We start from the raw sequence: 60,948 nt of genomic DNA on the forward strand, positions 1-60,948 counted from the left end.
ATTTAGATATACAAATCAACCATTTTTGAAAATTAATCAATTTTTTCATTTTAAAGCCAGGATTTATATTAAACTAGCCGAGGTTCCTGGCGTTGCCTGGGTGTTTGGAGGCGTGTGTTGAGCAAAAACAAAAGTGGTAGTAGCCAGGCAGGATGGAACCCGTACTACGAAGGAGGAAAAGAACGGGAAAAAAACGTGACGTCTTTGCTGTTGTGCCCATCGGCAAACCGGAAGGTACGAAGGTTTAAATTAAGGCTAGTCAATCAAAAAGAGAGGATGACTTTCGAAAATATCGGTGAAAAAGTGACCCCTCCCTGTAGAAAAATACCCAGTTAAGGGTGAAGGAATTAATGTTTTAGCCAATTTTTCGATATTTGTCGTCCGAGGGGTTGAACTTCAAAACAATATCGATCTGGTGAAAATCTGTCGCCTCTGTCGAAAGCGTTAGGCAGAGATGCATATATATATATATATATATACATACATACATACATACATACATACATACATACATTTAAACAGATAGGTGAGATTTATATTTTAGAATTTATATCAAAGAAGTAAGGTGGTTTCTGTTTTTATTTGTTTTATTACTACGCATGAAATAATTTTATTATTATAAAATCGTCATTACATAGTCAAAATCATCAGTGACTTCTTAAAAATCGTAGCTTTTAAAGTGCTTTTGAAAGTTTATAGCTTCTACAGTACCATTTACAGGTTTATAGCTTTTAGAATGCCATTTTCAAAACTCATTGTTTTTAGATTATCATTTTCAAGGTTTGTTGTATTTAGAGTACCATTTTCACAGTTCCTAGTTTTAGAGTACCATTTCCAGCTAATTATTTTTTAGAGTACCATTTTCAAAGTTCATAGTTGTTAAGAGTACCAATTTTAAAGTATATAGTTTTAGAGTACCATTTTCACAGTTTATAGTTTTAGAGGTCTATTCTCAAAAGTTCATAGTTCTTAGAGTACCATTTTCAAAGTTCCTAGTTTTTAAGGAACCACTTTCAAAGTTCATAGTTTTTAGAGTACCAATTTTACAGCACATTATTTTTGAGTACCATTTCTAAAGTTTATAGTTTTAGAGGTCTATTCTCAATGTTCATAGTTTTTAGATTACCATTTTCAAAATTCATCGTTTTTGAATGCCAATTACATCGTACATAATATTTAGAATGCTTTTTAATATTATAACTTCTAAAAGAACATTTTAAAAATTCATTGTTTTAGAGTACTATTTTCAAAGTTTATTGTATTTAGAGTACCATTTTCATAGTTCATAGTTTTTAGAGTACCATAGTAAAAGTTTATATTTTTAAGAGTACAAAATCTAAAGTGAATTGTTTTCGAAGTACTATTTTCAAAGTTCGCAGTTTTTGTAATACAATTTTTAAAGTTTATTGTATTAGAGTTTTATTCTCAAATTTTATAGCTTTGAGAGTACCATTTTCACAGTTCCCATTTTAAATTCATAGTTTTTAGAATACTACTTTCAAAGTTCATAAATTTTAGAGTACCATTTTCAAAGTTTATTATTTTTTAAAGTATTATTTTCAAAGTTCATACATTTAGAGTACAAATTTAAGAGATTATTGTTTTTTAAAAACTATTTTCAAAGTTCAAAATTTTCAGAGTACAGTTTTCAAAGTTCATTGTGTTTGAGTGCCAATTTAAACGTACATAATTTTTAATGCTTTTTCATATTTATAGCTTCAAAAAACATTTTCAATGTTCATTGCTTTTAAAGTACTATTTTTAAAGTTCATAGTTTTAGAGTATTGTTTTAAAAGTTAATAGGTTTTAGAATATAATTTTAAAGTTCATAGTTTATAGATTAATATTTTAAAGCCCTATAGCTTTTAGGGTATCATTTCCGAGGTCTATTTTTTAGAGTACCATTTTCAACGTTCCAAGTTGTTTAGCACCAATTTTACAGTACATAATTTTGGAGTGGCATTTAAAGTATATAGCTTCTGCGGTACCATTTTCAAAGTTCATAATTCTTAGAGTACTATTTTCAAAAGTTCGTTGTAATAGAGCACCATTTTCAATTTTCATAAATTTAGAGTACAAATTTAAAAGATTATTGTTTTTAGAAAACTATTTTCAAAATTCAGAATTTTTAGAGTACAATTTTCAAAGCGAACCATTTTAAAATTCATTGTTTATAAGCTACCATTTTCAACGTTCATAGTTTTAGAGTACCGTATTCAAAGTTTATTGTTTTTAGAGTACAATTTTCAATATTCATAGATTTTAGAGTAAATTTGGAAGGTTTATTGATCTTAGAATATTATTTTCACATTCCATTCTTTTTAGAGTACCATTTCCAAAATCCATAGTTTTTTAGTACAAATTAATAGTTTTTAGAATACTATTCCGAAAGTTCATTGTTTTTAGAGTACTATTTGCGTAGTTTTAGAGTACCATTTCCACGTCTATGATTTTAGAGTACCATTTTAAAAGTTCATAATTTCTAGGACCAATTTAAAATTATATAGTTGCACGAATATTTTTTAAAGCGTATAGCTTCTAGACTATTAAAAGTTGATAGCTTTTAGAGTAACATTTTAAAAGTTCATTGTTTTAGAGTACATTCTCAAACTTCGTCGTTTTAGACAGCCAAGTGTTCTTAGAGTATCATTTGAAAAATTCATAGTTTTTAGAGTATCATTTTCAAACTACATTTTTGGAGTACATTTTCCAAAATTCATAGTTTTAGAGTACCAATTCTAATTTTCATAGTTTTTAGAGTACCATTTTCGATGTTTGTAGTTTTAGACTATTATTTTCAAATATCATAGTTTTTCGCGCACTATTTTCAAAGTTCATTGTTTTAGAGTACCATTTTCAAAGTCTATAGTTTTCACAGTAATGCTTTCAAAGTTTATTTTGTCAGAGTGCTATTTTACAAGTTTATAGATCTTACCGTGCTTTTTTTGTAAAGTTCACAGCTTCAGAAAAGAAAATTCGTTATGCATATGTCTCCGTCAACTTTTGTGTTTTTTCTACATCAGCGATCGAGAATTTCAATCAATCTTTCTTCGTGTTGTGGACAAAATCTGTGGACATGTCATCCATATTAACATTATGTCTGAACCAACACATCGATCTTCCCAAAACTCAAACCTCCCACAATCGGTGTTGTAAATATGTATCTCTTTATAATAATGTCGGAGTAGACTACGTCTCTTCATGCGTTATTCTAAAGATGTACGTGTTAAATTTTCTAGCGTCATTGACATTGATATTATGTTTAAACCCGTAACTTCCAACCTCATATAACCGGCGTTTTAAATGTTTATCCTTTTTATAATTAATTTGGTCACATATTAAGAGGTACAGAGCAGACATTTCGTCTCCTTACACATGTTTCTCGGATTATGTCTTAGATTTATCTATCATGCCTTGAAAACAATTGAGTTTAATCATAAAAAAGATAAAGAATCGATAATCGATAATCGAATCTCTAATAAATAAAAGCACGGTGACTTACCTTTGTGGCAGTGGCAAGTATGTCTGCACCGATTACAGTGTTCCTTTTTAACATCTGACGAATAGAAGAATGCTTGTTCTAAATGTTTGAAAAAGCGAAATAATCATTGTCGAAAAAGACAAGTACAAATATGGAGACAGCGTAGAGTCGAGCCTAATCTTGGCGGCGCCATTACACAACTATTAAAAAGATACTTAAACGCGTGACAAAGTAATGGGATACTACTTATCGATACGTTAAAATCCCATCGAACCTTATATGTTTACTGGAATAACCGTATTCAATCTTCTAGAGTATGATCAAGGAAGGTTTCATATTCACATATTTTTATTTTCATTGAAATCGGTGAACGCCCATTTTTTAATCAACTCGATTGATTGCCTCCTCTAGTTGGGAATCCCTCGTAGTGTATCAGGAGAGAAGTAAATAGACACTTCTATTATCAATAACAACGAATACTTTTCATTCGCTGGCAAATTAGACACCAGACTCGATTAATAGAGGAAAGTGGAATCCCGAGATTTGCAGTCATTCAAATCTATGCACAAAATGGCCACGTCAGAAATCCTGACAGTTCTGTTAATTTATTTCTGGCATATATATATATATATGTGTGTGTGTGTGTGTGTGTGTGTGTGTGTGTGTGTGTGTGTGTGTGTGTGTGTGTGTGCGTGCGTGATGACACAACGTCGCCCGGGATAGAATGATAATTATTAACGAATATTTGATACTCATATATTTTTTATTGTCATTGAAATCGATGAAGTAGCCCATTTTTCAATCAAATCGATTGATTGCCTGCTCTAGTTTGGGACCTACCGCGGTGTACGGGGTGGGGGAGCTCACGTGTTTCTCGCTATGATTTATTTCACAATACATTGTAATTTATATTGCACTGTAGAGAATCTACTGTTGATTTTACAAATTATTTTATATATAATGGCTTGAATTGAAGTTTAAAATGCAAAATGTCACATATCATACTCCCATTAGGCTCTAAACAGAAACATTCAATTCGAATGAGCCCCTGTTATATAAAAAAAAAACTACTGTATGCCTAACATTACTGGTTTTATGGTGATAATGGCTTGAATTTAAGTTTAAAATTAAAAAGTTACATATCATTTCGATTCAAAATTTATTTAAGAACACTGCCAGGCACATGAAATTCCTTCGTGTGAAATTTCATACAAATCGGCCCAGCTGTTTTCGAGTGAATAGGGAATGGGCGCACCGATGTACAGACGCACAGACGAATTTCCTTTTATATTATAGTAGAGATAGATAGAGATTAGTATATGTTTTCATACTCATCTCCGCATAGCTAGTGTGCATATCTGTACATTGTATATCTATTATAATAAAGTTACATTTCGATTGTTGGTTTGTTCACAATTGGACTAATATTACAAAAGTTATACTGTCTCACTAATTAATTATCCTGCTAAAGAAGGACTTTTAGTCCAGCATGATTTCTATGTATACTATTTATTAAAAGGAAATCTACATTAAAGAAGTAACCTCATTTTCATATTATATTATAGAAAATCTATTTTAATAATTATTTTTACGCTTGTGGAACTCTCTTCTCTTTGCCTGTTTTCCAGCTGACTACAACTTGGTTGTCTTTCGGTACATTTTTTACAGGTTCGTTTCGTTATGCAGAACAATCGGTTATTATTTTGTTAATGCCGACTTTTTTCGTATATATGCTCCTTAGAAAAATTAGAAATTCTTTGCTTAGAAAGAAAAAATGCATGACAATGTAATGTCGAAAGATGAAAAAAAAATCATACACACACACACATAAGTCGAGTCAATCTAAGAAAATAATACTGAAAAAAATCAGTCAGTGCCCTGTGCATGATAACATTAAAAGATTGTGTACATCTTGATAACATTAAATGATATAAATTGTCTTTTAACATCCAAACAATGAAGATTTTTCTTTAAATTTTACATATTACGTCGCTTCAAAAATATGACTTTATGGGTGTTTGTTGTGTATTACTTCAAGTTTTAGCTGGACATGTTGAAAAACACCATACGATTGTATCAGAGAAAATGGACGATACGATACTTTTAATAATGTACATCGCTTTCTTGTTGACTCTTCGAACGTTAGTACTGTAAATACAAGAAATAAAAATAATTAAGTTTTTAGTATTATTTAATATAGATAAAATCAAAACAAATACAACTGACTTAAAATAAATATTTATCATAATTATATTACGAGGGACGTTTTATAAGTAATACCTCCTATTTTTTATTCCGCCCGAATGAATCAGTAGGATTGTAAATTACATTGTTATGATGATTGAACATATGCTTTCATCATCTGAAAGTATCATCTCTCGTTTGCAGATATTGGCTATTTGGCGGCGTGAGACTCTAAGAAAGCCACCCCTTTCATGGACGTGCGTCAGAAACAAAACTGTGCCATTTAATTCCTTTACGCGGAAAAAAAATTGAACCGATCAACATTCACCGGTGTCTGTTGAACGTTTATGAAGTCGATGAAGGTGCTGTCAGCAGAGTTAGGAGATGAGTTCGTCGATTTCATAGTAGCAACAGATATATGAGTGACAAAGCGCGCCGCGGACTTTTATGATCGAAGCATGAAACAAGGCTGGTAAACGTGTGTACAGAATAGTGGTGGCTATATAGAAAAATAACTCCTGGAGAAAAAAGGTTGTTCGTTTTAATAGTACAACTCCCTTCTTCGTAGCTCTTCAACCTTTTTTTGTCGTTGTTTTGTTATTGTTATTAAAATATAGGAGGCTTTACTTTTGAAACGACCCTCGTATTACTGAGCGCGACTTATTAAAATTAATAATCACTTTTTAAATTCTCATCAATCAAAAAATATAAAAGAATACATATTACTAGCAGAGCAACACGACTTTGGTTGGAGTCAAAATTTCTATTAATTATGTAGATTACAAAAAAAAAGTAAAGGCAATATTAATATTACAATTTAAGTTAATTTTATGACAAAATTAACTTAAACATTGTAAGAAAAACTAAATGTAACGTGAATAAAAATCCTGTTACACAACTCCCTATCTATTGCTCCTAATTCAAAGTAATCACATGCGTATCAGTGGCAATGTGCCTTGTTTGGGGACGAACGAAACTATAATACACGCATATGTTCATGTATATTAATAATTACGCACACTCACACACACAAACATATATATATATATATATATATATATATATATATATATATATATATATATATATATATATATATTACCATTATACATACATGCTGGTAGCTATGCCAAATGCACATAAAACTCTAAAAGGAGAATAATGAGAATAATGGAAATAGTATTTCGACGAGATAGAGAGATAAAAAGAGGAACAAACCAAGTCACATCCATAAACCTTTCGTCTTTATTTCAAGACTTCTTCTGGGTGAATGAGTTGAAGAAAATAAAGTACTAGTACAATATTTGAAAATATATTTGTTGTAATGGAATTTCAGAACGAAAAAAGTCGTCAGAAATTCGAAAAAATATAGCGTTGTAAAAGCGAATAAAATTTTTAACGTCATATAGCTGTTGATATATTTAAAAAGATATGATGTAATTTATATTGTTTTTTTTTAAATAAATGTGCCCGTTATAAATCAAATATGAGTTTGTCGCTGAAATGAAATGAGTGTGCTTTTGTTATGTAATTTATTAATTAAGTATATGTATTAATCATTATAGGTGGTGTTTCCTAGGGTGTGAGAGAGTTGACCTGATCCAAAATTAAATCATGTTCTTTTAATAGAAATTTACTTATTAATGGCGATAAATTCCAGAAGCCCACCGCGTTGTTTAATTATGCTTGAATTAGCGATAAGCGTCTCTGTCGCGATTTATTTGAAATAAATTTAACTATTTTTTCTTGTTTGAAGTTAAAAGTATGATTATGTTGCAATGAATGAGAGAATAATGCATTCAGAGAATTGCTATTTCTTATATTTCTTTTATGTTATTAACATACTATTTTCTCCACTATCCATAAAATCTATATAAAATCTTAGCAAATATACGGTTTGTATAAATACAAGTAAACGTGATTAGTAAAATTAAGCAATATTAAGTATTGATTAAGTATCTAATTATTTATTTAATATATATATATATATAGAGAGAGAGAGAGAGAGAGAGAGAGGGAGAGAGAGAGAGAAAGAGAAAGCGAAGAACAGAGAGATAAAAAAGGAACAAATTCACACGTCCATCAACGTTTCGTCTTTATTGTAAGACTTGTGCTTTTCTCTGAACTAAATATATATAATGGCAATTTTTAGTACGAAATATTGAAAATTGGTTTGTTTCGGAATGTTTTGTGGTCTTTAATGTTTGTTTTACAGTTTGTGATGTGGTTTGTATTATTAGAATTCCTTGTTTTTAGAGAAATTATTGTATATTGCAAATTATTGGCATGTTAATGAGAGAAGTGTCTGGTGCATATGATTTTTTGCATATTTATTCTGGAAAATATTTGTGTGTGTTTTTTTACATTTAATATAAAATATGTATTATATCGAAAATTTTCCATTATATATGTGTGTGTATATATATATATATATATATATATATATATATATATATATATATCGCTTCTCTCAAAAACAGACATTAACTTTTACCTACACACGCCAATGATACAATAATTGGGAGCACTCTAACTAAACTAGTCAATAATATAAACCACATCACAAACTATAAAACAAAAATTAAAAAAGCAAAATATACCAACTTCCAATGCAGGCATATACACTGTTCCATGCAAAAATTGCCATCATATATACGTCGGTGAAACCTAACGTGGTTTAGAGAAAAGGCTCAATGAACATAAAAGAAATATAAGAAATAGCAATTCTCTGAAAGCATTATTCTCTCATTCATTGCAGCATAATCATATTTTTTACTTCAAACAAGAAAAATAGTAAAATTTATTTCAAATAAACTATGACGGAGACTTCTTGAATTAGAGCTTATCGCTAATGCAAGCAGAATTAAACAACGTGGAGGCTTCTATAATGCATCGCCATTAATAAGTAAACTTCTATTAAAAGGACATAATTTAATTTTAGAATCAGGTCACCTCTCTCACACCATAGAAAACACTACCTATAATAATTAATACATATTAGTTAATAAATTACATAACAAAAATATACTCATTTCATTTCAGTGACACATCCACATTTGATTTATAACGGACATATTTATTCCAAAAAGAATATAAATTCCATCATATCTTTTAAAACATATTAACCGATATTAACGAGAAAAAAATACTCTCTGTCACAACGATGTAACTTTTTTTAAATTTCCAACGACTTTTTTCGTTCTGAAATTTCATTACAAGAAATATCTCCTCTAATATTGTACTAATATTTTATTTTCTTCAATTCATTCACTCAAAAGAAGTTTTGCAATAAAGACGAAAGGTTGATGGACGTGTGACTTTGTTTGTTCCCCTTTTTATCTATCTTGTGGGAATACTATTTCCATTATTCTTATATATATATGTATATATATATATATATATATATATGTGTGTGTGTGTGTGAGAGAGAGTGTGCGCGTGTGTGTGTGTGTGTGTGCGTCTAATTATTATTATACTAGTCAGTTAATGACGGCGTAGACTCAAGAAAGTAGAAAAAAGTATAAATGCACGTGGTGCAGAGTTGTGTCGGAAGAGGACTTATGGAATACGGGAAGAAATTTGAGCTACTTCCTCTGTAGGTTATGACGACGATGAAGATAGCCCTCCTAGGAATAAATGTAATGTTTTAATATAACGAATTCATGTGTCTGCGATGGCGTTATATAGTTAAATAAGGTAATAGCTAATAGCGTAAACATGATAATTTTTTATGTGCCATCTGTTGCCGTAGACCTACGGTATTTTGGTCCAGAGTGGAAAAACTGCGCCTCTTTTATTATATACAATGTATGTATATATATATATATATATATATATATATATATATATATATATATATATATATATATTCCTATAAATTCATTTTCTTTTACGTGTATTGATATTCATATTAAAAACCCTCTCTTTTACTTATTTAAAAAGAAAATACAATCTTCTTAAGTATGGGTCGATGAATTGCATTCATCTACAAAAGATCTAGCTAATTTGCATATTCTTTTAAACATTCATTTTAATTAATTCCCTATTAATTTTTTCGGTTTTCTTATGGGATGATCATCTTTAGTTAACTACTAGCATTTCAGCCCGGCTTTGCCCGGGTGTTTTGAGGTGTACGCTTAGCAAAACAAAAAAAAGTCAATTTTTTTTATTTGACCCCTATTATGACCCCTTAAAATTTATTGTTTCGGGCTCAAATCACTTTATTAAGTTAGATCCAGGTTCAAGGAACCTATATCTAAAATTTCAAGTGTCTAGACCCAAAATTGTCGGAGGAGTTTGGTAGAGTTCTTAAAGGTCAAATCGTTGAAATTTGACCCCTTAACAGCCAAATTTCTGGCTGATACCCGTCACATCGATTTTCCCAAATCTCAGTACCCGGTATTTCAAATTTCGAGTCTATAGACTAAAAATTGACAGAGTTATTGCGTAGGGAAATGTACACAGACAGACAGACAGACAGACACGTTCACTTTTATAGATATATAGATAGATTACGTGTAATTATATTCATGCAGATATTCTACTTGATTTATACTTGCATAATATTTGAGTAAAAAGCTTACACTGAACATAAAATTGTTTCCATATATATTTATGTATACGTATATATTTTTAATCTATCTATCTATCTATCTATCTATAAAAGTGAACGTGTCTGTGTGTCTGTCTGTGTGTCTGTCTGTGTACATTTCCCTACGCAATAACTCTGTCAATTTTTAGTCTACAGACTCGAAATTTGATATACAGGGTACTGAGATTTGGGGGAAAAATTGACCGTTTTCTTTTTGTTTTTTTCTTTTTGCTCAGTATACACCTCCAAACACCTGGGCAACGCCGGGCACCCATACTAGTATATATATATATATATATATATATATATATATATATATATATATATATATATATATATATATATATATATATATATAAGTGAACGTGTCTATGTGTTTGTGTGTACATTTCTCTCGCAATAACTCGGTCAATTTTTAGTCTACAGACTCGAAATTTGACATACAGGGTACTGAGATTTAGGAAAACCTTTGTAATCTGTTTTCGGCCAGAAATTTGGCTGTTAAGGGGTCAAAGTTCAATGATTTTACCTTTGAGAACTCTACCAAACTCCTCCGCTAATTTTGGGTATGAGCACTTGAAATTTTAGATATAGGTTCCTTGGACATGGATCTAAATAACTTGATTTGAGCCCGAAACAATAAATGTTCAGGGGTCATAATAGGGGTCAAACTTTAAAAAAATTGACGTTTTTTTTGTTTTTATGGGGTTTTTTGCTAAACATACACCTCCCAACACCCGGGCAACGCCGGGCTGAAATGCTAGTATATATATATATATATATATATATATATATATATATATATATATATATATATATATATATATATTGAATAAATAATTAAATATTTAATCAGTATTTATTTGTCTTAATTTTACAAATCACGTTTATTTGTATTTATACGAACCATATATTTGATAAGGTTTTATATAGATTTTAGATTTTATGGATAGTGGGGAAAATAGGATGTTAATATATGTAAGTTCATGTGAGAAAAAAATGCAGCCGTGATCGATGCCTTACCTTACATCTCAGAGATTGGCAGCAGCCTCTCCAGCATATTGGCAATTCTGAAAAATAAGAATTTATTCAACAGTGAACTTACATAGTAATTTAAGACCATTTTCTAAATGTTCAGATATGATGATCATCTCACCCTCTTTATTCGAATATCATAAGAGATTATATAAATACGCAAATAATAAAAGGTGGGACCCATGTTAGAAGTGAATATTGCTAGTTTTTGTATTTCCAGAAAAACAGACATTGTTTTAATCAGTAGGCAACCAATATCGCCACATGTAAACACTTAGGGTATATGTATTGTTTGGATTCATCGGACTACTGTTCTCATCTTGAGTGTCATTTTCACAACGTTTCGGTCGATGCAACCTTCGACTTTCTTCAGGTGTATCTTGTCGAACTCGGGAATGTTTCTGTCGAACTCGGGAATTTGAACAGTCCGATGAGTCCAAATAATACGAAAAATCAATCCTCATCTCCAAAATTCAGAAACGACTTATGGTATATTTTCGCTTGGGATACATTCGTACTGCATTTTTATGAATCCACTTCTGCATTCAACAAACTTCTCCATCACCTATGATATCATTCTTCTTTACTTTCCTCTATTCTCTACGTACTTAATTTTTTCTGCATACTTACTGCCAAAAATGTTGTCACCAACCAATCATCCGTAAACACACACCCAAAGTATCTGTTCTTCAGATGCTGCATTTCAATTTCTTGTTCTCTGTCAGTGGAGGAGAAATCTTTCACGACTGAGACAATTTGTATTTTTGTTCCTTTTTTTTTCTACGTTAAAAAACGATCCTGGTGTCTAACTCTGTCCCGTGGGGAGGCATTGTAAATAGACACTATCATCCCTCACCTCACTCTTACCATCTCTTACTTTTACAACTCCAGTATTTGGTTCTCTCTCTCCCTCTCTCTCTTTCTCACACACGCACACACATACATACACATACAAACACACTACTACTACAACTACTACTGAAACTTTATATACGTAGGTGTGTGTATGTGTGTGTGTGTGTGTGTGTGCGTGTGTGTGTGTGTGTGCACTATAAATATATTTTCATACTTTACTACTAAGCTCTACTCAAACATTGATCACTGGATGTAAATACTGAAAATATATATATCACATTTTATATAGCATTATAACATTATATGTGTAGGAACAATACCGAAAAACTTTGAAAAAAGAATGGTGGAGAAGATACAATGGATAACAATAATGAAAACGGTTGAAATGTTAAGGAAAACCCTTCAATATGGAGACTAAAACACATGAGCTAACACAGACACAAGCAATACATACAGAAAATGCTACAGATTTAAACACAAAGGAACATCACATGGAATCATTTAAACTGAAACTGTATAATCGTCTGTCAAGGATGGTCAAGGAGGATGGAAAGACTGAGGGCAGAAAGCATTAGCCAGATCTCTACTGGATGAGTGCAAAGAGGACTGGGATCTTGGGAAGGCTTATTGTCATCCAAATTCCAGTGACGATCAATGGTCGATGTCAACGAGAAATCATTCGTAAGCGGCTGTTGCAATAACACAAGTTCATTTGCAATGGTTATCGAAAGATGTAGAAAATACTGGAAAACTGGGGAGACTTGTTGTCACTTAGACTCCAGAGAACGCCAGAAGTTGTTCTCAAAGAGAAGTCTGATGATGACCTGTGTGACTGTTCTTAGTGAGTGAATAGTATAGACATAGTTGATTCTGTTCAATAAAATGCTTTCTTGATAAAGTTTTGTAAATGAAACGGAATATAAATATAATTACAACAAAATCGACATTAACCATTTTTTTCTATACAGTGTTGTGTTTGGTTATTTCCTTTATTTTTTTTATATACTTAGCCATGCCTCCATCATGATAATCACGAAGTTCTGAGGGAAATGTACCCTATGTGAGTTATTTTTTTATATAAGACATCCGGGAGAAAATTACAAAATTTAATCCCTTTGTGAATATTTAAAAGAAATGGTTTTTAAGTATCGTCTTCGAACATGTGAGGACTTGAAGGAAACAATCAGAAATATAAATCGACGCAATTTAACTTATGGAAATTCATGGATAATTTCAACTCTTTGATATTTTTTTAAATCAACAACAAAACTGTTGAGGTGTAGTAGAATAAGATGGACTAATGCCATATCTGCAGGCAAGTGTCAACAGCAGAAGACAGTCGCGTTTCTACGTCACATACTCAAGATTTTCATACCAAAAGGGCCTCTTCAGTAATCAACCCGACAAAGTGTGGACCACTGTGATTACGGTTGCCTTGTTCTGTTCAGGCGAAGTATGGTTCTGTGTAATACTAGGAGGTCAACACTCCTAAGCTTTCTCTATTTCTTTTGAGAAGATTTTTGGTTTGGTTTGATCTCAACTAGGAAATGCTAATGGGGCTGCTCGGGCTATTGTTTGTGAGTCAGACTACACCCATCCACACCCTGGTACGCTGGCTTGTCCATTCTTGCCCTCCAGCTCTTTATTTTTTTTTCTACACACGGCTCTGCTTTCGACGCATGCCCATGACAGGGTTTGCTTTCTTAGATTCTTGCACGATTAATATCCGCAACAAAAGAATGAAACTTTCAGGTCATGAATGTATAAGTTCAGTCATTATAGCAATGTAATTTGCAATCCCCTCGGATTCATTTGGGCGGAATAAAAATAGGAGGCATTAATCTTAGAACATCTCTCGTACATACTGCTGATTTATGTTATGCACGAATATTCCGACTCAGTCTACCAAGTGAGATTGCAAATACCAGATGAAACGATTGAAATGATTACTAGAGAATGAATATTGCAATGTATTCTGATTTCTTTCCGCGGTCAGGATAGAACGCGACAATATGTAATGAAGTTGTTACAGCAAAATCATCCCAAAAACGCCAAGTACATCTAAAAAAAATTCTTCGAATTGTTTAAGTTAGTCTGGATAGCATTTAGGATGACAATTTTCATTTGCTATTGTTGTACTATGCTATTAGCATACTTCGTTGAATTTTTTTTTTTTTTCCAAAAATTACTTAGTCCACTCGGAATACTGTTAATATAAAACATTAAAAGTAAAAACTCCTTACATCTCTCTCTTCTATATAAATAAAATGAGCTCATTTTTTCCCATCTGATTTTGACCTTATTAGGATTAAAAATCAAGATATTTCATGCAAATATAATATGCACAAACGGCAAAACAATATCTGAGGTGTGTTATAGGCTTATTATTTCTCAAATTCCTCGATAATCTTAGATTTCTATACTTTTTCTGCTGAGAAGTCACGGCCAAAATCGGTTAAGATCAATGGAAGTGGTAAAATATTTTCTCTCTAATAAATTCCTCCTCCCCCTGCCACCGTTTGGGGATCGTTCACAAGGAACAGTTGAGAAGAGAACACCGGTTTGGCTTCGTAGTTCTTTCATGTGAAGTTATTTAAAATCACTAAACTAAGCTGCAGTGCTCTGTGGCGTAGTGGTTAGCGTGCTGGACAATTCACATGATACTTTCACGTTCGCGCCAACCTACCGTAGTCGGTTTTTTCCCCCTAAACAACTGGAATGGACTTTTCATTACTAGAAAGATCAGGCTAAAAAAACACAAAAAAAAAAATCTCTTTCAGTCAGCCCTTCACGGCCGACTTCACTATTATTTATTTTTTTATAAGATCAGGACCTTTCTGATCTTTGTGGCATTTACTCTTTGGGTGTAGGATATTTACCTATGATACACATCAGCTATTTTCCAGCCACCCATATGCCGCAGACTAGAGGTTTTCACCTTTCTCGAAATGGACGACTTCCTTCGTCTCAAAAGTGTTCTGATCTCTCTTTCCGCATGGTTAGTCTTATCAAGTATGGCTTTGTTTTTTTTTTGTTTTTTTTATTCTATAACTATCTCATACGGGACATACCAAAGCTCATATACTTAAATCTTTGTGGTTGGCTTCAGAAGTTTAAGATATACCTTTTTTTCTCTCATACGGATTCACTCGGATTTCCTTGCTTGGATTCTTGAAACTTCGACGAGGATTTAGAAATATCACCCCTAACTAACTAACACGTTTCCTGCGACCAACAACTTAATTGCGCCTAAATTCTATCTAATTGCCCGATTTTTTTGTGATTTTTCTTTTCTCTCACCAGGGCTTCCAAGATCCAGCAGATATATCCCACATTCATGCTTCTCTAAAAAAAATACAAGGTTATATCTTTCTTACGTAATCTACGGCATATTTTTGCCTGTCTCTTACTTCATTAAGCTATATGTGATTGCCTCGGGACTACCTCTCATCGGTTTACTGGTCCCCTTAAGAATTTTCGTATTCTTTCCAACGCCTGTTTATTAACTAAGCCAAGACTTATTTACTACTTTGCTTGGAGTCGTTTACGTGCAACCAGCTTATTTTAAGCACTTAATTAACCAGGTTCCCAAATTTTTCGTATAGGGGCACTTCTTGTGCTTATCAATCCCTACCAAGTCACTTTTCTTGGAGAAAAATTTTTAGGATCTCTAAAAAAAAACAACAAAACCAAATGCTAAAACAAAACACCTTTCTTATGGCATATCACATCTAAAAACTCTCCAAATACCCGTTTACGTAATTTTAATTCTTGTCCCCCTTCTAAAATTCTAACTGAATCTGTAAGCCAACCATACGTCTTAACTTATTTTCTACTAGATCATTTTAATCTAATGTATATTTACGATTAACTTTGAATTCTTGCTGTGAAAATCGTAACATTACATACATAAGACAATTTACAATATTTGTTCAACATCATAAAAACATTTTCAAAAAAAAAATACCTTAATACATTTAAACATTTTGCAACAGTTATAACTTTTTTTTATTTTTAACAACAAAAAAAAATCATCTGTAACAAACAACAATTCAACAGTCTGTCCAAAACAATTGTCCCTCTCTTTTTTTTTTTTTCAAAAACAAAATAAATGAACACAAAAAAAGCCGAAAAGTTCACTATGAACTCAAAATGCATTTCCAACAATTTACACCTGTCTCAGAAAGTACATGCGACCTTTGAAAAATTCCTGTTTTGACAGATTAAATTCAACAATTCGTCCAAACGATTTCATATTGACACACATTTTCTAATGGCACTTCTACAAATTTCAAAACAATAATAGATTACACAATCTCTGCATTCGCGTGTATGTGTGTGTGTGTGTTTTTTTTAACAGGCCAATTCATTTATCAATGAATTACGTTGAGTGACTTGTTTACTATTTTTTTTCATTACTACGAATTTCTTTTTACGGCATATCGGCCTTTTCTTCTTTTTCTTTTTAATATTTCTTGTATCTTTTGTTCTCTGTGTGCGTGTATGTTCAAATTTTTTTTTTTTTTCATTTTTTTTTCTTCGCATTTCTGTGATCGTGTAATTTTTTTTCTTTTTCCGTGGTATTATTTATTATTATTTTTTTTTAATTATGTTGGACCCTTTTAAAACGTTGTGTTTCTTTTTCTTTTTCGAATTCTGTGATCGTGTAATTTTTCTTTTTCCGTGGTATTATTTATTTATTTTTTAAAATTATGTTGGACCCCTTTAAAACGTTGTGTTTCTTTTTTTCTTTTTTTTTCTTTTTCTTCGTGGTATCGACCCCAGGTTCGGTTTCTGCATCGCTGATGCAAAAGGTTCACGAACACCAAATTGAGGGTGTTATATAGTTATTATTATTATTTTTTTTTTGTAACACTTAACACCGTTTGGGGATCGTTCACAAGGAACAGTTGAGAAGAGAACACCGGTTTGGCTTCGTAGTTCTTTCATGTGAAGTTATTTAAAATCACTAAACTAAGCTGCAGTGCTCTGTGGCGTAGTGGTTAGCGTGCTGGACAATTCACATGATATTTTCACGTTCGCGCCAACCTACCGTAGTCGGGTTTTTTTCCCTAAACAACTGGAATGGACTTTTCTTGGTGGCCGAACTGTTAACGTTACAGATGTTTTTGTTTTTTGTTTTTTTTTTCACGCTTTATTTTCCTACTTTTACTCATGACTCCGGGTTTGATCCTTCCTACTTACCTACCATAACATTTTTTAAAACTCCCCCCGTCTCGGAAACAAACACTCGGGCAACGCCGGGTACCCCCGCTAGTCAATAATAAAAACGACTTAAATAGAAATCTGGTAGATTTTTCTTCACGCTTCTTTTAACAAAGATAACTGTTTCTTCTTTTCTAACTAATAATTTAAATTGAAGAATATAATATTAGTTTTCTAACTAAGAATTTAAACGTTATATAAATTGTAATATCAGTTTTAAAATGTGTAAATAAATAAAAATTAAAATGTCCCGGACAGCTGTACAACAAATGATGAAATCAACTGAAAGAATTTTTCCTGCATTTCAAAATTTATCGCAGACGAAAGGAAAACATTTTCGAAATTTTACTTCTGAATTGTTTATTGCTGATGCCATTTTCAACACAACTGAAATATATTTATTTAATTACTTAAATAAATAAACAATAAGTATATTAAATCGAAAACGGTGTCATTTTTGAAGGGATGTGAATTATTCATATTTTCCCACTCGACATCTCCATGTTAACATGTGGACAATAGAAAATGCTTCCCCTATTTTCTCCACAAGTCCCCAGCAATCATTGGACAATGTCTCTGACAAAGGGAAAGAATTGCTGTTTTCTGTTTTGCAGCTAGTGTTTTGAGTTTTTCAAACCTTTCATAGTATCCATAATCATTGAACTGTCAATCTATTCATTCGATTAACCCTTATCATGTGACAATATTCTGCATTTGAGAAAAGAATGATTCCCTAATTTTTTTTTCTTTTGGCGAGTGGTTTCAAATTTTGTTTCTTCGCGTGTCGTGTTTATTTCGGTTGCAAGGGATTTGTCATGTCTAGGACTACTCAGAAAGAAAAAGCAGCAAAGAGACAGACAGACAAACAGACATATAAACAGGTAGAGAGAAAGAGAGAGAGAAAGAGAGAGAGAAATATCTCAGGAGAGAGGGACGGAAAAGGGAAATTAAGAAAAGGAGACAACGTGGTTTCACAAGGTAGGAATAGGAGTATTGGTTTTATACAAGACTGAATGATTTGGAAAAATTGGTAAGTAGGGCCACTGACATCGAAGAAAACGTATCAGTCTTGGACTTTTACCCAAAGGTCAGAGTCAGACTTTCCTTCCGTGGCTAGAGGCAGAATTTGAGTAATTGTTTTCAGAACAGCTCCTGCATTTGGACACGACCCCCCCCCGATCATTTGGTGATGAACTGTGTATACCTGATATATTTTATTGAATTACAGTGTAGCAAATAATGGGCACTCAACAATTCGCCCACTATCCAACAATCATGAAGTTGTTTGCTCAGCAACCGAGAAGGCTAACATACTTGCCAATCGGTTTGCCTCCAACTCCAACCTGGACCCTGCTAGCCACCCTTTCCCGGACTTTCCTTTGTGGACAGACACCACACTAGACGATCTTTAAATCACCCCTTCTCAGGTGCATGATATCATAAAAAATCTTGACACTTCAAAAGCATGTGGACCTGATCTCATCCCGGCTGTGCTATTAAAAAAGTGCTCCGCCAAAGTAGCTCCAATCCTCTCCAACAAATGCCTTAATGAATCTTGCTTTCCTGCCTGCTGGAAAACTGCTTCTGTGGTACCAGTTTTCAAGAATTCTGGCGAAAGAACTGACCCATTAAATTACCGCCCCATTAGCCTCCTCCCACCTTTTGCCAAAATATTTGAGTCCATAATTAACCAAGCTCTAGTCCATCACCTTACAGATGCTAAACTTCTTACCGACCAACAATATAGATTTAGGCAAGTCCGTTCCACAACAGACATCCTAACTGTAATCTCTGAGCGTATATACCATTCACTTGACAAAGCAGGAGAGGGTAGAGCGGTAGCTCTAGATATATCTAAGGCTTTTGACAGGGTATGGCATGAAGGTCTTCTCAGGGAAATCAGATCATACGATATCACTGGCAGAATACTTAACATAATTAAATCCTTCTTAGATAAGAGAAAAATTCAGGTTGTCCTCGATGGTCGTACATCTAAACAATATGATATAAATGCGGGAGTGCCTCAGGAGTATATCCTTGGACCTCTATTATTCCTAAAATTCATAAATGACCTCCCTGACATAATTGTCTGTGAGATGTGTATATATTCTGATGACACCACACTCTATAACAGACACGATAGGAAAACAAATGAACACATATCTAAAGAAATGACAGAAACACTGCAAGCACTTGTACCCTCTCTACGTAAATACCCCTCGAAAACCCGACAAGCAGTAAAATCCCACCCCTTCACAGTAGAGATCCCTAGATGTAAGAGAGCCTTCTACTCCAGTAGTTTCTTCCCTAGAACCGCTAGACTTTGGAATTCCCTTCCAGGTTCCTGCTTCCCCAACTGTACTGATATGCAGAAGTTCAAGTGTAACGTAGACCGATATCTTGCTGCCCAACTCCCCACCTAGTACCCCTGTAGCCTGTGTCCCTAATAGTAGCCCCTACATCAAAGTGGCAATGTGCCTTGTTTGGGGTGAAAATGTAATTAAAGAAAAATTATTTTTTGTCCATAAGAAAAAAAAATGATCACTCTTTTTTCTTTATTCTTTGATTGTCTGTGAAAGTGCAGTTGGTTTCAGATCTCCCATATACCCTGATGGCGCTAGACTGCAGCAGATAAACACATCAAAAGAACCACAGACCAAACCCGTTCCGAGGAAGACCATCCAACAGAAGCCAGACCAACGCGTGGCCGATCAAGTAAGACGTGTTCCTCCCAGACTTAGGGTGGTGCACGTGTTGTGTGCTCAGAGTACCTGAGCGGCATTTTCCAGTGACCAGTGAAAGTCTGGTCAACCTTGAAGGATCCACCACTAGACAGAATTAAAAGTGTATCCACCGAGACTTAGGGTTAGTGATCAAGTGGTGCATATAAGGCCTGTTGGGTTACACATCCTCGAGGGGCTTTTAGCCCGGATGTGAAGATTTCTCATCTGTTGTAGCTTTGCAGTAGGCCGGTAATAATCAAGACAAACACAGTGGTACAGTTAACAAAAAGTATATCAGCAAAAACATGCTGCAAAAGTGCATGTCGTGATTGTAAGTACCATAACTGCCACCCAATAACACGTTAGAGGTAATTATTTTATAGTCTCAGAGCAAGTCCATTATTTTTGAAATAGGTATATCAACTTTCTTCATAACATTTGTTATATTTACCATATAAAGCTATCTTGTCGAATTTTAAAAGTTGGATCCTAATATCCTTTACACTCACAAATAAAACTTTGTTTATGATGTGCCAATTTTCATGTGCTATTGTTGTCCCATGTTATTGAACAATATAATAATGTTGAGACGAATCGTGCTTCGCATGTAGTTTTAAACGATTGGTCCGTATGGGTGAAATAGATTCAGAACCACTCCCAAATTGTTGACTTGCCAATTGTATTGCTTGTAGAAAGCTCTGCCTCTCACTTGTGGTCTAAAAAGTCATCTGCGCAAACATACACAAGCTTCTGTCATCAAAAATGACATGAGACAAATAATCTACAATGCCTAAGCTGTGGTAAGACCTACCGCACTCTGGCAGAACTTAAGAGTCATCTCCGAATATACAAAACCTGAAAAATCACTAAAGAGTTATCGCACTCGAAACTCAATAGGCAGCCACTATATATATATATATATATATATATATATATATATATATATATATATACCTGTTTCTTATCGTTGAGCACTTTCAGTTGCAATAAAGTCGGTCGACTTTGCTCATACGAGCAGATCATCATATAATGATTAGATTACTCTCTGACTGACGTTAAAAGCATTTAATAAGAATAAATGTTTAATTTCAACTGTATCTCTCGAGGTTGACGGTAGCCAAATGGTTCAGGTCCTTGCTAATGAAACCAAACATGACTTCTGCTGCCGAGGTTCGAATCTCTCGACTGGCGTTAATCGTGACACTCTGCACTGATGATTCCCGAAAGGATGAAACACTAGTGCCTGTAGGTATTTAATAATTTTTATAGTAAATAATATATACAGTACTGTTTCGCTGTTTCACAGCTCATCAGTGCGGCTAGCCTAGGATCTTTGACAGCCACTATATATATATATATATATATATATATACATATATACATATACATATATATACATATACATATATATACATATATTTTTTAAAGGCTTGTGATCCTCATGTAATAGAAAGTTTAGGTCATCCGATAAGGTCATTATTTGATCGGAACACTGGCATTGTAGCTGACTATGTAAACACCGGATAACGTTCTAGTTAATACATTATACATATCGAAAAATTCATTAACTACAAATCATCTGTTGGAAGTAAAAAGCCGAAGTGGTATTACAGATGGAGACTGTAGATTTTGCATACTGTGTTCAAACTCCACTGAGTTTGGAATTCCCTTTTTCCTGGAAAAGGTATAAATCTATCATACTTTCTATTAGCTATGAGTAAAATAGTAGAATAAACTAGACACCCAGGCCTTAGTAGTTCAATTATTTTATGAGCAAAAGCATTCAGAAATAACTTAAGTGTCACTTTCCCACTAAAAGGCGAAAAGTGCGGTTAGATATTTCGCAATCTCTTAAATCAATAAAAAAAAAACTCCTCGTAAAACACGGAACCTTTTAGATGAGAAGCATTCTTTCAAGAGACGAATGGCAGTCAGTTAGTTAGTAGTTTTATGTTAATTTATGTCGAAATAGACTGTGCAATTATTACTTCCTCCAGGCACCTTTTCAGATAGCAACATATTTTATGACCGGTCAACGCTGGGAGCAATGCTAGTAATATCTATTAATTCCTTGCTATACAAGCGTCAAATTAGAGTGTAAACATTCTTTCTTTAGATTTACGGAGATGGGTTCGTTGATAAAAACCAAATTGAGTTCCATCGAACAACGTTTCTTTAGAATAATCTCCTATTTGTAGAACACATTGCCGTGGAACTTCTACCTTGCAAATTACAATGAGGTCATATTCATGTCAAATGTCAACAAATACTTGCTGTTCTATCCGTCCACTGTTTTCAGCCGTCTTATAGTACAGTTCAGTATTCAACTGGCAATCCAGTTATGTAACGTTGTAAAGGAACCAACACGTTGTAGCATCAGTCGCAAACCAGACAACGAATAGGAAAAAAAACTTCAACTCGCTTTTTTTTTTGTACAACGATATTTAATTCCTCATTCTCTCGTTACCGCTGTCACATCCCTTACGTGATCGCCTTTTTAAACGTGCTCTCGAACGTCATTCACGCCTCTAACATGATCTTTTTTATAGTCTTTCTTCACCGGTAACGTTATTTCGAATGTATTTACATACGCGCGTTTGCGCTGTGTTACACTTAATCCTTGCCCTCGAATAGCTTTTAACCTTTGGTAAATGCTGACCCATTAGTAAATAAAGATCATTGCGTTTTGTAATCATTGCTAAGCCCATGCATCTTTTTCTAGATAGCGACAAAAGGACAGCATGAGGTTTTGTGATGAAAGGTTGAAGGTTGTGCTTATCGATTGCAATCCCACATTACGAGCACATGTACAGAATAGCATTTACCTGTGATGTTTAGAATAATTTATAAACCAGTCACATTTCTATACGAATCGGACAACATGTTACCATAAAATGACAACATAAATGTCAAGCAGCTTTTATGTGAAGCTTTCTAAACACCAACAACAAAAGAACGCGGCATTTTTTATAGAAAACGTTAAACTACATTATACGTTTTGTTATGCTTACGTGGTGATATGAATTACATTTAAAATATTCTGCACCTAAATAGCTAAATATTAAAACCAAACATCCACGAGATAACATCGCATATATTTTATATAGACACCAAATTCCTGATCATATATGCAAGCAAACAGAATAAAATAAAATATGAATGTGAATAAACAAATGCAACTTGGGTCTTAATTCCGATGTAAGTGTTTTGAAATATATTATTAGTTGTTTTATAGAATGAGAAAGATTTCGTCTTGGCATAAGTATTTATGAAGAGAAAACTCGTTTGTACTTTATGGCAATACGAACAAGACAAATGCGGTAATAAATATTGTAATTTTTCAATTTCTGTTCTATAGAGAAAGAAGGCATTTCAATTGTTTTTATCGATTTCATATTATGTCCAACCCGATATTATTATTCCTCTTGTGGGACTATGTGTCTGGGATCCACACTAGTCAATTACTTATAAAAACACATTGATATATATGAATTACTCCTAAATAGCTAAATATTGAAACCAAGTATCCATTACATAGCACCGAATGCATTTTAATAGGTATAAACATGAAAAGATATATTTAATTTTAAAGATAAATGCACACAACTTAGATCTGAACTCTAATGTGGGTTCTTTTAATATGAGATTTTTTACAGACTGAGAAAGATTTCGTTTTTCTATAAATATTTATAAATTGAAAAATCATTTGTACTTATCGTAACAAGAACCAAATAAAGGTGCGGAATTTCTTCAGTATGTGTTCTTTAGAAAAGTGAAATTCCAATAGTTTTCATCGATTACATATTCTACCACAACCGATATTTTTTAGTCATCGCGTGAGTTGTTTTTTTTATGAATCCACACCTGTCAATTATTTATAAACAAAAAAGAATACCACCTTCATATAATATATGGTCCATGTTGACCAAGTATCCTAGGTTATTTTACAGCTGCGAATAATGAAATCTAAAATCCTTATGTCATTATGTGGCCCTTAATTTTTATGAAGACTTTCTACTCATTGTTGCTGGCTTCCATCTGTCTCTAGAGACAACAGATACTCGTTGAAATGATACAACAAAAAATGAAGAAATAGTAATACAATTCCTTTCCATATTTCCATACTGAACAGGTTTAACGTCGCTTCATCAAGTTGATTCTGCAAGATTTAGCTGTTATTAATAGGCTCTCTTCAGAGATAACACGTAAAGATAAAAAACTTATAAGTATTTAAAAATACAGATAATATTTTTAAACAGTGAACATTTTAGAAAAATGTAAAAGTGTAAATTTGGCGTGTCTAAGAATTTCTATAAAATGCTCTGCCATCCGCAAGTCGGTCAGATTAAAGCTTGAAATATTAATTTCATCGCTAAATGCACCGATTGAATGGACACATCTTCAAAATATCACATGTTTTCGGTATAAAATTTTGTATCAAAATTAGAGTCAAGTGTGTAAACAAAAGATTAAAAAACAGACATTTCTACATTAGTATAGATTAAGTAGAAAAGTGAAAATTCCATTAGAAGTTAAAAGCTTGAAATTACAGCTACGTGTAAAGATATTTTATCATAAAAAAAGAAAGTGCTAGTGACATGTAGCGGGTTAGATGATCAAATCTTACTAGGGTTGCTTTTCTGGGCTACAAAAGAGAGAGGTTATGGTTCTGTATAGCTGTTTTCTCTATGGTAGATGTTAGAAATATCATGTCTTATACTGAATGAGAAAAGATGAACTATCAAAAGTATTGTCAAATCCAAATTATTTTGTGTTGTCATTTTAATAACTTTTATAAGCGGTGTTATTAATAAGAAAGAAACGACTGCAACAAGACAGAAAGAAACAGAGAGGCATTACTATTCACAGAGCAACAACTTACTACGTGTCATCAAACCAAATATGCTGCCCACGTGATGAGTGGCTGTTGGGATAATTCATTGGGATTTGAGAATTTATTCAACGTACTGTTATATTTTCATGAAATGAAGTGAATTATTTTTACTTACTCCAAAAGCAATTTTTAGATGTTGCGCATTGAACGTTCCTTTTACAAGATGGACATTCTGAAAAAGATGACAGATTTTAAATGTCATTAACACACATAATAGAAATGTTAATAAACTTTTTCATATATCTAGTTTTATGTAGATTTGATCATTTTTTAATATATCCTGTAATACAGGGTAACCCATATTAAATGCCACCCCTAAAATCATTAATAAAATCCATACACATACACAACCAGCAAATACATCCGCACCAATATGCAGTTGACCATTGTATGCCATTGAAATAAATGATTATATATATATATGTATATATATATATATATATATATATATATATATATATATATTACTGAGGGACGGGGTATCAGAATATTATGTAAAATAGATATCACCAAGAATGATGCACTCAGTCGAGTATGAAGGAGACACTGAAATAAAAATAGAAAAATAGTCATGTTATTAATAAGAATAATGATAAGAGAACCCATATACATACAAGCACAAATGTATTTTTAAAAAATAGAGCTCATTTTTCTCATATACATATGTATCTCCACGCACAATCAAACACACATGTATCTTCTAACATATCTTATTATTAGACTTACATATTAAAGCCTAAATAGAAATGCATTGATCAAATCGATGTTTGATTCTAACTAGATACTTTTTGCTTATTGCAAACACAGAGGGGGGAGGATAGAGGGGGAGAAAGGACAGAAATGTAAAAAAAACACAAACATAAAGTCTCTCTCGCTCTTTTCTTTTCTTACGCACAAACGCAGGTACACACAAAATTAAATACATTTTTATATATAAAGTAAAGGGAGAACTTCCTCCTTTATTGTTTGTTAATATAGCTTTTTGGCTAAAAACTAGATGAAAAATATCTGTTCTCTCATTGTGATCCATCCGTCCATCCAGCACGATCGCAGTCGAGATTGAACTCACTACACGAGTTTGTAATGTAATTCAAATCTTTTTCGGTAGCTGATTACTTGATGTTTCGCCAGGGCTATCAAGGGTATTTTTCATCGTGACGCGATCATTAGATGGGATGCCTACCACGGCTTAAGAGAGTCCCATCTACCCTCGAAAGAAGGATCGACCACGCCAGTTTCTCAACCTGGTATTTTACCTCGCGGTACATACAACGCCTCGGTTTCAATCGCGTTGCCGAATCGTCTCCGCTTTGAGGCTATATTTTTTATAACAGCTTGACTTCAGTTTCCAGAACCGACTCCTCTGGTTATCTGGATCGATTACATGATTGGAACGTCCATTGCTCGCCTTCTGACAAACTTCCCCCTATTCGTCGTTGCTATATAACAAGCTTTTTCTTTGTTCTCTAAAGTTTTGACCTCTTCCAATACTAGACAATTGCGTCATTTTTGATGTTTGCAATCAGCAGAAATGTGTTATTGTTTCGATTGTTATTGTTTATAGACGTTCCTTATCTGTCAAACATTTAATTTGAATCTGTTTGTTTCAAACCCGTGTATTCTAAATTCTATACGGTTAGCTGTGTAAATTGCATAGTTAACGTACTCGCACGCTACCATAGCGCCCCAATCCATTACATTATGCGTCTTCAAATCTATCAAAAATTATGGTTGTAATTTGATATACAAAAAGAATTTACGAAAATAAGAAAATGAATATAACGTTCATCATAAAAAGTTACATACATTTAAAAGAAAAAAATAAGGAAAAAATCTTACCTAACTTAGAATGGTCACAGTGTCTTTACAGCATCCTTTGCAACATTTCATGCCTACAAAAAAAAATCAATTTTTTAGTGTAAATTTTTCCAATTTAATTTTATCTTTTATTTGGGAAGAAAAGGAGACTAGAGACGGTTAAGAAGTTTTAATATTTCGGGGGGGGGGTAATAGCTCACACGTGAGAGAGATTAGTATTCTCTTAACTATTCAGTTAACTATCTTATTACGCATAAATAAGTGGACAGAGCAAGTGGAGATCCTGGGGCATTTCGCTTTTAGCGTTTATCAAAGTGTTCTTTTCCATTAACACTGCATTATGGCGACCTACTTTCCAACTGATCTGATACTTTTGTTTCACCATAAACCTCGATATTTGTGACGTCATGGCATATAGACTTTTTTTTATCCTACTTTTACCTAATGAACTTCATGCCTAACCTTCAGGTTTCTCTTCCTGTTATCTTTTGTGGAAATGTTTATTTCCCAAACTTTCTAGCTGCATTTAGTTTCACTCTTGTCAAAATTAACACTAGCTGATGTAATCGCTATTCAACATAAGACCATTATGTAAGACTAGATGTGTTTTTATATTATTATATAGAAATGATTAGGAGATAACACATCTATTATGGAAAAATAAATAGTAGCCGGATCGGAGCTGTGTGTGACCCAACCGTCTGTGATGGTCGAAAATCAGTAACGGGTGAATTAGAGGTGAATTAGAGTTTTTATTATGTGAACAATCCAGAGCAACAACCAGCGGCCTTGCTAGTCCAAATTGTTAGTAAAAGACGCAAAACAGGAAAACTAACTTCAGGAACATTAATAATAATACTGTTTTGTGACGAGAACTGTTACATGGTGTCGAAAAGTTTTGTTTTGTCTGGGATATGACCTTGGGTCAAGGTTTTCGGATTTCGCTTGTGTGGTAAATTTGTGAGGAAAATTACTTAATCAATATGTGTAAGTGATTTGGCCAATTTAGCCAATTAGGGCAAATCTAAATTTGACATAATGAACATGGATTGGCTAAATGAGAAACCTAGACTTCTCAAACCCCACAATTACCTACCCATAAGAGGATGTGCAGGTCGTTTTTCGTCAATTGAGAAGCGATTCGAGAGCAGAAAAATTTGGTTGAAGTTGAGAGTCGGGGCGGTACATTCCACCACCCATACTACACTCCCCGTTCACTGATCGTCTGATAAAGAGTGGGAGGAGAGACAATGTTGAAAAAAGGTTCCGTTTTAGTCATTGTCTAAACATGCTGCTTGTTGAAAGAAAAAAAGACATTGTATATATATTTTTTTTTCCTTTTCATAACTGTAAAATGATATTTTTTTATCTAGAATTTATTAAATAATTGATACTTATTATAAACGAAATCCCAAGAGTCAATTATTTGTTGTGTATGGAATTCATAACTGACTCACAAACGAATGATACCATTTGAAGTAATTTCTTTCAGGAGGCAGCAAGTAGGAGAGGGGGACGGCCAACCCAGCGACACGCGTGTTCCTGGAGATTTGAGTTGTTTACTTTGTTGTTGGTTTTTTTATTCCTGTATTTTTTAAATTTTTGTTTGTTTTTTTTTTCCTGCTAGCCACTGTTGGTGCAGGGAATACATGAGTCGTGCATAGACTCCGTAATCGTAGAACTGAGTTGGGAGTTCTGAAATCGGAACCACCTAGGACTACACTTATGTGCCCGTGGACACAACGGTCTTAACCTAATTATATTGGTCCCATTTGACTAGGATACGACCTTTAGCTGGGGGGAGTCGTCGACATGTTATATGTGCGTTGTAATACAAGAGACGTGCCTTTATCTGTCTACTATTAAGCTTTAAACCTAGAAACGTGAATTTTCGTATGAATGAATGATACCTTATAAATGCAAATTGTTGTTAACTCAAATATATATATATATATATATATATATATATATATATATATAATAGCAAATAGTTAATAAAACATGTTAAAAGCACTTTGAAAAAGAGTTAAAAACATATTTGATTTGAAAAAGAAACGCTAAATAAGTGGATAGTCCTTAATCTGCGGAATTTCGAAAAAATACTTTCCTTCTCATCAGGGGGTAGGATTTAGCAAAATGCGGGATCGGATACTGCTTGCAAAAGTATTTGATGAAACTACAAGTAAGTCATGAAAAACTATTTATTGGTAATTAAGCAAGTCAGAGGCTTCCACGGTTCATCATCATAGAGAATCCTCAGGCCAAAGGGCATTTTAGCATGACCATACCTTATGGATATGCAACAACCTAGATAAACGCATCTTAGTCTACTGATTCTTTAAGCTTAAATGCCATAAATATAGTTTCATAACTTACTACTAGGGCAAGAACAACAGCATATTCTTTTCATTGTTTTGACTCTCGAGTGTGTATCCGTTGATTTCTTATATGCTTTTATATAGAGTGATGTGCTTCTCGGTAGATTAACTCTGTCTAACTGAATCGGATATATACTCGAGAGTCAATACAATGAAAAGAATATGCTGATGTCATAGCCCTACTTACTACCTAGCTCTACTCACTTATTGAGCACCGTTAAAGTAAATACTGAAAATCGATTATTATATATATATCCTTAGATAATTTAATGTGACTACATGAAATAATATAATATATATATATATATATATATATATATATATATATATATATATATTATGCGTATATGTGTGAGTGAGTACGCATAACTTAATGTTATTGAACTGGGCTAGTATTCAGAAAACATAGTTCATCAAACATATATATATAGATATAATGAAAATATATTTATGGTAATTAAGCTACACAGTTTGATCCCTTAAGCAATCGTTAAGCTAAAATGCACTTAATTGCGATATATATATATATATATATATATATATATATATATATATATATATATATATATATATAAATGCAAAGTTGGTTCGTTCTAAACAAATAAAACCATGTTTATACGTTACCAATTTATTTGAAATTTTCAGACAATCCATTTTTAGAGTCGAGGTATGTTTTTATGTTATTAAAATAAATTTACCTAATTAAAATTAAAATATTAAATAAAATAAATATATTTATTTAATCGTTTCTGCGAATCTGTTCTGTTGATAAAACTGAACTTCCGGTTCGATTCATTTCACAGCCACGAATTAACGAAAGGTTTCATTTTCTGTTAACTCGATAAGTAAAAAAAAAAAAAACATATTTCATTTGTTTATCTTCCAAATTTTTTAATTTACACATCTTTTCTTTATTATATAAGGGCAAAAAAAAAGTTTGTTGCTTGCTTTTGAGGGTTTTTTTTTGTTGTTTTTCTATATAAGATTACTCATGCAGAGAGTGATCCGTGCTGAAATAATATTATTATTTAAAAAGTCATTCTTAACATGGGGAGGTAAGGATGTTTTGTACCTATTCTGTACTTTAACCTTACAATTGAATAAATAAATAAAAACATATCGTAAAACGTTATTTAAACGTGGAAATATGATTTAAAAAATAGCGCGGATCGCTCTCTGCATTAGCACCATTTTTATTTATTGCGGACTATTATTCTCATCTTTATTAGTTGTTGTTTCACGAATTTTCGGCCAACTATTCCTCTGGCCTTCATGAAAAGAAGTCCTTTTATAAATGTTCAGTAACTTTTTCCTTTTATTATTCTTAAAGAGTAAAACTTTTCTTATTCATGAAAGGAGTTAAGCCTACGTAAATAAATAAATGTTTGTACACGTAACAAATTATCAATAAATGGTTTAGTTACTTTTTTTAAAAAATGTTTGTAAAAGTGCGAAAGGCGACGTTGTTGTATACTCCCATGCTTAATTTCTATACTTATAGGTTTTTGGAATTTTTTTTCACTGGATTATTATTGATTGGACACTAATTAAACAGATTATTAAAAAAAATGTAAAAAAGAAATCATTATTTCGACATTTGAAAGTGGTGCTCACTTTTTAGTTACAACGTTCTGATAAATCAGTCACCCATTTTGTAAGCAATAAAAACGCGGTATATCAAAACCATAGAAAGTAAAAATAATGAGTCTCTACCGCATTTGTAAGTCAGAAATATATTTGTTTCTCAAAGAAAAAAATAGAGAGAACAGGACTTTTTTTATTGTTTTCATGAAAATAAAGTTTCGAGATTTTTAATTATTTCTTTTTTTTTTACTTATTTAGTCAGTTTGTGGTTTTTTTTTTTAATTGTTTTTGTGAACGGTGAGTTTTTTTTTTCAAAACTTTTGTTTTGTTTCTTTTTAATTTTTTTAAAGTATTATAAATTTCACTAACATGCTGGAGAAATGTTTAATAATTTGGTATTTTTTTAGATTAGGTCCACCTCCACAATTTTCCTTTCAATGACGACATTTATAGGTTTCCGAGTGTGCTGAACACGCAAATTGCATTGAAATTTTGCGGAAATAAATAGTTGTATTATGCATTATATTCTTCGGCGGCCATCTTTTTACGTGCACACGCGCCATAAACAAATACACACACGTAAAAAAGATGGCCGCCAAAGATTACAATGCATAATACAACTTTTTATATCTTGATAACTACTTATTTCTGCAAAATTTCGATGCGATTTTCGTATTCAGTATAGTCGAAAACCATTTCAAGTTGTCATTTAAAAGAAAATTGAGGAGGTGGACCTAATCTAAACATTTACCAATAATTTTTAATCCCGTACGCCTCCCGATACATTGCTTCGTCAACATGCGACCATTTTATATCTCCCGAAGACACTTCCGTATTTAGAAAAAAAAAAATAAATAAATAAAAAGTGACCGATTTACCAGAACGTGGTAACTAAAAAGTGAGTATCCCTTTCAAATGTTGAAATGATTTTTTTTTTCAATTTTTTTTCATAATCTGGTTAGTGTTCAATCAATAATAATCCAGTGAAAAAATTTCAAAAAACCTATCAGTATAGAAACTCCACCACGTAAGTAAATAAATAAAAAATGTTACGTGCGCATGCGTTAGCCTTGACTAGGGGGGTACTAAGGGAACGACCATTAAATAATTCTGCGGGTCGCCATGGAACTCAACGCCCAAGGAGTATCAAAATAGTTTTCATGATCTGAAGAAATTTTTTTTTTCCGAAAAGTGGGTGATCACTTTTCCATCTAAATTTAACTTAAAATGAGCACCCACTTTCTGGCCACCTGAGGAAGGGGCATTTATTTTCGTGTTTATTGGCTTAAAGGTTTTTTTGACAACGCAGTTTGGTACGCGAATGCATATTTAACAGTTTTCGTTTATGCTCACGCATAGCATAAACAAAGGCTACGTCCGTGAAATGGAAAATAGTCCCAGAGTTCAGGGGTTAATACCATGCAAAAGAAATCGAACAAAAAGACTTTTTAGCCAAGAAACACACAGAAAGAAAAAAAAAATAGCATCCATTTTTTTTCTATCGAATTCATTTGCTGTTTTTATTGAAAACTATTTTCCCCCGGATTTTTTATATAATTTTCCATTAAGGGCTGTGCGTCTCACGTTCGTAAATAACAAAATTTTTTTTGTAGATTTTGGTGTGCTAAAAACGAATCTGCAAACCGTTTCCGTCGCAAAAAAATAGTTTTTATGATATGAAGAAATTACTTTTTCGAAAAAGTGGCGATCACTTTTCCATGTAAATTTAACTTAAAATGAGCACCCACTTTCTAGCCACCTGAGAGAGGGGGGATTTTTTCCCATGTTTATTGGCTAAACGAAGGCTACGGCTGTTAAATGGAAAATAGTCCCAGAGTTCAGGGGTTATTACCATGCAAAAGAAATCAAACAAAAAACTTTTTAGCCAAGAAACAGAAAAATGCCCCTCTCTCAGGTGGCCAGAAAGTGGGTGCTCATTATAAGTTAAATTTACATTGAAAAGTGATCACCCACTTTTCGAAAAAGTAATTTCATGAATGTCATGAAAACTTTTTTTTGCTACGTAAATGGTTTGCAGATTCGTTTTTAGCACACCGAAATCTACAATAAAATATTTCGTTATATATGAACGTGAAACGGGCCTTAAAGTAAAATAATACCGGATTTTTTGGAGCAGATTTGCCGTTTAGTTGTACAAATATCCTCAAACCAGGTAATCACTAAAAGGGATTTTTAAAAGTCGTCACCTGTATCGAGCAAAAGTTTAAAACCACCGATTATATGCCAGCCTACATCATGGTAACATATATTGAGTGAGTTCCTAACAGTATTTTTAGTTTAAACTCATTTTCCCAAAATTTCCCCAAACTTAACGTGTTCGATACAGTCTGCCGCCATTTGTATTTTTCAGATATACCGATAAACATTGAATGTTTTTGAACCGATTATACATTACATAAAAACACTAAAATCTTATCCAGTTAGGTAGAACACTTACTTTTCTTGCCTTTGATAACATTTATTTGTTATATATTTATTTTTTGACAACTTCTTTGTATCTGTGTTTAGTAATATAAACCCTTTTCATTTAATGTAACGTTTAGTCGGCTCGAAAAACAGTGTTTATTGGTGTATTTGAAAGCTACAAATGGTGGTGGACACTGTTGATTACTTTAAGTTAGAGAAAGTGAGTTAAAACTAAAAAAACTATAAAAAAAATACTGTCAGAAACCTACCGATTATGTCAGCCTATGTCATGGTAACATATGTTCGGTGAGTTTCAGACACTGTTTTGTATAGTTTTTAGTTTTCAACTTACTTTCCCAAACTTAACGTATTCAACAGAATTCGCAACCATTTCTGTTTTTTGAGCCAATTAAACATTTTACATTACATAAAAACACTAAACAATTATCCAATTAGGTAGAAACGTAAATTACCTTACCTTTGCTTTCATTTATTTGTTTTTGGACGACTTTTTCGAATCTGTGTATAGTAACCCCCCTCCCCCCCTCCCCCCACCATCAACCAAATATTAATTACTAAATCACATTTTTTAAAACAACAACAAAAAAAAAGCATTTAGCGTTTCAACATTTTTGCTATGTTCGGCTTCATCCACTGATTGTTGGTCAAGTCCAAAACATGAATGATTGACAGAAACTCTCGAGGATCCAGATCAAATTCTGCAAGAGTACCATTTTTTCAGTTTCGCCTTCTTTTTCACTTTTTGCAGTGGATTGCTGTACTAATATAAGAAACATGCATTTTCTCTTTTATTAAATTTTTCCATTACACCAAATTGAGCCACTGCAACGCGTGGCAGTGTACAGCTAGTATATATATATATATATATATATATATATATATATATATATATATATATATATATATATATTCATAACTTACTATTTGCGTCTACTAACTGCTGAAATATATATACTGAAAATCGATACATAATATTTCTCATAGCAATTTATGTGGACAGTTGAAATAATTATAAATATGTTTGTGTGGGGAGAAGAGAAAGAGAGGAGGGGGTGTCCGTTATAACTTAGTATTATTAAACTGGGCTAAAAAAAAAAAAAGGAAAGATTGTTGAAAATTATAGGTCATCAGATTACAAAACTCTGATTTTCATAAAAAGCTTTTAGTTGCACGTATGATTTTACTTACATGGAGGGCATCTACGTGAACCTCCGCACCGTAAACAGCGTTCAGTAACTGAGAAATCTGCAAAAGTAAACAGAACAGAATAAAAGATACTTTCGTTTCAGATCGAACCCTTTTAAAATCTGTGTAAACAACAAACACTTTTTAAAAAGTAATCGATTCTATTAAACACACACACACACACACACACACACATATATATATATATATATATATATATATATATATATATATATATATATACTTCAGAATAAAATTATCTAACAATCAACTGGTATGGAAACCTGTGATTATAAGTTTTACAAGATATTACTGGCAGAAATATTCTATAAGTACCATCCATCCTAAATAAGAATTGCTCGATATACAAGATAGAGCAAATAAATCAAATTTTAGCCATTCAATGACTCCTTATCCTATAGGATTTCGATGTCTACCATCTCTTCAGAGGAGAAAATATTAGCAAATAGTTATAATGGTTTACACCTTATTTGCTAAATCCTATAGGATAAGGAGATAATATTACAAATGTATTATTTGTCTTACATAGAATAATAAAAAATTGTGATTTGAAATTCAAACATTTCACGTCATAATTTTTTAAATTCATTGAATGACTAAAATTTTATACATATCTCTCTATCTATCTATCTATCTATCTCTCTCTCTCTCTCTCTCTCTATATATATATATATATATATATATATATATATATATATATATATATATATATATTCTTATCAAGAATGGAGTATTGCTGCCACATCTAGGCAGGAACTGCTAAAAACAGCCTATTCTGCCTTGACAGAGTTCAAAATAGACTTCGTAGCTTAGTGGGGATGCCCTTTTCTTTTCCCTGAAACATCTCTCCCACAGAAAAGACGTTGCGAGCCTGTCTTTGTTTTATCGTTATTTCGATGGCAGGTGCTCGTCTGAGCTCCAATCCCTGGTCCCCCATGCCAATCTTTCACGAAAAACACCCGTCTAGCTGAAACCACTGTCAATTAATTTCCCCCACTCTTTATCTGTGCCTAAATCAAAGCATAGATTCCATGAACAAAGCTTCTTTCTTAGTAGTGCACGCCTGTGGAACTCTCTCCCGTTTGCCTGTTTCCCACCTGACTACAACTTGGATGTCTTCAAGTCCAACATAAACAAATTCCTGATAAACCGCGCTCTTAAGTAGGACACTTTATCAAATCTCCATTACTAACGATTACTACGATATTATCCCATAGATTACTGTACACGCAATAACCCTTATCCCTGAGTGGCCTCCGGGCCTTGATAAGTGGTGACTACCATGTAAAAAAAAATAATTTTTTTTTTACTCTCGAGTTAATATATGCGACACATTTAGACACAGTTAATCAATTGAGAACCACATCACTATGTAAAAATATATGATATTAACTTAAATATATACGAGAGTCAAAATAATAAAAATAATATTTTGTTGTCATAGCCCTACTAATAATATATGGTCATTTGTTATGATCCACCTATACGCATAATATCGGCAATAACAACAGCCAGACACAAAATGTGACAAATGAACATAATAACAATCACATTATTAATTTGCGATTTTATAATACACACCTGTGCACACTTTTAACTTGACTTTCAATATGCTACTTGGGATGGTCGCATATAATGAAAAAAACATGTGGTGTCTTTGGGGTTTGCTGACAATATTAAAGATTTCCCGTTTGTAAACGTAGTTTCCAACACCCAGCGCGTAAATTATGACTTCCATTTTCTTCAGTATACTTGCGTATTTCTCTGTCAACATAGGCATGTTTGATCTACCATCCGTTATTAAGAAGGCATAATTGGGAACATATTTTCTGTCGCCTCTGGCTGGCGTAAATCCGTATTGTATAAGGTAGTGTAGAGCCTTGTGTGTGTTTGTGAGTCCTCCTCTATATTGATACCGGAGTAGATCGATGACGAAAACCATGTGGACTTTATCGTGAAACGTATTCAAATCAAACGCTACGATGATGTCGGTTGCATATGTGATGACGCCTATGCGAACCTTACCACTATCAATGTCAAGGCCTTTGACAAAGTACAACACACCATCAACCATCTGGCCAAACTTCCGTCGAGTAATACTTCCCGATTCGTCGAGTACAATTATAGTATCGTATTGCGTATGACACGCTGTAAAGGATAAAAAAAAGTAAAATTAATTCAGAAAAATTATTTTGTATATATATATATATATATATATATATATATATATATATATATTCAGAAAGTTTAGATGAGATAAGTCATCGGTACCGTCGGTTTCAGACCTGATAATAAGGAACCGTTTTAGGTCCCCCCTATCAAGCTCTCTTCAGCCGATACACATCTCTGAAAAGAGCTTCATATGGGGACTTAAAATGGTTCCCTATTATCAAATTTGAAACCGACGGTACCGATGACTTATCTCATTTAAGCTTTCTGAAAATAAAATTATAAATAACACGTTCTTATTTTGGGAATTTTTTCTTTATAATAGAGCATTCTGCTGGAATCTTTTTTCCAAAATATAACTAAGTATGTATATATATGTGTGTGTGTGTGTGTGTGTGTGTGTGTGTGTGTGTGTGTGTGTGTGTGTGTGTGTGTGTGTGTTTGTGTGTGATTTTGAAAAAAGAAAAACCGAATGAATTTATAAAATGGTGGTCAAGGTTTCGTCCCTTATTGCAGGGGACATCTTCAGGATATTAAAAGGAAAAATGCAGAAGAATAAAACGATCATAGACCATATGTAAGTGAAAAGAAAACAGTGTTAAAATCCTACCCATAACGGAAACTATAAATATGTGTGTATGGGAAGGTTAGGTTATTCAATGTCTATATATATGCATTTTTAAAAATACGTTATTTAAATACCTATGTACAAGCTTTTTTTTCTAATCTTATTCATTTTGTTTAAATTATTTAAGGAAAAACGGTTTGAGACAATAGTATAAGTTAAGCAGGATCTGTCTTTATGTATTGTTCTTTGATTATAATCTTTCCTATACTAGGGGCTAAATGGTAGGAGCCCTTTCTTTGCGTAATACTATTAGTGTTTAATATCAGTGCTGACTCAATTTGATTCCCACCCACATTAAAAATACGAAAATCTACGACACTCTTAATAGACTTAGTTTTCAATTAATACAAACAACTTCCACAACAATAAAACAGACATTAAAAACCACCAAGCACTCTCCCAAAACCCTCACATCCAACGCTGATATATATTCCATCCCATGTAACAATTACCAACAAGTATACCTAGGCGAGACACAGCGTAAATTGAAACTAAGACTTTACGAACATAGAAGAGATATAAGGAATGGTAACGCCCTAAATGCACTCTTTTGTCATTGTGCGGAACACGATCATTCATTTAACTTAGATCATGCGAAAATTATAAAATTCGTGATAGAGCCAAAAGAAGACTTTCATACTATTGTCCCAAACTGTTTTCCTTAAATAATTTAAACAAAATGCATGGCAAATTTTCTCTCCTCAAAATTTGAAAGGTCTGGAACCTTTTTAATTTTTGTACCTTAATTTTTCTTGCCTGATGATATCTAATATGATTGAAACGGTCCGCACATCGTAGCAAGATATGACTGTATTTACATAAAATAAAATGTTTAAATATATATATAATTTGCTCTCTTATGATTGGGCACTATCAACGACCCTTGTTGAAATTCAATTACTTTCAATTTTTGGATATCTTCCTACCGGAAATATATATATATATATATATATATATATATATATATATATATATATATATATATATATATAATAAGCTTTTGCTTAATTATACATCTTTTATCTTTTCATTTTTCTACAATATTTTTACATTCATTATTTACTTTAAGAAATTTAACACTCAAAATATTCTAGTAAAAGGACAATTTCACCTTGAACCTTCAGAATATTGCAAAAAGATCAATGCTATCTATAAATTTAAATGACTTTTGTGAAAATGTAACTCGCATAATAATATTATAGCTAATAGCTACATTGGTTTTACGGCCGCTGCTATTCTGCTTTATTCTATCGCCTCCCAATGCATCTTATAATTCTAGCTCAATTTTCCAACATCTACAAAAATACCTGCGATTTAAGACAAATCCTATTTAATAACACTAACGTAATACCAATTAAAATAATCTCAAAATACTAAAAACTACTACAATAAAACTAAACAATACATTTGTGGATGCTTTTTGGCGGCCAGATAACTCTTGCTCCCTCTATTTTGCCCCTCAGTCCTCTACTACTGTTGCCATGTCAGTAATAAGGGTGCTGGGGGTAAACGTTTTCAACTGGGCTGGCGTTATCCGCCTAATAGTTAGGGACCAGAACCTTGATGTAACTCAAAACGAGTCTGCCCTATCAGCAGGTGCAAATTACTGGGGCTGTTGTATTGCTATTTGATAAACGGAGTCTGGACCATGCAACAGTCTCTGGTGGGGTCTCTCGATGCTACATTAGTGAAAGCTGTTACAACTTTTCACTAGTCATTAGACAAAAATCTTCATTTTCTATTCTTCTACTTTCCTTCTCTCCATGTTCTTCTCTAAACAATTCTGCTGACCTTCTCTGCAAATTTTCTGAATATTACTATGATCTGATAAAATAAATTTCAAAAGATTAAACCCAGAATCCCTATTTCCAATGTAGACCCTACTACCATGTCTCTTTCTCTAGCATCGGAGGTCTGTGTTTCAACCTTCTAGAGGTCCAATTACGAGATACCAAACCTAACCTGTTGTTCCTTTACGAAACTGGCATTGGCACAATTGCTTCCTTAGACAATTGCTCGATTAAAGGTTATTCTAACTTAACCTCCAAACGCTTATGACCGCCACAGACATGTAATATGTACCTACAATAGAGACGACTCCCCTTTGCGGCAGGAATATCTCCAAAGAAGACCCAAAACTAACCTACGTGTGTTTCTGAGTAGCACTTACTCAAAGCACCACTTTCCTATTTAACCTATATCGTTGTCCCCACAATGATGGTGTCACCTTTTTTGAGAGTATCTAGAAACAAAATAACAACATCCTAATTACCCATCCCTTAGCCAACATTTACGCATGTGGAGATTTCAACGTCTACAACATTGAATTGCTAATCCACTCAAATAAGACAGATTATGAAAGGAAGTTCTCATGATTTCTTACTTGCCTATGATCTAACCCAGATTGTTGACGAGACCACTCGCGTTCCCGATTTTAATGACCAATTGCAAGCCTTCTAGATCTTTTTCTAGCCACCTGCCCTGAACTGTGTTCATCCTCCGCTTGGATCTTTGAATCACTCGTTAGTCTCAATTTAGATTAAAATTAAGAGTAACAATCCTCAGATTTCCCTCTTTATGTTGCTGTGTATCGTTACTCTATGGTTGACTGAGACAGTTTCCGTGCGTTCATATCATATATACCCCTATGTTCTATGTTCAAAAAGGATGTACCCACTATAGCATCCGACTTGACATATTGGCTAATAATTGATATAAATAGTTATATATCCTAGAACGTTTCAACTTAAACTCAATAGAAAACCGCGGTACACCCTTGAATATGCTGCTGCAATTGCACATAGAAATCCCTATTTTAATTTCTTTAAACAAAACAGATGTTCAGAAACTAAAGCTGCTTATGGAGACGAAAAGGTTATTAAAAACGCGAGAAAGTCTTTTACCTTAACTACTTAGTCTAAAGTAGCTGAGCAGAGGCTAAGTTCCCATGAGTTTTGGCGCATAACAAACGAGGTTCTAAACAGATGCATACCCATGATCAACAGAGCTGAGGTGATTACTTCAGTATCCGACAAAGCCAAACTCTTTGCAAATAACTTCTCATCAAACTTCACCATGTATGATAATGGTCGCCCACATTTTAAATTTCCTCCATTGACTCTGAGCGACATCTATATAATTACCGGATATGTTTCCAACTTATCAAGAACGTTGATTCCAGCAAAGAAACTGACGCTGACAACATTCCAATCATTGTGCTAAAAAAGCTGCAACTGGAACTAGATCCAATACTAACAAACTTGTTCAAACGTTACTTTGAATGAAATGCTTCCCAACACTTTGGAAAACCTCGACAGTCTGCCCAGTTTAAAAATACGAGGGATCAGTCTTCTGCATCTGAGTACAGACCAATCAGCCTCTTGTGCGTCATGAGCAAGTTGCTTGAGTCCGTGATAAATAGAAAAGTTTGCAACCATCTGATCAAAAACAACCTATTCAGCGACGTACAATATAGTTCCGTTCTGACAGGTCAACGGATGATGTGTTGATGGTAATAGCACACAGGATCGGTGAATCTATTAACGATGGCTTCATTTCTAGAGCAATAGCTCTTGACATATGTTAGGCATTTGAGAGGGTCTAGTATAAAGGTCTACTTTATAAGATTTCCAGGTACTGAATAGCTGGGAATATCCTCTTAATCAAAAATACTTTTTCTCAGAAAGGTCTATTAGAGTAGTCACTGATTGGCAGAAATTGAGATTCACAGTATTAACGTTAACGTGGCTCGGGAATCCATCTTTGGCCCAACTCTGTTCTTGATCCATAATGATCTCCCAAATCACATTCTTCATTCATTTGCTAACACCTATGCAGACGATACTATCGTCTATGGTAACACTTCAAATGCCGAGAAAGTTTAGGATCTTTCTGATTCTCTCTTCTCCGACCTGCAGCGTGTGGTACAACAGGGTAAAAAATGGCTAGTAAACCATCCAAAACCAAACTTCTATCTTTCACCACTAATGCTCATATTCCCACTTGGCCCCAGTTTAAATTAATAACTCTCGCCTTAAAGAAACATCCTGCTTCAAAAACTTCTGGGATTGACCTTTACTCCTGATATGAAATGAAAGAACTGCATCATATCCGTTGCTAAAATCATTGGAAAAATTATTGTTTCATTCTACCGCTCCAGAAAGTATCTCACTCCCGACGCGATCCTCTACCTGTACAAGAGCCAAATATATCCTAAGATGAAGTACTGTTGCCACATTTACAAATGGTAGCAAATAAGGCTGGAGAGCAATAGGGGTTAATTTCGATTCTAGCTGATGGCGCTCAGATCGTTTATTTTTTTTTTAAGTTTTGTAATCACTACTATATATTGGGTACAATATAATGATCAATACAGAATTAGCGTTATAATAATAATAAAATTTAATAATAATAAAATAATAATAATAAATACGAAATCTGTATGAATTAAAATATATCCAACCGTGTTTAGCAGGCCGGCTTGTAATAATTAAAATTTCCAACTTTGATTCAATAAATTATATCTTCTTTTGTTCTAATATTTAAATTGATCTTGCTGGATTATCAAATTCAAACCGAAATAACAATTGATCTGGTATATCGATACTTGATTCAGACTAGCCTGTTTTTTTTTCCACTGTATTATTGACACGAACACAATTTAGTTAGCGTGACTTTATTTCGATTACAATTGTTATTCGACACTATTGATCATTTTAAATGCAATGTCTTATGACTAAACAGTCAAGTACTACATCGTATGGATGTAGGGGGATACAGTAAAGCACTAACACTTTAACAATAACATTTGTGATCGTGACGTCACACAAAAATGAAAAATGTTACCTTCTTTCTATTTTCTTTTTCTTTTTATATTTAATTTAGCCTATGATTTTTTTAAGGGGGGGGCAGTGAAAAAATATACTTACGTATCTTACAACGCTCTCCGCTATATCCAGGCGGGCATTCGCATATGAAACCATCAAGAACGACGGTGCAAATTCCATTATTTTCACACGGGTTATTATCACAAGGATTTTCTATAAAAGAGAAAGAAAATAGTATAGTTAATAATCGTAGTAGAAATGTTACATTTTAAGTCAACTTTACATTTTAAAGAAACATGCTTACATTTTTATTGAAGAATTATACACACGCGCACGCACGCACACACATATATATCCATTATAGATAGATAGATAGATAGATAGATAGATAGATAGATAGATAGATAGATAGATAGATAAGTAAGAAGTGAACCATAATCGGATGTTGTAAAATAAATAAGTCGATTAAAAAAAAATAACGAAATGTAATAAAACCCGAAACGCTTTTCGGCAGACAGACTTTTTAAGGATATACGTATATATAATTTTTTTTTATTTTTTCTTGAGTTGCATTACATTTCGTGATTTTTTTAATCGACTTATTTATTTTATAACATCCGATTATGGTTCTCTTCTTTCTCATCATTTTTAAATTTTGCTATTCTAATATTTATATATATATATATATATATATATATATATATATATATATATATATATATATATATATATATATATATATATATATTGTGTTTTTTTCAGTGGAGGGGGCTTATGCTATTCAACGAAACACGTGTATGGCGTACATCATAAAAATATGAATAAAATGTTATGACTGAGAATTAAATACATCTTCTGGTATGAGAATGTTGACTTACGCTTTATATATATATATATATATATATATATATATATATATATATATATATATATATATATATATATATATATATATACAGTGATGATCATATTTATTGGCACGGTAAAATAAAAGTTAAATTTTGTCTAATAAATTCTAAAAAAGGGATTAAATTAAAGAAAATAACAAAGTATATTATGTATTTTTAACTGGCCTTTCCGATGCAGCAATCGGATTTTAGAAAAAATAAATAACAAAGGAACAACAAACATAATTGCAAAAAACCCTTGTTCAAAATTATTGGCACGGCTTTGTTTTTCTTTTAGTATCAGTATAATATCAATCAATTTCCGGTGTACGTGCTTTCTGAACTTTTTTATAGCCATATTATGCTTGTTTAACGCTAATTCAGTGAATAATTTTTTTCAGATAATTTTTAGATAGCGATTTATTTAAACTATTATAAGTGACTAAATTATAATTTTCAATCGCCATGGTTAAAACTAAGGAACACAGCGAAGACGTCAGGAAGCTTGTTGTAGCATGCCATACCAATGGGGAGGGCTATGATAAGATTTCAAAGAAGCTAAACCTTCCCAAATCCACTGTTAGAGCCATAATAAACAAGTTCAAATCGCAAGGCCACGTTATGAGTTTAGAGGGTAGAGGGAGAAAAAGGATTCTTTCCCCAAGAGATGAACGGAAAATTGTTCGACAAGTAAAAGAAAACCCAAGGATCTCTGTTGGGGAGATTGTTGATGAACAGAGCACCTCTGGAGTGAATGTATCTCGACATACAGTTGGTAGAGTTTTGAAGAGAGCTGGTTTAAAAGCATGTCGTCCGAGAAAGACTCCCTTATTGAAGCCTATGCACCTGAAAGCAAGGCTAGCCTTTGCAAAACGTCATATTGATAAAGATGTTGCATTCTGGAAACGTGTTCTATGGACTGACGAAACGAAAATAGAGTTATTTGGCCATAATAAAGTGTCTTATATTTACAGAAAATCTGGCGAAGCTTTCCTGCCTAAGAACACCATACCTACAGTGAAGCACGGTGGAGGCAGTTTGATGTTTGGGGGATCCTTTGCTGCCTCTGGACCAGGGCGACTTGTTAAGGTCACAGGTAGCATAAAAAAGGAAGATTATGTTAAAATATTGGATGAAAACCTGAAAGACTCTGCTAAAGAGCTCTCACTTGGTCGTCGTTGGTGGTTCATGCAAGATAATGACCCAAAGCATTCGGCTAAACTGACTAAAAAATGGCTTGAGGACAATCATATTAATGTTTTGGAGTGGCCATCACAAAGCCCAGACCTTAATCCAATTGAAAATTTATGGAGAACATTAAAATTGAGGGTAATGCAAAGGAAGCCTAAGAATCTTATTCAATTGGAGGATTATTGTCAGGAAGAGTGGGCTAAAATTACTACTGAAGAGTGCAACAACTTGGTTGTAAACTATGAAAAGCGACTGAGGAAGGTAATCAAGGCCAAAGGCTATACAATTGATTATTAAATAAATCGTGCCAATAATTTTGAACAAGGGTTTTTTGCAATTATGTTTGTTGTTCCTTTGTTATTTATTTTTTCTAAAATCCGATTGCTGCATCAGAAAGGCCAGTTAAAAATACATAATATACTTTGTTATTTTCTTTAATTTAATCCCTTTTTTAGAATTTATTAGACAAAATTTAACTTTTATTCTACCGTGCCAATAAATATGATCATCACTATATATATATATATATATATATATATATATATATATATATATATATATATATATATATATATATGAAGAGAAAGAGGGAGAGAAAGAAGGAGGAGAGAAAGATTAAATGTAGGGTAAATGAATTTAATGAATTAGTATAGGTTCGTTTGCATGTTCTCAGAAATCAAGAAAAAATAAAAATAAGCGGGCATAGAGTACGATCATTTTAGAAACGATATCATATTTGAGAAGAATAAGTGGTAAGTGTTTCAGTGTGAACAAGTATGGTATAATAAATTATGGGGTTTATCTATTTTATTTTTACTTTCATCATATTTTGCTTTGGTTTTGATACCCCCAAATTCAAAGCTATCTCTTTACAACCCTTCCTTTTCATAACCTATCATACTTTCATAAATCAGATTCCATTTTCTGTAGGCTGTTTTTGAACCCAGTCAACGACGGGTACTTTTGCTAGTAAATATATATATATATATATATATATATATATATATATATATATCGCTTCCTCCAGTCTTGACAGACTATGGATACCCACTGTAAAAGTACATGCATGTGAAATCTGTGTGGCAAGAGTTCCGCAGTCTCCAACACTGCCTCTCCTGAGTCAACATTGTTGCATACCAGTGGCAAGTTGAGGTACACGACGACTGGAAATAATGCCGAGATGAGCAGAGAGCACATACAGCGCCTAGAATTCCCAAATGGTCACCCATCTGGTACTAGCCAGACTTAACGTTGCTTAACACCGGTGATCTGGCGAGAACCGGTGTGTCAACGTGATTATACCATATATATATATATATATATATATATATATATATATATATATATATATATATATATATATATATATATATATACGAATGAACTCTTTTTCTGGGTCAACGGCCAACTAGCACCGTGTATATTTGTGTGTGTGTGTGTGTGTGTGTGTGTGTGTGTGTGTGTGTGTGTGTGTGTGTGTGTGTGTGTGTTGGGGTGGAGAGGGCTCCCGTAAGCCGTGGTGAAGGCAACCTTTCTAGGAGAAGCAAATCTCTGATTTAAAAAAAACATAAAGCGGAAGACCAGTACCCGCATTAAGCTGGTCTGCAGTTTAATTTGTTGCTGGCTATCTTGCTCTTGCTTGTTGCTGGATCTCAACATTTTGAACCGAGAGAGAGAGAGAGAGACTTAGCTGTCGTACAAAGCTAAGACTCTGTAACATCATCTTTGTATAGATACTCCCTCAGGTATTTGAGCTCATGGATTTTAAATGTCTGAGGGAGTGGCACTCGTCTGACAAGACGTTGCAATCATATATATATATATATATATATATATATATATATATATATATAGTGCAAAACTTTGTTGAAATTCAAAGATTTACATATTTTTCTTTTTCGTTACTTTTGTTTATTTCATCGTGGATTTCGTCATTACAGCCGTTTCGTTAATGGGATGGCAATTTTATGATTTTATGTGTCCATAAAATTTTCTGTCCACACCAACTCGTTAGACATTGTTTCCATTTGATGTTATCAACAAAAGGTTGATTTTGTACTTGATAAATGTGGTGTTTGGGAAAAAAAAGAAATTCCATTCCCACGTTGCTATCATATCAGCTATCTTGGGTTTCATGCTAAAATAAATTTCTCTTTTAAACATAAATTCGTATTTTTTATTTTTGTTTTAATTTCCAATTTTTTTCATTATTTATTCTTTCCTATTTTTTATAATTTTATTTCTAAATTTATGCGTGTTTATTCTAATGTTCCTTTTGTTTGGTTTTCGAACTCTTATTTATCAGTTAATTTCTTTGTTTCAAGGAGAAGTTACTCTCATGGCATATATTTTTATTTCTAGAGTTACTTCCCTCCCATCTTTTTCTTTCCCTATATTATACGTTTAGTTTTTTTCTTACTTTATTTAATTGTTTCCTTCTTTTTTCCTTTTATTTCTTTTTAGTTATATTCATCCAATCTCTTTATTTATATTTTTACCGTTTTGTTGTTTTATTCATGTTAATATATTTTTGTTAATCTGGGCTGATGCATGAAATTAAGTATCGATTTCTGTGCAGGCATCCATGAATTACGCCTTGTCCTCTATTCAATAATTTTCTTTTGATATTAGTATATTATATGCTTCTAGTATACATAGGTTGCATCTTTTTGATTTACCCTGGAGGTAAATGTTTTTCACATGCTTTTTTCCGTTAAGGGAATTTTCTTTAAACAATGTTCTATTGTCAAGAGTGTTTTTATTCAAGAAGTCTGAAGAAATGCTGGTTGTGAAAAATTTTCAAACGCCATAATGCTTGAAATTGTTGAACTGGTATGGAAACAATTGTAACTGATCTACTTGTGTTGCATGTCTGATAATCTGCATAATCTCTTGATCAGCTCCCTCTTACCTAACTGAAACTCTTTAAAACATGACAGTAAAATAAAAAATAAGCTAAAACCAGGCTTAGAGATAAACAAATCCAACTTGCTTCCTCCCTTGAGGCTTGCATTCACGAACATCTGTGGGCTTAGAAATAAATTTAGCTGATGTTGAAGCATTTCTCCTAACAAATACCCCGGATATCTTAGCACTAAGTGAGACTAACCTTCACTCCTTCATCCCCTCTAACTACTTTAACATGCCTGGCTATCCCCCACTCTGCCGTAAGGACTCTGACAAACATATTCACGGACTTGGAGTCTACATTTGTAACACCCTCCCCTTGACTAGAGAAACAAACCTAGAATCGATCAAGCCTTTATGTGACTAAATATGCAACATAACATTAGCTACTTTTATTTTTTCTACCGCTCTTCCTCGACACAGGAATGCACCATAATAAACAAAGTCTCTGACAGCATAGACACAGCACTCTCTCTCTCTCTCTCTCTCTCTCTGTCTCTCTCTCTCTCTCTCTCTCTCTCTCTCAACACTAGCGCACAAGTACATGTATTTGGTGACTTTAATGTCCACCACAAAAACTGGCTTGGATTCTCTACTCACACAGATGCAGCGGACAGCACAACACATAGCTTTGCTATATCTCACTCCCTATCACAAATGGTTACGTTTCCAACCCATTTTCCTGACCAGCAAGAACAACACGCATTACTTCTAGATCTGTTTCTGACAACAGTTCCCGATGACTGTATAACAAATGCTAACAGCCCACTCAGGAACGCTGATCATGCTGTGATAATGGTCGAAATCGCCCTAAACTCTAGACCCAAAACTGAAAAGCCAGTGCTCAAAACAACGAGATATTATAAGAAGGCTGATTGGGAAGCCATCAGAGATCTTGTCAGAGATGCCCCATGGGGAAATATTTTTCTCTTCCTGCTGAACAGTGCGCAAATGAGACCATTGAATGGTTCAAAACGGCAATTGAAGCACATGTTCCCATGCGGAAATTTTATAGCAAGCCCCACTCTCACCAATGGTTTACTTCTAATTGCGCAACTGCCATTGCTCAAAGGCAGCATGCATACCGCAGATTTAACCGACATAAGTCCAGCTCAAACAGACAGAAGTATATAGAAGCGAGAAGTAACGTTAAGAAAAAAATAGCGACAGCTAAGAGAGAATTTACTAAAACCACAAAAAAACGCACCGAAGCACAAAAATTAGGAACTCGTGACTTGTGGAAAATCTACAACAGTGTAGTAAATAATGGGCAATCAACAATTCCTCCACAAACCAACAATCACGAGGCTGTTTGCTCAGCAACCGAGAAGGCTAATATGCTTGCCAGTCGGTTTGCCTCAAACTCCACACTGGACCCTTCCAACCACCTCCTTGCCTGACTTTCCTTTGCAGACAGACGCCACGCTAGACGATCTAAAAATCACCCCTGCTCAGGTGCATGATATCATAAAAAATCTTGACACTTCAAAAGCATATGGACCCAATCTCATCCCAGCTGTGCTATTAAAAAAGTGTTCAGCCGAAGTAGCTCCAGTTCTCTCCAAACTCTACAACAAATGCCTTAATGAATCTTGCTTTCCGGGCTGTTGGAAAACTACTTCTGTGGTACCAGTATTCAAGAATTCTGGCGAAAGAACTGACCCATCAAATTATCGCCCCATTAGCCTCCTCCCACTTTTCGCCAAAATATTTGAGACCATAATTAACCATGCTCAAGTCCATCACCTTACAGATGCTAAACTTCTGACTGACAAACAATGTGGATTTAGACAAACCCGTTCCACAGCAGACATCCTCACTGTAATCTCTGAACGTATATACCAGTCACTGGACAAAGCATGAAAGGGCAGAGCGATAGTTCTAGATATATCTAAGGCTTTTGACAGGGTATGGCATGAGGGTCTCCTCAGGAAAATTAAATCATACGGTATCACTGGTAGAATACATAACATAATTAAATCCTTCTTATGCAAGAGAAAAATCCAGGTTGTCCTCGACGGTCGTACATCTAAACAATATGATATAAATGCCTCAAGGGTCTATGCTTGGACCTCTATTGTTCCTAATATTCAAAATTACCTCTGAGATGGGTATATATGCTGATGACAATACACTCTATAACAGGCAAGACAGGAAAACAAATGAACACATATCTAAAGAAATGGCAAAAACACTAGAGGATGACCTCCAATCTCAAGTGGAATGTGGACAAAAATGGATGGTCACATTCAATGCTGCCAAGACTGAACTGGTTTCCTTCAATAATTACAAGAAACCTTCTCTGCCACGAGTAGCAATGGCCTGTGACTCTTTATCTGAGAGTACATCTTTCAAACTGCTTGGCCTAACGTTCACATGAAACATGAGTTGGAACAATTACATTGAAAGCATTGCCAGGGCCGCTGCGAAGAAGGTAGGCTCTCTCTACCATGCTAGAAAACTACTAACACCCGAAACTATCCTGTACCTCTATAAGGCCACCATTCACCTATGTATGGAGTATTGCTGCCACATTTGGGCTGGTGCATCTGCTACTAGTCTCTCGCTCCTAGACAAGGTTCAAAAGAGAGTCGCCAATCTGATAGGCCCTGACCTGGCATCTAAGCTTCAGCCTCTGTCCCATCGACGAAATGTTGCATCCCTCTGCCTGTTCTACAAGTATTTTAATGGTGAATGCTCTGGTGAACTTCAGACACTTGTGCCCCCACGACGTAGACACCCTCGACAAACCCGACAGGCAGCTAAATCCCACCCCCACACAGTAGAGATCCCTAGATATAAAAGATCTTTCTACTCCAGTAGTTTCTTCCCCAGAACCGCTAGACTCTGGAATCCCATTCCAGGTCCCTGCTTCCCCAACTGTACTGACATGCAGAAGTTCAAGTCTAACATGAACCGACATCTTGCTGCCCAAATCTCAACATAGTACCTCAGTAGTGTTTACCCCTGATAGTAGCCCCTACACCAAAGTGGCAATGTGCCTTGTTTGGGGTGAAAATGTAATTAAAAAAAAAAAAATTTTTAGTAAAATGAAATACACTTTCTGTTGCCATCAACACCGTTTTTGAAGTCTTGGTTTTGTTTATACAGTATATTAATGCTTAATTATGAAATATGATAATTTTGTAGCTTACTCCTTAAGTCATCTCTCTTTGGCTTAAAACTTATTGGTATATGAAAATTTACTGAATTACACGAACCCAGTATAACTCAGTATATGACATACAAGTATATATATATATATATATATATATATATATATATATATATATATATATATGTATATATATATATATACATACACATATATATATATATATATATATATATATATATATATATATATATATATATATATATATATATATATATATATATATCAGTGATGGGACATATTTTCACGATTCCGATACAATTACCAAATCCGTACTAAATTTCCGATTCCGATACAATTACCGATCCTTTTTAAATCTTTAAATGTTTATCTATAGACTTGTTATTTTTCTCCCGATTACCTTTAAAACACATCTTAAATGTGAATATATTTTTTTACACGTAAAAAATACACTTGCAGTAGTTGATGTATCGATTTTAGCTTAACTGATAATTTAATGTAATTGAATATTTATCATTTTATCATTATTGCCAGCAGTGGAAAATTTTGCTTTAAACACAATCAAATAAAAATGGCAAATAAAAGAATCAGGTTTGACATCGAAAAATAGGCACAAAGTATTTATCTAAGTAATCTGGTTAATGTAGTATCAGAATATATTTTGTTATTACGGTTTATCTCCAATATCCTTATAGGAGTCAGTGATATATTCCCATAGTATGGACGCCCGGCGCGAACGGAACCCCCACAATATCATTTTACCCTCTTTAGACAGAACAGATAATAGCCAGAAAACCAAGATGGAATAATTTAGTTTCATGTACCATCCCAAAGCGTCATCAATTTTTCTTTAATATTTTTTTTTGTGGCTTCGATGGTTGGAAGATTCTATTTATTATAAAAGACGACAGGAGATATTAACATATTACGAACATTAAATTAGCGTATTATACTAGCGTATACTAATTCAATATTCGTAGTATATTATCACCTTCTATCCTCCTTTTTAATAAATAGGATCTCCCGATCGAATAATTTATAATCTGGAAACTGTGACACACGTACTACGTTAAAAGTATTACAGTATTAATATATAGATTACAGGCAATCTAAAATATAATTTGTGTTTCCTTTCGCGTCAGTTATAGTGATAGCAGCCAAAGTCGTTTATGTTATTTTAAATTCGAAGTGGTTTACGTAAATTACTGGCGGTTATGAAAATGTTGAAAGAATAAAGAAATAATTTGTTTCTTAGATAATTATTAATCTGATCATTTGATATTATCAAGAGTAGAAGCTATGGATGAAAGATATTGACTGCATTGCTACTGATTTTGCATTTGATCTACTCAGCAGTGAAAGTTAAGGTTCAGGTCTAGATAATCGTGATATGACAGCGTACATCGTTTGTTTTTGTTTTTGCTTTTATGTGTGTTTTGGTTTGAGAATGTGCCCTGGAATAACATATCTGATCTATATTCCGTATATATGTAAATATGCAATGCAATGATTTTTGAGTGAATGTATCTATGGGACAGAGCATTGGCTGACACTATGTAGTGCTGTCAAAAGTTGTTTGTAAGCGTTCGAAAAAGATTATCCCGTAATATATAAGTCTAAGAATAGCCAATCAAAATGCCCAGAATCTAATGATGGAAGTTTAGAGAGCGGTTAGTATTTACGTAGGGTAAGTGTAATGGGTTAATGTTAAAAGTACGGAATGGAAAAGTTAAACTCTAACAATTTAATCATTAATCGATTTTAAACGTCATCTTTTTATCTTCTATATTAATAAAATATACTTATTTCCCCCTCTCGAAAAAGACGCCATAGGAATATATACACAGACGCCACGCCGTATTCCGATACGGCTCTATATAGCACAGTTCCTAGTGTCGATTGTAGAGTAACAGTAGAATTTGTAAACAGAGCTAAATCTACTCCTACCTCTTCAAAGTTCAAATATTTAAGGAGATTCATTTTGACCGTGTATAATTTAGGATATTAGGAAAATGAATGAAGTAAAATGATAATTTCCTGAAACACGTATCAGGTATTGGCAAAAAGAGGACCGTATCGAAATACGGCGTGGCGCCTGTGTATATATTCCTACAGCGTCTTTTTTGAAAGGGGGAAATAAGTCTATTTTATTAATATAGAAGACAAATAGATGACGTTTAAAATCGATTAATGATTAAATTGATGACGTTTGACAAAGTCGATAATAGTTTTACTTACTCACGCATGTTTGGTTGATTAGTTTCTCAACAATGTCTGGTAATTTCTTGAAGTCTGTTGTGATGACATTCTCTTTCTTTGAAGCAATCATTTCTAGTTCTTTTACATCAACTCCAGATCCTATACCAACAGAGAACATATTAATATCTGGACGGTCAGCATGCAAGTCTTCGGCTGCCTTCTTGGTCTTTGCGTGAAAGGTTGATTCGCCATCTGTGAAAAGGATGCCTATATTAGGGGCGTTAAGTCGATCTCCTCTTGTCACATTAAACATATCCATAAGATGATATATAGCCCTGTCAGTTCTCGTTCCACCGCCGGTGTGTTCTTTGCCAAATTTCATCAGTTCTTCCAGGAAAGCGTCGTTATCATTAAACTCGTTCAGCTCTATCTGTCTTCCGGATATGGTATCATTAAAGGCAAAGAGGGCCACTTGCATCTTTTTTGCTCCCAATTTAAAATTATTAATAAAAGTTTTCACAGTTCGCAGCATTATCCTAAATTGACGTCTACTGATGCTTCCAGAACAATCCAGTACAATCCCAATATCAGCGACATTTGTACATGCTGAAAAATAAAACATGAGAATTATTTGCGTCATTTCTATATGTTTTCAATTAGTTGTCCCTGGAGGAGAGATATATCGAAGCAAAATACTAAAGATATACATATAAACAATACATATTCCGCTTCAATATCATCTAAGACAAGTTTTTTGTAAAACAATTATTATCATCAAGCTTTTAAGAGTGAATTCTTTATATATATGTTTGCATAATAATAATACTCAAGTACAAAAAATGACATTTATACAGCGTTTCAGTAGACAAAACTATACATATTTAAAGTGTACATTTCTGGTAACATTTTTAATATAATACATATACGTCACATAATTATTTATATAACGTGTATTAAAGAAATTAAATTAAAGACAGTATCAAAAAGCTTAAATCAATTTTCTGCTAAGCCATATAACTTTAACAATTAGATATCTTTTCAATTCATTAAATACTGTTTTTACTAGAAACAAAAGTGTAACCCGTTAGATCACACATTGAGTTTGGGTTTAATTGTTCGGGTGATATATTTTAGAAATTTGGAAATCAAATAATTGTGCGTATTTTTAATAAGTACATTTACTCATTTTTATAGCTAACCTTTCGGCATTAAAATATGCCTTTCTCAGAGCAAGACTGTTTTTGTTTCTTTTGAGTTTTTTTTGTATGGGCTTTCTGTGTATGTGTGTGCGTTTATTTATTTTATTTATTTTTTTACATAGACATAACCACTTATCAAGGCCCAGAGACCACTCGAGGATAAGGGTTAAGAGTGTACAGTAGTTAATTGGATAATATAGTAATCGTTAGTAATGGAAATTCAGTAAATTTCTTAATTTAAGTGGAACGACTCATCAAGAACTTGTTTACGTTGGACTTGAAGACAGCGATATTGTAGTCAGCCGGAAAGCAGGCAAACGGAAGACAGTTCCACATGCATGCACTTCTAAGAAAGAAGCTTTGTTCATGGGATCTACGTTTAGGTTTAGGCACAGATAAAGAGTGTGGGGGGGATTGTTGATAGTGTTTTCAGCTAGACGAGTGTTTCTTGTGAAAGTTTGGCGAGGGGGGACCATAGATTGAAGCTCAGTCGAGCACTTGCCATGAAAATAACGATAAAGCAGAAACAAACTTGCAACATCTCTTCTGTGAGATAGATGTTGCAAGGAAGAGAAAATAATATCTTCTACGAAGCTACGAAATCTATTTTGAACTCTATCAAGGCAGGACAAGTTCTTTTATTTATTTATTTATTTATTTATTTATTTTGCCAGTACTAACAGCTGGAAGGAATAACTCCCTCGTCGTGTGGATACAGTAATTTGGGTAAAACTATACAAACACCGTGACAGCGAATTAACCCTACCCCTAACCCTAACCCTAACCCCTAACCCTAACCCTAAACCTAACCCTAACCCTAAACCCTAACCCTAACCCTAACCCTAACCCTAATTCTAACCCTAACCCTAACGCTGTCACGGTGTTTGTATAATAATACCGTAATTTGTGCATCCGACGGTCCTGACACGTGGTGTTGGAAGCAAGTCTGAATGTTTCCGCGTGGTTACGTATGTCATAATATACGATTTTCTCTAAGCAAAGCAGACGACTATGTAATTAGACGGTGGAGAAAGGCAAAGAGATATTAGAAAGAAAGTGAACGTGGGAAAGAGACAATGAGGGATAGGGACGACCAATGAAAGTGAAATTGCCCTAAAATAAAATAAAGAAAATACGAGGAACAGCTGAATAAAAAAAAAGGAAGAAAAGTCTGTTGAATCAAAAAAAAAAAATAGGGGGTTCGTAAGCGCAACATTTTTATATCAATGCGAATTTTTATCTGACACTGTTTGCTGCGGGCTTCGAGTCGCCTGTTTTTCTGATTGACCGTTTTATTTACTTTATCTTTTCGCTAAATAAAAAATAAATAATCGTGGTCTTTTGTAAAAAGAACCCTCGCCATAATGAAATTGTTCTTTAGTTAATCAACTCATGAGACGTCGTGGCAGCGATCCCCCAAACGCATGGCTAGAAATCCAACAATCGTCAATGGTCTCAATCCTACTTCTCACCTCGGGCTGCTTTTATACAGCCTATCTTCCCCATTTGCATGTGTGCGGCGAGATTTCGCGAGACCGCTGCTTATAAAACCACAGGCGCCATCTTTAATCTCTCTCTCTCTCTCTCTCTCTCTCTCTCTCTCTCTCTCTCTCTCTCTCTCTTTATCGCTCGACCTCGCCCAACACACACATGGTAAGACTTCTGTTTTCCTTAACTTTAAAAAATGTGTTTTTACGAGTTATCGAGTGTTAACTGTTCTGTGCTTTTTAAGATGTGATTAATATAAGTGATAATTAATTTAATGTGTTTTGATAATAATTTATTATAAATTAACATGAGTAATTAATATGCAGATTAAATATTAATAAGTGATTTTACATTCAATTCATGAATAAAATATTAATTGAAACTTACGCGTGTCAACGCATTTTGTTTTATCTCCCTCTCGTACGCATTGCGTACCGTTTGGACATTTCCGAAAGCATGGACTGTCTGGAAAGAAACGATGCCATACAAGTTTATTAAGCAAAACAAATATATTAAAATGCATGTTTAGCACTAGGGCTGTGACAACAGAATATTCTTTTCATTCTTTGGACTCCCAAGTATATATCCGACACAGTAAGACACAGTCAATCAACCGAGAACCACATCAGTCTATATAAAAACATATAAGGTATAAACGGATATATACTCAAGAGTCAAAACAATGAAAGCAATATGCTGTTGTCACAACAGAATAGTGGTGCAACTCCTTGTTTCAGATGATGAATTTTGGCGATAGTAACCTCTTTGAAAAGTGCCAAGAACAGCGCTAACAATTAAGATAAATGCAGATAAATTTATGAATGAAAGATGGCGGATAAAAACATGAATGTTATGAATGAGTCATCAGTTAGTAAGTGCTAAATTTGACGAGAGTTGGGGAAATAAAAATGAGAAAACGTGAGTTAACAAAGAAAATATATTTAGATATCGATTTAGATCACTGACGTAAAATGTTTGGGTTTTTTTATCCTTTGGGATGAATCTTCATAATTTGTGCATTCATTATTTTTGTAGACTGTTATCCTCATCTTTATAGTTGTTTAGTTTCACCACGTTTCTGTGAACTCATCCTCTGGCCTTCTTCAGGTTATTAATCGCGACGGGATAGGAATGCCGAGTTTTGTAACTTATCCCCAGTAATTACGGCTTTCCATAATTGTTATCTTACCAACTAATCCTCTGGCCTGCTTAGGTAGGATTGAAACCGCTATCTTTAGACAATACTCACCTGAAACCTTAGAGACTCAACACCTCTATCTATTGCGCCACAAGCCTCTGGTTGCATCATTCCACCTCTCCAGAAGGTATTTCACTCTCGATGCAATCCTCCGCTTGTATAAGAGCCATATACTTCCTAAAATGAAGTAATGTTGTTATATCTGGGCACGAGCTATCCAGAGTACTCTATCTTACAGTGTTCAAAACTGGCTTTGAAACCAAGCAGGTAATTCCCTTTTCTCTCTCTCCTACAACCTCTTTCCCACAGGAGAGACGTTGCGATTCTGTCACTGCTCTAACATTATTTTCACGGTAAGTGCTCGTCTGAGCTTCAATCTATGGTTCCCCTTGGTCAAACCTTCACAATGGATAAAAACTAAAACGACAAATTTGTTTGATTTGGCGATGGGTGCCAGGGTCTCTGCAAGGCATCAGATCTTGTAGGATTATTCATTCTATATACACTCACAAGCATATTTGATACTACGGATATCGGCCTATATAGAGATGATGGACTAGCTATAATAAAAAGAAAACTCCAACAAAGTCAAGAGAGATAACTTTAAGAAAATCATACACAAGAAAATTAAAAAAACTAGGCCTAAAAGTAGACATATCAGCTAACATAAAAATAACAAACTTCCTGGACGTCACGTTAAAGTTAGATAAAAACGCATATGAACCCTACTTAAAAGATAACGCTAAACCAATATATGTAAACCCTAAGTCCAATCACCCACCATCAATTATAAAACAGATTCCTAACTCGATCGTAAGTAGACTCAACAATAACTCAAGCGATGAAAATGTATTTAACAGGTCAACTAATATCTATAAAACATCCCTAAAAACAGTGGATACAAAAATATTGATATCAAATATAATCAACAAAACACCAATAGCTATAATAAAATTAAGAATAGAAGGAAAAGAAATATAGTCCGGTATACAGCGCCATACAATCAAATGTTAAAAACAAAACTTGGCAAGAAATTTCTAGATCTTATCGAAAAGCACTTTCCTGCAACCAACCCCTTACACAAAATTTTCAATAAAAATACCCTAAAGTTATCCTACAGCTGCTGCGAAAATTTAAAGATGATAATTAAAGCACATAATAACAAAATATTAAATAAAAGCAATGAAAACAACAACAAAATAAACAATAAAAAAAGTGGACACCATAAAAAAAATAAAACTAACACAAAAGACACATATGTAACTAGTAGAAATAATAATAATAATAATAATAATAATAATAATAATAATAATAATAATAATAATAATAATAATAAACCAACTCCGTACAACAACAACCATACTAGAAATAAAAATAAAAATACTAATAACGAACAAGATAAATGCAACTGTAGATACCGCACACTCTGCCCACTTCAAAATAAATGTCTAACCAAAAGCATAGTTTACCAGGTCACAATATTTGCAAAAGAAAACCCGAATAACAAGAAATATTACGTAGGTATGACTTCCTTGGATTTCAAAACTCGATATTATAACCATAAAAGTACATTCAATAATAAAAACACCGTATGAAAACAATGATAGTAAACAAATACTGGGAACTCAAGAAAAGCGGACGTTCGCCGGTAGTCGAATGGAAAATAGTAAGACAAGCAAAGACATGTAGAGACCTAGACGATCCATGTAGATTATGCCTTCATGAAAAATTTGCTATCCTATACTTTAAAGAACCCTAACATCTATTAAACTGTAGGAGAGAAATAGTGAACAACTGTGTTTACAGGATAAAATTTACTCTAGGATAGAGATACAAAATAATTTTCAAACTAACAAAAACAATAGAAAATAAACAAATAAAAAAATAAATAAATAAACATGCAGGACGGGTCAACCGGAGGTCAAATGGGCCTTTGTCCTGTAAGTGCCTGTTCATTGGCTGATTAGGAAGGGCACGATGGATACTAGAAAGCTGATTGGCTATATAAAAACTCAATAGAAGGTGCGTATATAAAAATGCAAGACAACCACAAAATTCTCGCATAAGCCTGAAGAGTCCTAGAGTGGATGAAACGCGGAATATTCAGTGTAGCTTAATCGCCATATATATTTCATAACTTACTAACTAGCTCTACCTATGTATTGAGCACTTTTGAAGTAAATACTTAAAGTTTATGCATAAATTTATACTTTCGTATATAAATTTTATGTGAGTAAATGAAGTAGTTATATATTTATCTATCTGTCTATCTATCTATCTATCTATCTATCTATCTATATATATATATATATATATATATATATATATATATATATATATATATATATATATATATAAATAGTTTAACAACTAAAATCTTTTTCTCCAAACTGCTCCTGATGACGATCAAGAGATTGAAAGTGCTTGATAATGACCGAAACAAGAACATTTGGAGCCACATTATACAATATAATCTACCAACCGAAAATTGCTCGCCACATTGAAGAAATATATTATTTTAATTGGAATTCATTATTGAGATGAGTATTATTTATATTAATTTTTATTTATTGCGGGCTATTATTCTCATCTTTATTAGTTGTTGTTTCACTACGTTTCGGCCAACTATTCCTCTGGCCTTCGTCGAATTACAGGGTTAAGGCAGTCGAAAATGACTTACAAGCAGATTTTTGACCTTTTAAGAAAAGAAAATATGAAAACATCTCTTTCTCTAGTGAAGAGAAGTTGTCGAAGGTTCGAAGTTGAACGCTTCTATAAAGGAAAATCTGGATCTGGTCGCCCTAGAGCATTCACTTTGAAGGACGACCACAGGCTTAAATTAACTGTTTTGAAGGATCGAAAGAAAATTTATGTTGACCATAGCAAAGAATTCAGAACAGGGACTGGAAATTCTCTTTCTAGATATACAATATTTAGACGAATGAAAGAAACAGCATTTTCTTCTAAAAGGTGTGTAAAGAAGCCATTTTTATCTAATAAGAACATAAATGATAGAAAGAGATTTTTCTCGTGTTATGGCAAGAAAGATACAGACTGGTTCAGGAATGTATTCTGGTCCGATGAATCAAGATTTTGTCTTGTTAGTGATACTCCTGATGCTCCCGAACGGTGCATCGAAGAACTGAAGAAAGATTTTAGCCAAGTTGCATAAAAATGGCAGTTAAATACGGGAATGGAGGGATAATTGTATGGGAAACTTTTACTGCAGCAGAAGTTGGAGAACTTATTAGATGTGAGATGTCAATCAATGCAAAGGAATACATTCGAATATTAGAAACAGGACTGTTACCAAGTATCCAGAAGCTGAGTATATCCCAGAACATTATTTTTCAACATGATAATGCCCTTACACACACTGCTAAAGTCACAAGAAAATGGTTTTCTGATAATTCAATTAATGTGATATTTTGGCCATGTCAAATCTCCGATTTAAACCCAATCTAGAATATTTGGTCCATAATATCTCGTACACTGGCTGAAAGAACTTTTTCGAATAATGACAAACTGTGGGAAGCTGTGCAAAGCGAATGGAATAGCATCTCCTCTTCACAGTGTTCCACTTTGGTTGAGAATATATCTAAAAGGATTGATCTTTTAAAGAAATCAAAAGGGAATGCGATCCCATACTAAGCATTTATTAAAGTAAATGTCCTGTTCTGTGTTATTAGTCTCGTTTAAGTTTCTTTGTTCAATTGTTCATTGTTCAATATAGCTTTTAGTGCAATAAAATGTATAAAATTTGTTTGGCCCATTTGGTTTTTGCTCACGAGCGTATATATATTTATATATATATATATATATATATATATATATATATATATATATATATATATATATAACAATTTATAAACGCAAAATTCGGTGGATATATTTGAAAATTCAGAGTGTTCAAACAAGTGGAAGTTGTGAACATAGCATAAGCACTAGTTGACAGCCTTTTAGTTTTCAGTTTATTAAGTTTTTATTTATTTTAGTTTTATATATCAACAACCTGTGAACCCTTCTACTATCCGCTGCGGGAGTTACGGCAGCCTCTTCCGTGCACAAATAGGACTTGTTTAACATCGTAGAAAGTGTTAATGAGCAAAATGTATACTCGTATCCGAGTTCTGCTAACGAGGATATATATGATACTTACGATATTGGCAAACATCACCAAAATATTTATCTGGACAGTCGCATCTGTTGGTGTTTTGACATGTGCCCCCATTTTTACAAGGTCTCGTGAAATTACACCCAGCTGAAAGATAAAAAGTAAAAGATAAATGCATAATTTAGGAAATTACAAATTCAATATATAATCATTTTATATTACTCATTGAAGAGCTTCTTACCTTTGCTTTACGTGACAATGCCAAAGTAAAGAAATTATAATGTAATGTGAACAAATATCTTTGTGTACAACTCATCAGTTAGGATGCCCCTAATCACAATAACTTCTTGTGTCTCAGTAGTAATTTGCCTGGGGGGAGGCTGTTAAAATTTTGGTACATTTTTCTACAGATCCATTTTGTTATGCGTTATTATTATGTCAATATCAGCTCTTTTCATGCATATACTCCTCAGAAAAAATTTAAATTATTTGCTTAGAAAGAACAAAATGCATGACAATAAAGAATGTTTAATCTTTCTTAGGAGTCTATGCATGAAAAAAGCCGGTAGCGACATAATAATAA

At 33.4% G+C, this 60,948-nt stretch overlaps 1 protein-coding gene and 1 long non-coding RNA gene across 2 annotated transcripts in view; both read right to left on the bottom strand.

Moving 5' to 3' along the window:
- LOC145245921 (uncharacterized) overlaps positions 1 to 11,333 on the bottom strand; it is a 26,080-nt gene extending 14,747 nt beyond the window's left edge. Inside the window, exons 1-2 of the long non-coding RNA XR_013863047.1 lie at positions 11,285 to 11,333; positions 3,503 to 3,556 (exon numbers count right to left, since the gene is read on the bottom strand). This is a non-coding gene — a long non-coding RNA (uncharacterized LOC145245921). The remainder of the gene's footprint in view (positions 1 to 3,502; positions 3,557 to 11,284) is intronic.
- A 14,146-nt stretch (positions 11,334 to 25,479) lies between these two features.
- Positions 25,480 to 60,507, bottom strand: LOC145245619 (matrilin-1-like). The gene is made up of 7 exons (XM_080107186.1): positions 60,411 to 60,507; positions 55,441 to 55,518; positions 52,406 to 52,972; positions 42,149 to 42,259; positions 36,005 to 36,571; positions 34,406 to 34,462; positions 25,480 to 25,535 (listed from the first exon to the last, which is right to left on the bottom strand). Exons 3-7 carry the CDS (start codon positions 52,896 to 52,898, stop codon positions 25,480 to 25,482), a joined length of 1,284 nt encoding a protein of 427 aa, XP_079963312.1. The 5' UTR covers positions 52,899 to 52,972; positions 55,441 to 55,518; positions 60,411 to 60,507.
- Between the last annotated feature and the right edge of the window lie 441 nt (positions 60,508 to 60,948).

This window comes from Euprymna scolopes, chromosome 23 (genome assembly GCF_053919585.1).
Source record: "Euprymna scolopes isolate OS-2025 chromosome 23, ASM5391958v1, whole genome shotgun sequence".
In the NCBI taxonomy this organism is placed as follows: domain Eukaryota; kingdom Metazoa; phylum Mollusca; class Cephalopoda; order Sepiida; family Sepiolidae; genus Euprymna; species Euprymna scolopes.

What these genes read in the sequence shown, in the direction of transcription:
- LOC145245619 (XM_080107186.1), bottom strand. Translation starts at nt 52,898, where the DNA reads ATGCTGCGAACTGTGAAAACTTTTATTAATAATTTTAAATTGGGAGCA. An exon ending in CGGAGAGCGTTGTAAGATAC is followed by an intron (nt 36,572 to 42,148) that starts GTAAGTATATTT and finishes TATCCTTTACAG; the next exon opens with CGTGTCATACGCAATACGAT. An exon ending in CAAGTTAAAAGTGTGCACAG is followed by an intron (nt 34,463 to 36,004) that starts GTGTGTATTATA and finishes TTACTTTTGCAG; the next exon opens with ATTTCTCAGTTACTGAACGC.